This window comes from Chionomys nivalis, chromosome 3 (assembly GCF_950005125.1).
Source record: "Chionomys nivalis chromosome 3, mChiNiv1.1, whole genome shotgun sequence".
Taxonomy (NCBI): domain Eukaryota; kingdom Metazoa; phylum Chordata; class Mammalia; order Rodentia; family Cricetidae; genus Chionomys; species Chionomys nivalis.
Genome location: NC_080088.1, coordinates 99,912,996 through 99,964,038, shown reverse-complemented (window position 1 = coordinate 99,964,038; position 51,043 = coordinate 99,912,996). Strand labels below are relative to the sequence as shown.

Genomic DNA, 51,043 nt, shown 5'->3' with positions numbered 1-51,043 from the left:
CTCATAACCATCTATGAAATCTGGTGCCCTCTTCTGACCGGCAGGTGTACATGCAGACAGAACACTGTATACATAATAAATAAAATCTTAAAAAAAAAAAAAAAAAAAAAGAACATGGGTAAATACTAACTTTGGAGACTATACACACAGTTTTTCCGGATATCTACGAGGCGTTATTTCTCGATTTATTTTATTCTGAGACAGGGTCTCATTATGTAGGGGTGGCCGGCCTGAAACTCTCTATGTGGACTAGGCTGGCCTCAAACTCACTGAGATTTGCCTATTTCGGCCTTGTAAATGCTGGTATTAAAGGCATGTACCACTACACCCAGCATTAAACCTTCAAAAAAAACTTTTTAAAGATTCTATATTTTAAGCATGTGTGGTTGCCTGCAGAGCCCAGAGGCTTCTGATCCTTTGGAGCTGAAGTTACAGCCGTTTGTGACCTGCCTGACATGGATGTTAGGAATCCAACCCTGGTCTTTCTTATCAGCTGGGCCATCTCGCCAGCCCCTTTTCATATAAACTTTAAAGCGGAGAAACCGAAACCCTCATAAAATGGGACCAGAAAGGTGGCTCAGTGGTTAAAAACACTTGCTGCTTTTGCTGTGGACCCCAGATCAGTTTCCAGCACTGGCATGGAATAACACAACTTCACACCCATCTTTAACTCCGGGGCCAGGGGATCCCCGAGACTTCTCCTAGCCTTCCCGTGGTGCACACGCACATACTGGCAAAACACTTAAAGCAGACGGTGCCTTAAGAATAGCTCCCGAGGCACGCATCCGCGCACACATCAACATATTCCGGGCACTAGCCACAATTTTTTAAAGGCAACGTCTGGACTCCACAAGCACGCGAGAGCACTCAAAGCCAAATTTAAAGATATACGTGTATCAAGAAAGGCCATGCACATTAGGAGGCAGCGCGGGGACACATCCGCGCCACGCACTCCAGCTGGTGGCCTCGCGGAAGCCGCGCCGCAGCGCACCGGAAGTGGCCGTCCCCACTAGGGGTGCTTCGGACACTCGCGGAAAGCCGACCTTCTGGAAAGCAAACATAAGGGGAAAAAAAGAAAGAAAAAAAGACAAAAAAAAAACTAATAAAAGGAAAAAAGGAGAGTAAAGAGGCCAGTGGAGAGGAGGCACCGCCGGCCCAACCTCCCTCTCCGTGCGCGCTCCCGCCGCCTGACCAGGGCCACTGCGCACGCGCAGCCCAGGCTTCAGACCCCCGGCGCGGCCCGCACGGCAGGGCCCTCAGGTGCGTATTTCGCTGCCGCTTCCCTCACGACTTCCGCTTCCGGAAGCCCCTCCCGGGGAAGAGACGTGTCTCGGGGCGCGTGGCGGAACACTCAGGGGCCCGGAGGCCGGCTCCGAACCCCGTTTACCGAACCGCGAGCAGGCCCTGCGGAGTGGGGGTGGGGCGGGGGAGATGCGCCGCTGGGCTACTGGGCCGGCGCACGCCAGGCGCACACCAGAATCTCTGTTTTGATTGGCTGCGACGGGAGCGTGGAGGCGGGAAAGGAGGTCACGTGGTACCCGACGTCCTGCGCTGGCTGTGGAAGCACTTGATTGGTTAAGAGGAGAGGCGGGGCCATTGCGGTTGCCTAGTAACGGTGCTCTGGCTCCGCCCTTGATGTCGCGCCTTTCCAGTTAGCCCCAGGATTTGGGGGGCGGGTCTGGGCTCTTAGCGGCCCGGAACGTCTGTGCTCAAGAAAAGCAGAGGAAAGGACACAGGCTCCAGAATGTGGCTTGTATCCAGTCTGGTTGAGAGTACAAGGTGGCCTATGACCATAACACTTAGTACAATAACCAAAAAAAATTTTAAGTGAAATTTACATTCAATAATGTATTTAAATTATTGTTTCCAAAACATTATTCTCGCATGTACTCAGCGTAAAGAACCAGAAATGAACTAGCAGTGTGGTACCTGTCTTCAGGTAGTCTGAGTTCAAGGACAGCCTGGTCTATATAGCAAGTTCCAAGCCTGCTGGGGTTACACAGTGAGACCTTGTCTCTAAATAAATTATAACAGCTTTATTGAGATACGGGAAAATTCACCCCTTAAAATATTAATAACGCAAGTCAGAAAAAACTCCCGCCCAAAGTAAAATAAGAACATAGACTAAAATGAAAAACATAACTTAAGGCTAGTAGGGTAACTGATACGTGTCAGTCAGCCCAGCACTGGAGATGCTGAGGCAGGAGGATTTCAGAGAGTTACAGGATAAAAGTACATAGTCAGGTATTCCTTTAAAAATAAATAAATAGGGAGCTGGAGAGATGGCTCGGCAGTTAAGAGCATTGCCTGCTCTTTTTTTTTTTTTTTTGGTTTTTTTTTTTTGGTTTTTTTTTTTCGAGACAGGGTTTCTCTGTGGTTTTGGAGCCTGTCCTGGAACTAGCTCTTGTAGACCAGGCTGGTCTCGAACTCACAGAGATCCGCCTGCCTCTGCCTCCCGAGTGCTGGGATTAAAGGCGTGCGCCACCACCGCCCGGCCAAAATGTTTAGCCCAGGCTGGCCTCGAACTCGTGATCCTCCTGCCTCTGCCTCCTTCAGCAAATCCTACCGGCGTGCGCCACCACTACCGGCTGCCTGCTCTTCCTAAGGTCCTGAGTTCAATCAATTCCCAGCAACCACATGGTGGCTCACAACTATCTGTAATGAGGTCTGGTAATGAGGTCTTCTGGCCAGCAGGCATACACACAGACAGAATATTGTATACATAATAGATAAATAAATATTGAAAGAGAGGAGGCTGAAGAGATGGCTCAGGAGTTAAGAACTTGTACTGTTATTGCAAAAGACTAGGGTTCAATTCCCAGCCCCCATCTGACAATTCAAAACCACCACTACCAGTAACTCCAGTTCCAGGGCATCCAATATCCTCTCTGACCTCCTCCATCACCAGGCATGCACATGGTGTACATACATGCGGGAAAAACACTTTTACACTCACACTCACCCACACACACACTTTTAATGAAAGAGCTCTTCCAAGCATGCCCCTCCACAGGTGTCCCGGCTCCTCTAGGCAGTTGGGCTATTCAACAGGTGCTGCCAGTAAGGGCCATTTGTTCTGAAATTATCGTAAGGTGAGGAATTTTGAAAGATGGTTTCCTGAAAGACGCTTTAATACAAGTGAAATTTGAGAAGGTGTTGAAGACTCATAGACCTACTGGTTTTTTATTAAATAGGACAGCCCAAAAGGACATCTTTTGTTTTGTTTTGTTTTGTTTTGTTTTGTTTTTTTGAGACAGGGTTTCTCTGTATAGCTTTGGAACCTTTTCTGGAACTCACTCTGTAGACCAGGCTGGCCTCGAACTCACAGAGATTCACTTGCCTCGGCCTCTTGAGTGCTGGGATTGAAGGCATGCGCCATCCTTGCCTGGCTCGGAAAAGACATCTTGTGGATCCTTTGGAGTTGGCTTCATTTTGAGAGAAAAGCATAAGAGAGGCAGTGTTGCTGTCTGAATGTTTTAGTAAAGATGCCTATAACTGTCTGTCCCAAGAATCTGAAGTCCTCATTTATGTCCCCAAGATGCACAGTTCATTGGTTGCCAGCCTTTTGTGCACTATCAATATCACCTGCCACATAGGTAAGACGGAGACTCCCTGGTTGTGGTCAACAATCCAGATGTGCTGTGATCAAGACTTCTAATTTAGAAAGGTTGGTCTGAGTCCAGAATAGCAGCTCCTTGTCCTTTGAAGAGTGAGGATATCTGCCAGTGGGCAACATGGAGCATAAATCAGTAATTAAGAATTTGACCGCACAAGTTCCAGGCTCTGACTCTGCAGCCCTCTTTAACTATGCTCTAGGACTCTGCTTATTACAGTCCTGTGTTCTTTGATCTATGGAGCTGTTTTTCAAATGTAGTCATTTTTCGCTGTAAGTTTTATACAGTTAACATTTTCTGAGAACCTAGTAAATAAAACCTATTTGTTTATAACAATAAGTGGAGGTGCTGGAGAGATGGCTCAGCAGTTAGGAGTGCTTGCTGCCTTTGCAGAGGGCCAAAGTAGAATTCTGAGAACCCATAGCAGGGAGCTCACAACCCTCTGTAACTCAGATCCAAGGGATTTAAAGCTCTTTTCTGGCCTCTACAGGCACCTCAGTGCATGCACGTGAGTGTGCACACACACATGCACATATAACTAAATTATCTTTTAAAGGTAGGAGAATAAGTAAAGCACGTTTTGTCTGTGGTGGATGACACCACTGTGTTTATTTCTGTGTGCTGGGTGTGGGTATTTATTTTTGAATTCTTGTGGGTGTTTACTAAAGAATAGAATTGCTGGATCAAACTTTGTGGTGATATCTTGTTTGTACAAATAAAGCTTGCTTGAAGATAAGAGGGCGGAGCTAACCACTAGCTAATCATAGAGGTCTGTACAGACAGGAAGTGATATGGCTGGGCAGAGAGAGGAGGTGATGAGGCGAGAGGAAACAGGAACTCAGTCTCTTTTTGGTTGGAAAGTTGAGTAGGTAAGGTGACTGTGGGTTTTGCTTCTTTGTCTCTCTGATCTCTCAGCATTTCCCCCTATATCTGACTCTGAGCTTTTACTATTAAGACCTATTAGAGATTATATTCTGTGGGGCTTGTTGATGGCCTGAAGTGTTTAGTTCCACTGCGTTTGGTGGTCCACGTCTGCAACCCTAAGCCTCAGCAAGCTGAAGCAGGAGAATCGTGAGTTTGAGGTTAGCTTGGGCTCCTGCATAATGTACCCTTTTCTCAGAAGGGCTAATAATGGTGGCTATGGGGCCAGAGAGATGCTCAGTGATTACAGCACTTGCAGCTCTAAGTTTGTTCCCAGCACCCACGTCTGGTGGCTCATAGCCACCTCTAACTCCAGCTCCGGGGGATCTGAGACCCTCTTCTGGCCCCTGGAGGCACCCCCATGCACACATTTGCCTGTGTATAAGCAGAAACATTTTTTAAAGAAAACCAGGAGCCCAATGTGGTGACGCTTGCGCGTCATTTGAACACCTAAGAGGTGGAGACAGAAGGCTCAGGAACTCTAGGCCAATTCAGCCAAGTGGTAAGTTCAAGACCAGTCTGAGCTACGTGAAACCTGGAGGGAGAGAGAGAAATAAAACCAAAACCTCAGAAAAAGTTGTCCACTGACTTCCATGTGTGTGATTTGGTGTACATGCCTACACATACAATAAGTAAAGATAATAAAAGCAGTTTTAAGAAAGTTTCCTTGCCTCTTGTGTTGTTTATACGGGATACAAATAAAGCATAGTTAGTAGGACACTGTTGATTGTTCACTACTGTTAGTATAGAATTGGTGACAGCTGCTATCCCTTAGGATCAGCCCCCACCTCTCTTCCTGTCATTTCCTTCTTTGTTAAAGGCCAGTGTTTTAAGCCAAGCATAGTGGTATGTGTCTGTATTCTTAGCACTTGGAAAATAGAGGCAGGAGGATCAGTCAGGAAGTCATCGTTGGCCACATAGTTCAATGTCAGCAGGGTGGGCTGCATAAGACCCTTCTGCAAAATAAAATAAAGTAGAAACAGGCCGGGCAGTGGTGGCGCACGCCTTTAATCCCAGCACTCGGGAGGCAGAGGCAGGCGGATCTCTGTGAGTTCGAGACCAGCCTGGTCTACAAGAGCTAGTTCCAGGACAGGCTCCAAAACCACAGAGAAACCCTGTCTCGAAAAAAACGGAAGAAAAAAAAAAAAAGAAAAGAAAGTAGAAACAGGCGTGGTGGCACATTCCTTTAATCCCAACACTCAGGAGGCAGCAACAGGAAGATCTTTATGATTTTGAGGCCTGCTTGTGTGGTCTATAGATGAGTTCCAGGCCAGCCAGGGGCTATTTTATGAGACCCTTTAAAAAAAACAACTGGTGCACTCTTCTCTCAAGAACTTCCTCATAGGTCATGATGGGACCCACCTCAACCACACATTCCTCCATGCGTCTTGTATCTTTGCTGTGGGAGCTTCAGGTTAGGTAGAGTCTGGGTATCCTACAAGGGTACCCTCATGTCCTCAGGATGCCACACCTCCCAGAGTTACTGGCATCTCCATCCTGCACCAGCCTGGGGACCAAACCTTTAAACCATAATGGCCCTTCAGTTCATGAACTCACGGAGCTGTAGTCATGTGATCACAAGGACACCGACACCACTTGCATTCTTGTTTCTCTTTTGCAGGAGCGATGGCCCAGGTAGCAGTGCCCACTATGCCCACTGGAGATGAGTCTTCAGACAGCAGGATGGTGGTGACGTTCCTCATGTCTGCTCTGGAGTCCATGGTGAGATGCTCTGGTTCTGCCAGTTTCTCAGACCATTGCTGAAGGCTGGTGACACACTTTGGGGTCACTCCTTATGTACCCCGTCTTATCTGTATGAGGGTATCCTTCATTCTAGGAGTGGTGGTACACACCCGTAAACCTCAGCACTTTGGGAGGTAGAGAAAGAAGGGTCAGGAGTTCAAGGTCAGCAAGGGCATGAATCAGAGTTGTTTTGATCTTTTTACAAACATTTAGTGTATGTGATGTGCGCGCGCATGTACAGGCCATAGAATTCACCCCAAGGTCAGAGGATGGCTTTTGGGAAGCTGGTACTCTCCTTCCATCTTGTGGGTCCTGGGAATCAAACTCAGGTTGTAAGGCTGTCCACCGGGCCATCTTGCTAGCCTAACAGTGAGTTCAAGGCCAGTATGGGACACATGCGACCATCCTCTTTACCCCCTAAGAAAAGAAACCTAGAAATATCTGCCCCAAAAATAATGGAATGGAAACGGATCCATTACTGCATTTGAAAAACAAGCACTCATGATGGGCCCCCTACAATCCAGGCTTCTTCTAGACACGGGGGTGCAAAGCATGAGGGCAGAGCAGGCCCCCTCGCAGGTCTTCTATCCTGTGTGTATGTGTTTCTGTAGGTAAATATAATAACCGTAAAGTAGGGCCAGTAGGATAGCTCAGCAGTCAAAGGAGCCCGACACAACGCTATCTGAGCTCAGTTCTCGGGACCCCAGAGTAGAAGGAGAGAACTGACCCCTGCAAGCTGTTTTCTGACCTTCACACGAGTACTGCGATGTGGGCATGCTGATACACGCGCGCACGCGCACACACACACACAACTACCGCTACTCATAATAAAGTGAAAAGTAGAATATGGAAAGAGACAGAGTGAGCAGTTTGGGTGTCTGGGAGAAAGTCTCTTCATACTTGCCCCTTCTTTGCTTTGTTTTTGAGACAGATTCTCATCCAGCCCCAGGCTGACCTTGAACTTGCTATGCCAGGGAGACTTTGATCTTTCTGCCTCCACCTCCTTTGTGCTGGGATCATGGGTGTGTGCCGTCTCTCTTACACTTGATTTTTCCTTCTTCCCTTCAGTAAGACTCCTCAGCCCACCTGACCAACTCGAGTGCTGCTTGTGTGGAAGCCACCATTGTTCTGTGTTTCTGTTGCAGTGTAAAGAGCTGGCCAAGTCCAAGGCCGAGGTGGCCTGCATCGCCGTGTATGAGGCAGAGGTATATGTGGTGGGGACAGATCGAGGCTGTGCCTTTGTCAACGCCAGACAGGATTTCCAGAAAGACTTCGCACAGCATTGTAGGTGGCCAGCACTGTATCATGTCTTCCCTGGTACTGTTTGGTTGGTTGGTTGGTTGGTTGGTTTTTACATTGGGGATTGTATTTAGGTCCTCATACATGCTAGGCAAGTACTTCACCATTGAACTGTATATACTGTAGCCCCAATTTTAGCCTCATATTTAATTTTATTAAAAAAAAAATTGAGGCAGGGTCTCATTATGTAGCCCTAGCTGACTTAAGACTTGCTATCTAGACCAGGCTGGCCTTGAACTCACAGAGATCCTCCTGCCTCTGCCTCCCAAGATTAAAACATATACCACACTGGTGACAGGATTTTTGCTCAGCATTCTGTTAACATGATGTATTGCATTTATTGGTTTTTTTGTTTGTTTTTTGTTTGTTTGGTGTTGTAGAATATAAGTTAAAGATGTGCATTTGTTTATGCTGTGGAACATTTGTTTAATGATGCAAAGGTGTGTTGCATTCTTTTATGATGCATTTGTTTAAGTCTGTGAGCTGTTACTTTCCTGCCTAAAACACCTGATTGGCCTAATAACGAGCTGAATATCCAATAGCCAGGCAGGAGAAAGGATGGGTGGAGCTGGCAGGCAGAGAGAATGAATAGGAAAAATCTGGGATAAAAAGATCAAGGAATGAGAAAAGGAGAAAGGACTTCAGGGGCCAGCTACACAGCCAGCCCTGGAATAAAAAGTAAAGAAAGGTATACGGAAAGAGAAAGATAAAAGCCCAGAGGCAAAAGATAGGATGATTTAAATTAAGAAAAGCTGGCTAAAAATAAACTAAGCTAAGGCCAGGAATTTATAAGAATTAAGAATAATTGCCAGGTTGTGGTGGCGCATGCCTTTAATCCCAGCACTCAGCAGGCAGAGGCAGGCAGAGCTCTGTGAGTTCGAGGTCAGCCTGGTCTACAAAGCTACAGAGAAACCCTGTCTCAGAAAAAACAAAAAACCCCACTGTGGTCAGGTGGTGGTGGCGCCATTAATCCCAGTACTCAGGAGGCAGAGGCAGGTGAATATCTGTGAGTTTGAGGCCAGCCTGGTCCACAGAGGGAATTCCAAAAACAAACAAAACACAAACAAGAAAAAAAAAAATGAATAAGCCTCTGTGTGATTTATTTGGGAGCTGGGTGACAGGCCCCAAGGAGCCAAAAGAGCTAAAAATAAATAATTAAACAAACCAGCTACAGGTTGGTTTTGTTTTTTCAAGACAGGGTTTCTTTGGGTAGCCCTGGCTGTCCTTGAACTCATACCCATCTGCCTCTGCCTCCTGAGTGCTGGGATTGACAACACGTCCCAGCATGCCTAGCCTGATAACAGGAATTTTGCTCATGCTGACATGGTGTATTGCGTTTACTGCTGAGGAGTACCTCAGCTCAGGATCCTCCTCCCTGCACCTGCTGAGTGCTGCGATTGCAGGTCTGTTCCACCATGCCCAGCTAAGGATTCTTGAGGTGGTGTAGGGTTTAGTTGAGGATTTTTCTTGTTATTTGTGTCATTTTGAGATAGGGTCACCTGTGAGATTGTAGTCATTGCTGCCCTTGTGCTGGCCCTCCTTTCTCAGACTCCCAAGTGCTGGCTCACCCAGGCATACGGGGAGCAATAGCTTCATTTCAGGGGTGGCCACCAGGCTTGATCTATTCATCATATAAACCTGCCATTCTGTTGGGGCTAGAGAGATAGTCAGTGGTTAAGGCATTGCTGCGCCTACACAGGACCCAAGATTGACTCTCAGCATCCTCATCAGATCTGTAAGAACCTCTGGTAACTCCAGCTCCAAGGGATCAGATGTTCTCTTCTGGCCTCCTAGAGTATCCACACACATGTGTTGTACACACACACAGATGCACATAAGAACAACTCTTTAAAAAAAAATTACTCTATTTGAACTGGAGACATGGCTCAGAAGTTAAGAGCACTGGCTGCTTTTCCAGAGATCCTGAGTTCAATTCCCAGCACCCATATGGTGGGTCACAACCATCAATACTGATATCTAGTACCCTCTTCTGGCCTGCAGACATATGCAGACAGAAAACTGTATACTAAATAAATAAATAAATAAATAAATCTTTTTGGAAAAATTGCTCTAGGGACTAGGAGAAGGAGCTCAATTAGTAGAGTGGTTATCTAGAATGTGTGAAGCTCTGGCTTCGATCCTTCGAAAAACGAAAACCAAAACCAACCAAAAAAAAATCCTTCTTCATTTCATTAGATGAGAGGGTCATTTTATGATTTTTTTCCTTTTTTCCCTCCTTTTCCCTCAGTACCGAAAATACAGATAAAAGAGCCAGACAGAGTGCTTGCTCTGACCCATTCTCATCCTGTGTTTGCAGGCCAGGGGGAAGGGCTGACTGAAGAGAAACCACTGTGTCCCGAAAATGGAGAAGCCCAGGTGCTCAGGAAAGCAGTGGAGGACCACTTCTGCCTTTGTTACCGTAAGTCCTGATGGAGCATGGACCACCTCCGTACATCCCCAACACACACTTGTGTGTGTGTGTGAAAGAGAGAGAGTGAGTGAGGTGCACACGTGCCATACAGTACCCTTGGAGGCCATAGAGCAACTTGCAGGAAGCTGGTATTCTTCTATTGTGGGTTCAGGAGATTGACTGAACTCAGGTCACCATGTTTGCACAGTAAGCTCTTTTACCCCTGATCCCTCTCTCGGTCTTAGCCATGGAGAAGTTGTGTAATTGTATCAACTTGATGACTAAGGATTCTATGAACTCATTTACTCATTAATTTATATATTTACTTTGTAGTGTTGTGGGGGAAACCTAGAGTCTTATGCCTGCCAGGCAGGTGCTGTACCACTGAGCCACACCTCCAGCCCCTCACTGGGGCTCTAGTTCCGTCATCAGCATCACAAAGAATAAAAACAGAACATTCCTGTAAAACACCCAGTGTGCAGCAGAAAGGGGAGGGTAATGAGTACAGATGTGGAGAAAGTACAATGATAGACATTCATATAGGAAACGTCACAGGAAAGCTAGATGTGATTCCAGCACTCAGGACCCCGAGGCAAGAGGATCACTGCAAGGCGGATACCAACCCCGGTTCAGGCTACCTCAGGCTACCTTTCTCAAAAACTAAAGAAAAAGAACTTACCAGGAGCATGTCTTTAATCCCAGCACTGGGGAGGCAGAGGCAGGAAGATTTCTGAGTTCAAAGCCAGCCTGGTTCACAGAGTGAGTTCCAGGACAGTCAAGGCTGTTACACAGAGAAACCCTGTCTCAAAAAACCAAGGGGGGATCAAAAAGCAAGTTGGGGAGGAAATAGTCTATTTGACATACATTTGCGTGTATGTGTGTGTGTGCTGGATATTTACATATATATCTCTGTGTGTGGTTATATATATAAAATGTGTGTGTGTGTATATATATATATATACACAGATATAATTAATGTATACATAACACATCTATGTGGATATGTGCGTGTATATATATTTATACATATAGATAAGTATATGTGTATATATACATATATATAAGTATATATACATATATATACATATACACACACACACACACACATATATATATATAAAACGAATTATTTGCATGACTTACAGACTGTGGTCCAGTTAATCCAACAATGACTGTCTCCTGACAGAAAGATCAAGGACCTGACAGTTGTCTAGTCCACAGGGCTGGATGTCTTAGCTAGTCTTCAGGCTGTGTTGGAATCCCGAAGGATCAGGTTCTAATATTAGCAAAGGAATGCTGCAGCAGCAGGATAGATTACTTTGCCAGCGAGACTGAGGGCAAGCAGGCAAAATGCAAAAGCTTCCTCCTTCCATGTCCATTTATTTATTTATTTTTTTATTTTTATATTTTGGTTTTTCAAGACAGGGTTTCTCTGTGGTTTTGGAGCCTGTCCTGGAACTAGCTCTTGTAGACCAGGCTGGTCTCAAACTCACAGAGATCCGCCTGCTTCTGCCTCCCAAGTGCTGGGATTAAAGGCGTGCGCCACCACCGCCTGGCCTTCCATGTCCTTTTAATGTGGACTGCCACCTGAAGGTGTGGCTCAGATTTAGGGTAAGTCACCTCGCCTTAAATGATCCAACCAAGAAAATCCTTCATGGCTGTGCCCAGCTTCTTGGGTTTTAGTTGATTCCTAATGCATTCAAGTCGACAAGCAAGATTAGCCATCACAAGAGGGGTAGAGTCCATCATGGTAGGGAAGTCATGGCAACAGCCAGGGAAGGGACAGCAGAAGCAGGGAGCTTACTGATCACACTGCAACCACACTCAGGAAGCGGAAGGAGAGCACACTTTGTGCTTTTAATGCGTGTTCAAGCCATGAATCCCAGCGTCTAATTGCCTGGGTGAAGCTGGCTGGTTGAAATTCTGCAGCTATCATGCGCCATCTCTCGCTCCTGCTCTAGGTAAAGCTCTGGGGACGACAGCGACGGTCCCTGTTCCCTATGAGCAGATGCTTCAGGACAAGACAGCTGTGCTGGTGCGGGGCCTTCCGGAAGGCCTGGCCTTTCAGCACCCCGACAATTACAGTCCTGAAACCCTGAGGTGGATTCTGGAGAACAAAGCAGGGATTTCATTCGTCATAAACAGGTAATCTGCTCTGTGTCCTCTAACGGTTCACTCAAAGGTAAGCTGGCTCGCTTGAATCCAGTATGGAGGCACAGGCCTGCAATTCCAGTACCGGGAGACTGAGGCAGGAGAGTCACTTAGGCAAGCCTGGATTACAGTGAGTTCAAGGACAGCCTGGGATGCATACTAAAACCCCTCTCAAAAATAAATAAACAAGATTATCATGGTCTGAAGCTATAGCTGAGTCCTAGAGCTCTCATCTGGCATGTACCAGGTCCTGGGTTCTAGGCCCAGAATTGCAGCAGAGTGGGTTGTTCACTGTGTGTGACTGGTCTGCTTGTGTTCATGTTGGGTAATGGTGTTGGTTTTCTTGCAGACCTTTCCGAGGTGCAGAGAGCCAGCTGGGTGAGTAGCGGATTCTGATCCTCATGACTGTCCAGAACCACTGAACCCATCCGCTACTATGATGAGGATAATGCATGTTTTGATATTCTCCTTCATTTTACCACATCGAGGAGGCAACCTGTGCTTGGGGGTGGTGACCTCTTGATAGTAGATCTCTTACCTATGGGGTTGCCCAGAGAGGGTCTGAGTGTGTGGTTCAAGAGTAAAGCACCTGCCTAGAATTCCCCAATGCGCTGGTAGCCTGGCTAAGTGGTAGAGCACCTGCCTAGATCCATTAGTGAGGTTCTAGAGACATAGCTCAGTGGGAAAAATCTGATCCAGTATCCCCTAGTGAGGGGCTCAGGGTATGGGCTCATTGGTAGAGCCCCTGCCTAGAATCCCCAGTGAGGGGCTTGGGGCATGCCTCAGTAGGGGGTGCCTGTGTAACATGCATCAGACCCAGGATTCTCTCATCAACACTATAGAGAGAAACGATGACTCTCAAGAGCCAGGCCAGCACAGGAAGAAACAACAGCCGGGGTTCATCACAGCCTAGACTAGGGAGATTCTGTAGTGACACCCACCTGGTCTTCCAGAGGAGTGTGGGGACGTAGGGAGTCAGCTGCTGGTCTGAGTACCAGCTCTGCATGGATCAGGGGTTGATGGGTTTAAGGGTCAAGGATTCATTCCTTTGTCTCTGAAACTCAGGTCTAGGAGAAGTAATGATCTGTTAGCAAAGATCCAGGCAAGCAGTGGTGCTCTTAGAATATTAGCATCATCCATGGGGTTGGGATGGGGCTGGAACAGCTGATTGAAAACTTTCACAGTGATATGGCTCTCACAATAAGCAGGGGCTCATTGGGGTGGTGGACCACTGTTGTAGTCTCAGCACTGGGGAAGCTGAGGCAAGAGGTTCAGGAGGTAAGGCCAGCCTAAACTATGTAGCAAGTTCAAGTTCAGCTTAGACTGCATAGCGAGACCCTGCCTCAGTCGAGCGGTGGTAGTGCACCCCTTTGGTTCCATCACTCAGGAGGCAGAAGCAGGCAAATCTCTCTGAGTTTGAGGCCAAAAAGAACCTGCCTCAAAGAGACAAAAGTTTAAGAAATCAACAAGCAACGACTCATCAGGTTGGTTCCTATGAGATAACAAAGCTGTGTGGCGGAGTACCCTCAGACCTGTGGGAACCCAGATGTCCCCATCCCCTTGATTCACAGTAATGAATGTACCCACACACAAATACACACACGCCAAATACCTCTGCCAAAAGCATTGAGAAATCCACCCATCTATGGCTGGGCATAATATCAAGTGTCTTTATCCCAGCACTTGGAAGTCAGAGACAGGGCTATCTCTGAGTTCAAAGCCAGGCTGGTCCACCTAGTGAATCCTTAACCAGCCAAAGCTACATAGTAAGACCCTGTCTAAAAAAAAGAAAGAAAAGAAATGAAGAAATCCATCCACGTTATTTTCTTAAATTACCAGTTTTGAAATGTAACTGGAGCTGTGCCCCTAGTGGTTTACAAACTACGATGTCTAAAGGGGATGTCATGATTGACAGCACAGGCAGAGGAAGGAGTTACAGGGGTTGGGAACTGTGGTCCTCCTGTTCCTATGTACCTAACTGTGGTCCCCTTCTAGGCCACCTGTTTGTGGGATCTCTGTGAGGGCCTTGTGGTCCTCTGGCTCCTGTTAGAGAAGGGAGTTGGTGTCCAGTGTGGTAGTACACACTGTCATCCCAGCATTTGAGAGACTGAGTCAGGAGAGTGGGGAGTTCAAAACCAGCCTGGGCTACGTAGCAAAACCTTGTCTCAAAAAAATCTAAAGAAAGGACTGGAGAGCAGATCTCTGTGAGTTCGAGACCAGCCTGGTCTACAAGAGCTAGTTCCAGGACAGGCTCCAAAACCACAGAAAAGAAAGGACTGGAGAGACGCTCCAGTGGTTAATAACTCTTGCAGAAGGCAAGGGCACGGTTCTCAGCACCACACAGTGGCTTACCATGCCTATTACTCTAGCTCTATAGGATCCATGCCCGCTTCTAGCTTCCAAGGGCATCAGGCATGCATGTGATATACATGCATGCAGGCACCGGCAAATACACATAAAAAAGCAGAAATGAATAAATAAAACTGAAAATCCAAAGAAGAACCTTAGTGTGGTGGTTGAATGACAGGAGACCATGTGACTGTCACCCCAGAATAATTCATATTTTCTTATCGAACAACAGTCGCACATAGCAACTGACATGTAGTGCTTCCTCGGTGACACTGTTCTGTGCTTCCTCAGCCCGTGTGAGGACTCCAAAGTCCCTGGATGCCAGCCCCCTTCTGTACACTGCATTACTCCACTTAGAACACCCGACACCATGGACGAGTGGCAAGGGTTGGACTGGCCAGCATGATGACCAAGGACTGCCATCTTAGTGCTGGGGAGACTGGGGCAGGAGAAGAACAGGTTTGAGGCCTGTCTGGGCCTTAGAATGAGTTCCAGGCCAGCTCAAGCTACATGATGAGCCTTCATTACAAACCAAAAAAGAGCCAAGGTGATGGAACTCAGAAGTAGGGCACTTGCCTAGCGTGTACTCAGCCCTGCTCTGGGGTCAATCCTCAGCACCAAAAAAACAAAACAAACAAAAAAAAAACCTTAAAATCAATAAATTAGGAAAATAAAAAGTTCCAGTACAAATGAGGAAAGACATTTTAAAAGCAAGAAAGAGAGAAGAAAGCCTAGTGCTTTGGGGGTGGAAGAAGGAGGATGCGGAGCTCAGGGTTATCCTTAGTATCCAGGGTCTTTCAAGCCAGCCTGAGCTACCTATCTTCAAAAATAAATCCAACAATGAAACCCAAAAGGTATCAGTGTATTGCTAAGGGGATAATGGTGACACAGAAAGCCTCTTCATGTCCAGGACATTGGTTTTTCCCAGAATCCCCTTAGGCTGGGCTGGGAGCCTGGGGATTAGGAACCACTGGCTGTGGAGGGCCCAACTTCTCACTAAGCCTCACTGTGCCCATGAAGAAGCAGACAGCCGGTGTACTGACTCGCTCAGGAGACCTAGCTGGTGAGTGGCCAGGCTGAGGGTGACACCCACACTCCTCCTCACTCCAGCGAACCCCACCAGCTGCTCTAACAATCAGGGCTGTTTTGACCAGCTTTCTCCTCACGGGCATTCTGTGATGGCCTTGAGCTGAGAGGTCTCTGTTCCCTTTGCTTTCAAATGATGTATCCTTGAATGTGAGTCCTCCCACAGTGCTGAGAGCTAACGTGTACCTTATTGTTCCTGCACAGGTGGTCTTGGGATGCTGACAGATGCCGAGAGGCTGGCACTACCACCAAATGACAGGTAAAAAACAACAACAATAATAAATAAAACAGTAATTAATAAAGGCATAGAATGGGTTCAATTCTCAGCACCCACATGGGAGCTCACAGCTGTCTGTAACTTCATTCTAGGGGCTCTGACTCCCTCACATGGACATACCTGTAGGCAAAACACCAATGCACATAAAATAATAAATAAACTTTAAAAAGTAAAATAGAGACATAGGATGAACCAGGCGGTGGTGGCGCACGCCTTTAAACTCAGCACTTGGGAGGCAGAGGCAGATGGATCTGGAAGTTCAAGGCCAGCCTGGTCTATAGATCAAGTTCCAGGACAGCCTAGACTACATTGAGAAACCCTGTCTCGAAAAAACAAAATAAATAAATAATAAAAACATAGAACGAATAATGAACCAGAAATAGTGACAAAGCCTTGTGATCCCAGCATAGAGAAGGGAAGCAAGGCGATCAAGGGGTCAAGACCCTTGACTATGTAGTGAGTTTGAGGAGAGCCTGCATGAGACCATGTCTCAACCCCCCCCCCAAAAAAGTCAAGAATGGTTTTTTTTTTTTTAAATTGTTGGTGTTAATGTAGGTATGTATACCATTTGTGTGCCTGTGTGTGTGTGTGTGAGTGTGTGACACAAGAAACGGGGTTTCACTGTGTGACTCTGGCTCTCCTGGAGCTCACAGAGATCCCCCTGCTTCTGCCTCCCGAGTGCTGGAATTAAAGGTGTATGTCACCATGCCCAGCTCCACTCATTTTCTTGACCTGGATTCCCTTCTCCTTGCAGCTGTGGCCCCATCAGTGTGAAAACTGAACCCATGGAAGATTCTGGTAGGTATACTGGTATACTGATGCTTTGACCACCTAATGTTAGCAGGTTACCTTTTGATTGGCTACTTTTTATTTACTTTTATAAAAATGACTTATATCTTTTATAAGAATAGCTAAGGGGGCCGGGCGGTGGTGGCGCACACCTTTAATCCCAGCACTTGGGAGGCAGAGGCAGGCGGATCTCTGTGAGTTCAAGACCAGCCTGGTCTACAGAGCTAGTTCCAGGACAGGCTCCAAAACCACAGAGAAACCCTGTCTCGAAAAACAAAAACAAAAACAAAACAAAACAAAAAAAGAATAGCTAAGAGGGAGAGATGGCTCAGCTGTTAAGAGCACTCTTCCAGACCTCTTCCAGAGGTCAGGAGTTCAATTCCCAGCACCCACATGGTGGCTCACAACCACCTAGAATGAGATCTGGTGCCCTCTTCTGGCCTGCAGGGATATATGCAGGCAGAACACTGTATACATAATAAATAAGTAGATAGATAGATAGATAGATAGATAGATAGATAGATAGATAGATAGATAGATTTTTTTTTTTTTTGGATTTTCGAGACAGGGTTTCTCCATAGCTTTTGGTTCCTGTCCTGGAACTAGCTCTTGTAGACCAGGCTGGCCTCGAATTCACAGAGATCCACCTGCCTCTGCCTCCCGAGTGCTGGGATTAAAGGCGTGCGTCACCATTGCCCGACTAAGAGATAAGAATCTTAAAAAAAAAATAACTAAGGGGCTGGAGAGATAGCTCAGAGGTTAAGAGCACTGACTGCTCTTCCAGAGGTCCTGAGTTCAATTCCCAGCAACCACATGGTGGCTCACAGCATCTATAATGAGATCTGGTGCCCTCTTCTGGCATGCAAGCATACATGGAAGGAATGTTGTATACATAATAAATAAATAATTAAAAAAAAAACTAAACCCGGTGGTCATAGCGCACACCTTTAATCCCAGTCCTTGGAAGCAGAAGCAGGCAGATCTGTGTGAGTTCAAGGCCAGCCTGGTCTACAGAGTGAGTTCCAGAGCAGCCAGAGCTATTACACAGAGAAACCCTGTCTTGAACAAATAAAAAAAAGAATAAGTGATTAATCATAACTTGGACCATATTTGTAGAGTCCTAGGGAAGTACTACCTATCTGAAATGTTATCCCCAGCCATTGAGATGGCTCAGCAGGTAAAGACACTTGCCTGTTGACCTGAGTTCAAGCCCCAGGATGCACATCCTGTAAGAAGAGAGCCAGCGCCCACAAGCCATCCTCTGCCTGCCGCACACTGCACTCCATGGCACATGTATATACACGAATACATTACACTCATAGAAAAGTACACGAGTGAAGGTCAGGAGAGCTGGCTCAGCCATTAGGAGCACTTCCTGTTCTTCCAGGGAACCTGGGTTTGGTTCCCAACACCCAAATGGTGGCTCACACACATATATAACTCTGGTTCCAGAGGATCAGATGCCCTTTCAACCATCATGGGCACCAGGCATGCATGTGCACATGAAATAAAATAAATCCAGAAGAAAAAAATTACATAAACATAAAATAAAGTTTGTCTCCAAAAGAATCTTCAGTTTTGGATTTTGTCAGATTTGGAATTTTTTTTTTTCTGAGACAAAGTCTTGCAATATGGCACAGGCTTAAAATGTGGGATTATAGGGCTAGAGGGATGGCTCAGTTAAGAGCACCAGCTGCTCTTCCAGAGGTCCTGAGTTCAATTCCCAGCACCCACATGATGGCTAACAATGTTCTATAACAGTCGTTCCCTGGGATCCAGTGCCCTTTTCTGGTGTGCAGACATGCAGGGGAAAACGGCACATAACTAACTAAATAATACAGGATTGCAAGTGTGCACACCTTTGTGTTCTGGGGCCATAACAAAGCATTGGATGGCCTCTTCTGTCTCTCTCCAGCCGCTTCTTGATGCAGGGTCTCCCCCTAAACCCGAGGCTCACATTTTCTGGTCGAGGCTGGAAGCCTGCAAGACCCAGCAATCCTCCTGTCTCTGTTCCATTTGGAGCTGGGATAACAAGTGTGTGCGTGTAGGGGGGGTAACCTGGCCTGCTTTGTGGGTGCTGGGACTGAATTCAGTCCTCCTGAGTACACAACATATGCTCTTAGCTACCTGCCCGTACCTCCAGCCCCCACATAGCCTTGGGGAATTTGTTTTTGAAATTCTCTGACCATCCAAGACACAAGCCATCAACAGCTGAGACTAGAGAAGCGCCCATCACCAGTGTTGACCAGGAAAGAGTTGAGAGTTGAAAGCCACCGGGTTGGGACTGAGGTGCACACCCACAGCTCTGTTCTGCTCAGCTGTGACACTGGTTCATTTCCTCCTCTTGGCTTTCTCTTTTTTCCGGAGCTATTGCTAGAGTTGGTCCTGCATGTTCCCCACAGGGCCAGCGTTAAATACTTGTTCTCCACGGATGTACTGGGAGATGGTGGAACCTTTGCAGGTGGGAAGATTGGAAAGTCCTGAGGTCATTGGATGCATGCCTTCAATTTACTGACCTTCAATTTACTGTTAGCCAAAGAGGATTCTATTTTTAAGACTCAGTCCTTAAGACCAGACCCTTGCTGGCCTGGAACTTGTCATTCAGATGAGCCTCTGGAATGCTGGAATTAAAGGTGTGTGCCATGGTACCCTGCTTCCAAAGAGGATCTTAAACTTCTGATTCTGCTGGGGTGGCAGGCTTGTGCCAGCATTCCCACCAAGCCAGATGTTTCATTAGTTGGTGTGGTTACCTGAGCCCTCACTGTGGTCTCTTGTTCTCCCAGGAACTTCACCGAAGGCAGCAGCCGTTTTAGTGAAGACAGAGTCAGAGGATCCTAGCTACTGTCAGTGTGACGTGCAAGGTAATGCTGTCCCGGGCTCTTCACAACCGAAATGGTGGGCCCCACTCACCTCAGAGGTGATAAAGAGGAACAGAGGGGACAGGAAGATGGCTTAGTGGGCAAGACCACTTGCTATGCAACACGAGGACCTGAGCTCAGATCCCGGCACCCATGCAAAAAGCGTGGTGTGGCCACAGGCATCAGCCCTGGGGGGAGCAGAGACAGGAAGATCCCTAGGGCTTACTGACCTAGCCCCTTCTCAAGGGGATAAGGTAGAGACTGATAGAACAGGACACCGGATATCCTCCATCCTCTGTGTGTGCACATGCACACCTGTGCTCACACGCATGTGACTATACCACACACACACACACACATACCTACACATGTGTGAATATACCACACACATCCACACACGTGTGAATATACTACACACACCCATGTACAGATGTGAATATACCACACCCACCCACACATGTGTGTGAATATACCACACCCCTCACATACGCTTGTGAATATACCACACACGTGTGAATATACCACACACATCCACACATCTGTGAATATACCACACCCACCCAAATATACATGTAAATAGACCACACCCACACACATATGTAAATATACCACACACACCCACACACATGTGGGAATATACCACATACACCCAAATGCATGGGAATATACCACACCACAAAAAGAGGAACACAAATGTATATGTGTTGACCTACACTAACAAAAATTGTCTTTTTAATTATTGGATGGATTGAATTTATCTTCAATCCAGTGGAGCATTTGTGGGGCACACCTATAATTCCAGCTCTCAGAAGGCGAACGCAGGAGAATCACAAATTCAAGGTTATTCTTTTTTTTTTTTAATTATTTATATTTTATGTACGAGTACACTGCATGTACACCTGCAGGCCAAAAGAAGGCGCCAGATCTCATTACAGATGGTTGTGAGCCACCATGTGGGTGCTGGGAATTGAACTCAGATCCTCTGGAAGAGCAGCCAGTGCTCTCAACTGTTAAGTCATCTCTCCAGCCCCCCTCAAGGCTATCCTTGACTAGATAGCAAGTTCGAGTCCACACTACATGAGACCCTATCTCAAAAATGAAGAAAATCAGGCTCGAGAGATGACTCAGTGCCTAAGAATTCTCATTGGCTGCTCTTCCAGAGGAACTGAGTTTAATTCCCAGGCCCCACGTTGTTGGGGGGAGCTGTGGGCTGTGTTCCTGCCGCCCCAGCTCCTGGTCGCCTAGCTAGCTTATGCTCCAAAATAACAACACACAAACTGTATTCTTTTAAACACTGCTTGGCCCATTAGCTCTAGCCCTTACTGGCTAATTCTCATATCCCGATCAACCCATCTCTAATAATCTATGTAGCACCAGTCTTACCGGGAAAGATTCAGCATGTCTGACCTGGCAGCTTGCTTCATCACGTCTGTCTCTGAGAGGAGCTACCTTGCATCTGAGCTCACTTCCTCTTCCTCCCAGCATTCTGTTCTGTTTACTCCACCCACCTATGTTCTAACCTATGAGGGCCAAGCAGTTTCTTTATTACTTAACTAATGAAATCAACAGATTGATATGACACTCCCACATCAACATGTGACAGCTCACAACTGTCTGTAACTCCACTTCAGGAGAGCTGACACCCTCACATAGACATACATGCAGGCAAAACCCCAATACATAAATAATTTAAAAAAAAATAAGAAAAGGGACAGTGGTGGCTCACGCCTGTAATCCTAGTGCTTGGAAAGGAGAGGCAGGTGGATCTGAGTTCAAGACCAGCCTGGTTCCAGGACAGCCAGGGCTCCACAGAGAAATCCTGTCTTGAAAAACAAAGCAGCAACAACAAAAATTTAAGAAAAGCTTCTCAAAATCCTGAGTGCAATTGTGGATTGATCAGATAATGCAATTCATTGAGCGAGGTCAGCAGTTTGTAAAGGACCCAATTCAGCTGGTTAAAAGATACACCAACCCTCACAGAAAAGAATTCCAGGGCCTGGAGATGGCTCAGCAGTTAAAGGCACTGAGCACTGTACACTCTTCCAGAGGACCTGGGTTCACTTCCCCCCACCCACATGGTGGTTCACATTCATCTGTAACTGTGGTCCTATGGGATCTGATGCCCTTTTCTGCTCTACAGATGTACTTGCAGACAAAGCCCCATAGACATTAAATGGGGTTTAACATGGGATATAATAAATAATTCCAGAAGATTGCTGTGGGCACAGCAATAGGATTTTCTGTAATGAGATTCACTGGCTTCCTTGTGACACTGGGCCACACGCCTCTAACTAACCCTGTTGTGGGTGGCTGAGTGCATCCTCATATGGAAACTAGTGAACAGGTGAGGCGTGAGAAGCCCGTGACGTGCAGATTTGCCTGTAGGCCTTGCGTCCTCTCCTGCCCTCCTCCTAAGATAGTTTCAAAAATAAGCAGTTTTTCATAACAGCAACAACAAAAATAGAGGATCCGTGGGTAAAGTGCCTACTGCCCAGCCTGCATGCACCTACGTGTTCTAAGCAGAGAACCAAACCTACAAGTTGACCTCCGACCTTCATACATGTACTATGGCTCGCACTCCTACACGTTTGCATACACATAATAGATAAATTAATGTAAAATACGTTAGATGATGATGATGATGGGCTTTCTGAGACAGGATTTCTCTGTGTGTAACCCTGGCCAACCTGGAACTCTCTCTGTAGACCAGTCTGGCTCGAACTCACAGAGATCCACCTGCTTCTGCCTCCTGAGTGCTGGGATTAAAGGAGTCCACCACCATCCATCATAAAAATAAATTTTTAAAAGATGTGTTCATTTCTTTGTTCATGTGTACGGTGTTCTGCCTGCAAACCAGAAGAGGGCACTAGACTTCGTTATAGATGGTTATAAGCCACCATGTGGTTGCTGGGAATTGAACTCAGGTCCTCTGGAAGAGCAGGCAGTGCTCTTAACCTCTGAGCCATCTATCTTTCCAGCTCCCAAAATAATTGTTTTTTCAAAATAATTTTTTTAAAGATTTATTTATTTATTTTGGATACAGTGTTCTATATGCATGGATGCCACCAGACCAGAAGAGTGCACCAGATCTCATTATAGATGGTTGTGTGCCACCATGTGGTTGCTGGGAATTGAACTCAGGACCTCTGGAAGAGCAGGCAGTGCTCTTAACCTCTGAGCCATCTCTCCAGCCCCCCAAAATAATTTTTTAAGATAGGAAAAAATAGGATTTTGGTAGTGATGTAATTGTTTTGGGATCACCCATGCTTCTGTAACTCCTCCTTTTTATTGTATTTTATTTTGTTTGTTTGAGATAGGGTCTCACGTAGCCCAGGTTGGCCCCAAACTTACTTTGACCTAGAGGATGATAATGAACTCCTGATCCTTCTGACTCTACCTCCTGAGTGCTGGGATTATAAGTGGGCACCACTCCCAGTTTCCTGTGGTGCTGGGGTGGACACAGGACTTCTGCACACTAGGAAGTGTAGAAGGAGCTGCGGGCAGGCCTGCTTTTCATCCTGCCCAGCTCCCGCACGGCTAGCTTATGCTCTGAAATAACAACACAAAAACTGTATTCATTTAAACACTGCCTGGCCCATTAGCTCTAGTCTCTTACTGGCTAACTCTCATATCTTGCTTTAACCCATATCTAATAATCTGTGTAGCACCACGAGGTGGTGTCTTACCAGGAAGATTCTAGTGTAGGTCCATCTTGGGCTGGAGCTTCATGGCATCTGACTCAGAGAGGAGAGGCATGGTGATTGCCTCACTTCCTCCCAGCATTCTGTTCTGTCTCCTCCACCCACCTAAGGGCTGGCCTATCAAATGGGCCAAGGCAGTTTATTTATTAACCAATGAAATCAACAGATTGACATATGATCTTCCCACATCAAGGAAGCCCTCTGCCTGCCGAGCTCACCAGTTTCACGTGGTGCTGGGGTGGACACAAGGATTTCTGCACACTAGGAAGTCCTCTGCCTGCCGAGTGCACCCCAATCTTTGAAATGTTTCATTCAGCAACTTCTGTGTTTTGTTCTAAATGTTATATCACATTTTTATTTATTGGCGGGAAAAAAAGGGAAGTGCCATCGTGCTTGAGCGGAGATCAGAGGTCAGTTTTCAGGAGTTAGCTCCCCCTTTCATAATATGGGTCCCAGGAATCAAACTCAGGTCGTCAGGCTTGGCTGCAAAGCGCCTTTACCTGCTGAGCCGTCTCCGCGGTCTCCACGGCCCCGGCGATGTCTGAAGGAGCTGCATTTCTCACTGAACTGTAGGCTGCTTCTTCTCCTTTCAGGAAATGAGCATTCTTCCACCAGCAGTGAAGTCAGAGGAATGGAGTTGCCGTCTGCAGGTCAGCAAACAGAGCATCTCTCCCTTAACCATGTGGGAAATAAAGAAAGTGCCTTCCTGGCATGCCTGTCCTAGGAAGCAGCAGTAAGGGCTGTGTGCTCTCCCAGTGCCCGGTCCATAAGTGGGAACCAGTGCCGCCCGTGGCCTTACTACAGCCCTAGGCCTTTGTGTGTTGACTGAGGCTCTAGATAGCCCAGGTTAGAGCTCACCATGTAGCCACTGGCCTCAACCCTGCATCAGTCCTGTCCACCTCTGAGTCTGGGAGGAGGGTTCGAAAGCCTTTTTTTGTTCCCCGAGACAGGGTTCCTCTGCTTATCTCTGGCTCATCTCAGTAGGGGGTAGGAGGGTGCTACGCAACCATTAGGGAGGTGAATCTACATGAGTTCTAGGCAAGTGTGGTCTACAAAGTGAGTTCAGGACACCCAGGGCTCTACAGAAAAACCCTGCCCCTCAACAAATAAATAGATTAGATAGATAGATAGATAGATAGATAGATAGATAGATAGATAGATAGATAACACAAAAACAACCAAACAAAAACAAAAAAAACAACTGAGTCATATCTCCATCAGCCCCTCCCCACCCCAAAGTAATCCGTTACAAAATTAAGAAGCACTGTGACCGTGTGAAATCCTGCCGTACTAAGCCGAGGACTCAATGTCCGTGGATGTGAGCAGCTCTATATTGTTTGATAATACTCCGTGTCCATGGATGTGAGCAGCAGTATATTGTTTGATAATATTCCGTGTCCGTGGATGTGAGCAGCTCTATATTGTTTGATAATATTCCGTGTCCGTGGATGTGAGCAGCTGTATATTGTTTGATAATATTCCGTGTCCGTGGATGTGAGCAGCAGTATATTGTTTGATAATATTCCGTGTCCGTGGATGTGAGCAGCTGTATATTGTTTGATAATATTCCGTGTCCGTGGATGTGAGCAGCTGTATATTGTTTGATAATATTCCGTGTCCGTGGATGTGAACAGCAGTATATTGTTTGATAGTATTCCGTGTCCGTGGATGTGAGCAGCTGTATATTGTTTGATAATATTCCGTGTCCGTGGATGTGAGCAGCTGTATATTGTTTGATAATATTCCGTGTCCGTGGATGTGAGCAGCTGTATATTGTTTGATAATACTCTGTGTCTGTGGATGTGAGCAGCTGTATGCTGTGTAATAACACTGTATCCATGGATTTGAAGAGTTTGATATTGTTTAGTAATCTGTGGGAGTTTCTATCTCCCCTCATCCTTAATAGTGGAATCCCATATGAATTCATAATGTTTACGTTTGTGGAGACTAGGTCTGATGTAGTCTAGACTAGCCACAGACTTCCTTGTGTCACTAAGGATGACCTTCAACTTCTGATCCTTCTGCACTTCGAGGGATGGAACCCAGGGCTTGGTGCATGGTAGGCAAGCTCTCTACTAACTGAGCCAAGTCCCCTGTCCAGAGATTGCCCATCAGTGCCTGATGATTACCTCTGACAAAATCAAAATTCACTGTGTGTTTAGTATGTACAAAACATAATTAAAAAAATAAAATGTCAAGGCTAGAGGCTGGAGGGATGGCTCAGCAATTACAACCCTTGCTGATCTCCCAGAGGACCTGGTTCATTTCCCAACACACTCACAACTGCTTACAGCTGTGATTCCAGTTCTAGGAGACCTGACATCTTCTGACCTCTGCATGAATTGCACACACATATGTATATAGAAGCATGCAAGCGAACACTCATACACATAAAACAAATCTTTTTATAAATTCTAGAATGAGGCCAGCTGAGCTGCAGAGTGAGTCCTTGCTTCAAAACAAAACAAAACCCCAGGGTTGAGGACAGATTTGGGTGAGGGATGGGATGGGAACAGTAAACTGTTGGAACCTGAGATTACTTAATAATGAATGTCATTTTAGACTTTTTCTTTTCAAGAGTCCACTCCACTGGTCTCTTCAGAAACAGATGAGGATCCTAAGGCCGATGTGAAAATGGAAGGTGAGTTCCCTAAAAGCACTGTGATTGTCACATGGTCAGAGTGGCTTTCACTGTTTCTGAAATGATTTGTGTAGGATAGTAACTGAAGCCAGAGTGTGTGCTCACGTTCATGTGTGTGTGTTGGGTGCTGTGGTGAAGCCAGAGTGTGTGCTCACGTTCATGTGTGTGTTGGGTGCTGTGGTGGTTTAAATGAGAATGGCCCCACAGACTCATGTGTTTGAATACTTGGTCCCCAGTTGGTGGAATTGTTTAGGAAGGTTTAGGAGGTGTGGCCTTGGTGGTGGAGGTGTGGCCCTGGGGGTGAGCTTTGAAGTTTCAAAAGTCCACACCATTCCAATTCTGTCTGCCTCGTGCTTGTGGATCAAGATGTGAGCTCCAGCTCCAGCACCATGCCTGCCTGCGGCCACGCTCCCTGTCGTGGTCATGGACTCTAACCCTCTGAAACCATAAACTCAATAAACTCTTTCTTCTATAAGTTACCTTGGCAACAGCGTCTCATCACGACAACAGAAAATGAGCCGAGACAGATCCCATGCCATAGTGCATGTGGCTGTCGGGACAACTGCGGAGCTACTTCTCTTCTTCCGCTTTCATGTGGGTTCTGGGGACCGGACTCAGGTCACCTGCCTTGCAGAAAAAGTACCTTTATCCACTGCGCCATCTCTGGCCCCCAGATATGAATGATTAATAGTTAGAATTAACGCTTGTGGGCTTGGTTTGTGGGGGGGTCACTGTGTGGTGTCCTCACCCTCCATTTGTGAAAAACTAGCAAGAGCAGTTGGAGCCCTTGGCCCTGGTAGTTTGACCTTTACAACAAGAATAAAAAATGTAGTGAAGGGGCTGGAGAGATGGCTCAGAGGTTAGGAGCACTGCCAAAGGTCCTGAGTTCAATTCCCAGCAACCACATGGTGGCTCACAACCATCTGTAATGAGGTCTGGTGCCCTCTTCTGGCCTGCAGGCATACACACAGGCAGAATATTGTATACATAATAAATAAATAAACATTTTTAAAAATGTAGTGATGGCAGCTGTCTCCTTAAGGGGTGAGCCTCAAGAATCAGTCATTTCTGAAAATTTCACCATGTGTGTCATCAAGCAGAGGGGGGCTAGCCTGGCACTCGCTCAGAAGGTCCTGGACAGGGCTGTGGTGCTGGAGAAACTTGCACGTGTGGCTGTTCTGGGGCTTTTTCCACACCAGCTCTGATTGCGGAGCTGGAACACAGGAAAGGAACAGTGTTCTCTCAGTCAAAGGAAGCCTTAAGCAGTGGGGTCTCAGGTTTTGCAGGGTGCCTCTAAAAATGAAGAAAATATATTCTCCCAGCCTAAGAACAGCACATGCAAAGAAAGCGAGGGTCCCTCCAAGTCAGCTGTGCGAAGACAGGAAGAAAGGTTAATTCCCGTCCTTAAATGTCGGTTTGCCAAGGAAGGCGATTCAGGAGTCAAGTTAAATACTGTCGTGTCTTTTTCTGCGGCCATGTGTATTTCCACAGATGTAGTGTTTTCAGCTCTTTAAAGTTGTTCATTTTGATGCACAAAATAAGTAAACAAATGCAGGTGGAGTGGCGGGAGCGTCAGGTGAGAGGAAGGTAAAGCCCCTCGCTCCTGGCCATCCCGTTAAACTGCACAGTGCAGTGCCAGTCCCTGCCATCCACCTGGCATGCTAGTACTGTCACAGTGCTGCAACAGAATGTCTGCCTAAAGGGACTGCAGAGATGGCTCAGAGTTAGGAGTGTGCGTTGATCTTCCAGAGATCCATGTCCAGTGACTCACAACTGCCTGTAAGTCCAGCTTCAGGGCTCTGATGCCCTCTTTGACCTCCACTGTATTCAGCTGCGCAAATTCCAGCATAGACGCACGCTCATACACAGAAACAGATCCCAGCATAGACGCACGCTCATACACAGAAACAGATCCCAGCATAGACGCACGCTCATACACAGAAACAGATCCCAGCATAGACGCACGCTCATACACAGAAACAGATCCCAGCATAGACGCACGCTCATACACAGAAACAGATCCCAGCATAGACGCACGCTCATACACAGAAACAGATCCCAGCATAGACGCACGCTCATACACAGAAACAGATCCCAGCATAGACGCACGCTCATACACAGAAACAGATCCCAGCATAGACGCACGCTCATACACAGAAACAGATCCCAGCATAGACGCACGCTCATACACAGAAACAGATCCCAGCATAGACGCACGCTCATACACAGAAACAGATCCCAGCATAGACGCACGCTCATACACAGAAACAGATCCCAGCATAGACGCACGCTCATACACAGAAGCAGATCCCAGCATAGACGCACGCTCATACACAGAAGCAGATCCCAGCATAGACGCACGCTCATACACAGAAGCAGATCCCAGCATAGACGCACGCTCATACACAGAAGCAGATCCCAGCATAGACGCACGCTCATACACAGAAGCAGATCCCAGCATAGACGCACGCTCATACACAGAAGCAGATCCCAGCATAGACGCACGCTCATACACAGAAGCAGATCCCAGCATAGACGCACGCTCATACACAGAAGCAGATCCCAGCATAGACGCACGCTCATACACAGAAGCAGATCCCAGCATAGACGCACGCTCATACACAGAAACAGATCCCAGCATAGACGCACGCTCATACACATAAACAGATCCCAGCATAGACGCACGCTCATACACTTAAACAGATCCCAGCATAGACACATGCTCATACACATAAATAAACATATTCTTTTTAAGAAAACCAACAATTTAAAGGCAGAAGTGTATCTTGTAACTCACAGTTTGAGGGGATACAGTCTTTCATGGTACAGAAGGCACAACAGCCAGAGCCTCAGGCAGCTGCTCATGTGCCATCCACAGTCAGGAAGCAGAGAGAGATGGATGCTGGTGCTCAGTTCACTTTCTCCTTTTGATTTATTCTGAGCCCCTAGCCCATGCCATGGGGTGGAGCCCCAGCATCAGGGTGGACCTTCCCCCAGCTACAGCCCTGGAAGTACCCTCTGAGACCTTCAGGGTCAGCCATCCCTCCACCACCCCACCCTGCTGCTCACTGTTCTGGGGTATAAAACATCCAGTCTGTACTTCTCATCCAACAACAGGTAGTTTTTAGAGACTTGCTGGTCCTCTGCTCATCCTAACTCTTCTCTCTTAAGGAAATCTGTCCAACATTGTAAACTCTGCAGCGGGCGTTGAAGATCTTAGGATCGTACAGGTGACAGTTCCAGGTAGGACAGTCATTTACTCTCATCATTTGTATCATATTTCTTTTCTTTTCTGGTTTTGAGACCAGGATTCTCTGTGTAACAACTCTGGCTGTTCTGGAACTCGCTTTGTAAACCAGGCTGGCCTCAAACTCAAAGAGATTCACCTGCCTTTGCCTCCCAAATTTTGGGATTAAATATTTTTCTTTTTGTAAAGATTGTTTTTGTTTAATTGTGTGTGTGTGTGCGCGCGCGCGAGCCATGCCTGAGGATGCCAGTAGAGGGCCTTGGATCTTGTGAAGCTGGAATTGCAGGCAGTTGTGAGCTGCCTTGTATGGGTGCTGGGAACTGAACCCAGCAAATGCTCTTTAACCACCAAGCCACCTCTCCAGCCCTGTGTTACAGTCTTCAATTTTTTCTTTCTTTTTTTTTTTTTTAATTTTCGAGACAGGGTTTCTCTGTAGCTTTTGGTTCCTGTCCTGGAACTAGCTCTTGTAGACCAGGCTGGCCTCGAACTCACAGAGATCCGCCTGCCTCTGCCTCCCGAGTGCTGGGATTAAAGGCATGCACCACCACCGCCCGGTTTACAGTCTTCATTTTGTCTTGGCAGTTTTCTAACATGTATTAGTCTCATGGTGCTGTGTTTCCTCCTGGTTTACTATAACTAAAGAGTGAGAATTTGTGAGCGTCTAGGACTCTGCAGGTGCCACACACCAAATCTCAGACTCACATCAGCCAAGCCCAGGTTCTACCTAGAAAATCTGTTCCTACAGTCAGCTTCATGATCCCAGGCAGTCAGAACTGGTGTCTGGTCATTTAAATCATCATTTCTCCATGTGTATATAAGCTCTGTCTGGGACCTCGGTAAACAGTCTAGTTACATGGTTACTCCAAAGTGGGAAACTGAGCTGGGGGAGGGGGCAGTATCTAGTTACATTTAATTTACTGTGTGTGTGTGTTAGTACATATTTTTTATTTTATGTGTAGTGTCTGGGCCTGAGTATGTGTGTGTGTGTATCACATGTATGTAAGAGCCCATGAGATTGGATAAAGATGTCAGATCCCCCAGGAATTGGAGTCACAGGAGGCTACCAGCCACCATGTGGGTACTGGAAACTCAACCTGGATCCTCTGCAAGAGCAGTGAGCACTCTTAACCCCTGAGTCTTCTCCAGCCCCATTCCCAGAATTGGTTTAATACACAGTTTTATACTTCTTGACTTTTGAGCCACACAACTGTTTTAGTTACTCAGAAATAAAATTAGGGCTGATGAGATTGCTCAGCAGGTAAAAGTACTTGCCACCAAGCCTGACCAATAACCATCTAAGTTCCTCCCCAGGACCCACATGGTAGAAGGAGGGATCCTCTGCTCTCCACATGTTACCCCCTCCCAATAGTTAAAATGAGAAGTTTTGAGTATTTTGTTTATTTATGTATTTACTTATTTTTGGAGACAGGCTGTGTTGTGTGTCTCTGGCTGTTCTGGAGCTCACTATGTAGACTAGGGTGGCCTTGAACTCTTTTTTTTTTTTCTTTTTGAGACAGGGTCTCAAGACTCAGGCTGTTTTGAACTCACAGTGCTCCACCTGCCTCTGCCTCCTGATTTTTGGGAATAAAGGCACGTACCACCACACCTGACATAAAGATTCTATTTATTTTTGATATGTCTTTATTTATTTGTTTTCCATGTATGAGTTTCGCCTGTGTGCATGCATGTACACCACGTGCTTGCCTGTTGCCCGTGGAGTTCAGATGAGGGTAGGAATGGTTGTGACCACCATGTGGGTGCTGGGAAAGGAACCAGGTCCTCTGAAGAGCAACACTGTTCTAGTTGCTGCGTCTCCTCCCTTGCCACTCTCTGCCCACTCCCACCCACCACCTTTTAAAATTATTTTTTTATTTTTATTTGTGTTCTAGTTTTTCTCTTTTTTTCTTTTTTTGTTTGTTGTTGTTGTTTTGAGACAGGGTTTCTCTGTATAGTTTTGGAGCCTGTTCTGGCACTGGCTCTATAGATATGTAGATCACACTGGGCTTGAACTCACAGAGATCCACCTGCCTCTGCCTCCCAAATGCTGGGATTAAAGGTGTGCGCCACCACTGCCCAGCTATGTTCTGGTTTTTCAAGACAGGTTTTCTCTATGTGGGCCTGACTGTCCTGGAACTCACTCTGTAGACCAGGCTGACCTCAAGATCACAAAGATCTGCCTGCTTCTTCCTCCCACGTGCTAAGATTAAAGGGTGGCTACCACACCAATTTTTTTTTGTTTAAAATAAGACCCAGGCATGGCGGGGCATACCTTTAATCCCAGCACGCAGAAAGCAGAGGCACGCAGATCTCGAATGCAAGACCAACCTGGTCTACAGCTTGTAGCAAAGGCTACAAAGAAAGACTCTGTCTGGGGGAAAAAAATCCACAAAACTTTAATTAAAGTAATATATTTTGAAGTATTGAAAATATCCCCTTCTAGTCCCAGCATCATTTATTCTTCTTTTGTCATCTGGTTGCGTGGTCTGAGATCCATGCCACGGCATTGAGGGCAGTGGTCTCGTGCAGCTTGACGGCTCCTAAACGTAGCATGAGCAGGGACCGGAGATGGCCCAAGGCTGAGAGGGACGGATTCCTGCTCTTGCAGAGGACCTGGGTTTGTTTCCCATGCCACATCTGCTCCAGGGGATCCCCTATCCTCATCAAAGGGCTCTTGCATGCATGTGGCATACACAGAAATACAAATACATTTTTAACAGTAATATGGGGTATATTTCTATAGGGCTGTCATTCGGAAAATGATCATCTGTGATGGCTTCCATTTTGTGGATTTCCCAAACGCTTAGTTATTGTGCTCAGGTGATTTGGGTGTGATCAGGGTTTCTGTTGCTGTGAAGAGACACCATGACCACGGCAACTCTTACAGAGGAAGACTTTTAATTGGGGCTGGCTTACAGTTTTAGAGGTTTAGTCCATTATCATCATGGCGGGGTGCAGGCCCATGTGGTGCTGGAGAAGTTGCTGAGAGTTCTACATCTTGATCCACAGGCAGCAAAAGGAGACTGTGTACCATACTAGGCATAATTTGAGCACATGAGACCTCAAAGCCCGCCCCCACAGTGGCACACTTCCTCCAACAAGGCCACACCTCCTAATAGTGCCACTCCCTATGGGCCAAGCATTCAAACACATGAGCCTCTGGGGTCCATACCTATTCACACCACCACAGCAGGTAAAGCGCCAACAGGCATTTCTGCTAATACCTGTCTTAGAGGGAAAAAAAACGTATGAATGAGCCTGGTTTGCTTCTCCAAATTTTTTTTAGATAATGAGGAGAGGCTGTCCGGCATTGAGAAAATTAAGCAGCTTCGAGAACAGGTGAACTACCTCTTCAGCAGAAAATTTGGTAAGCTTCTGTCTTGTTATACATCCAAAATGTATGTATTTGTTAAATTATGTGTGTGGGGTATGTACATGCAAGTGCAGTGTCTCTAGAGGCCAGAAGAGGGCGCCAGATCCCTCGGAACTGGAGTTACAGGCAGTTGCTACCCATCCCGTAGTACTGGGGATCAAACTCAGCCCTGTGGAAGAGCCGCAAGTGCTCTTAACTGCTGAGTCATCTTTGCTGTTCTACAGCCCCCAGATTTGTAAACTCTGCCCCCCACCCATTTGAAGCACTGAACATGGAAGTACTCTAGGCCTGTTCTAGTCTCTGACCAGAATACCTTTTCTTTTCACTTGTTTTTGAGACAGGACGTGGCTAGATAGCCTAGCCTGGCCTTGAACTCACTCAGGACATGCTTGCATTGCCCTTGGAAAGTGCCAGAGGTACAGGCCTGTGCCGTTCGCAGGTATTCCCAAAGTCTCCGTAGAGTAAGCAGTCTGCGCTTTCGGCCTCCTGCGCTTTCGGCCTGTGTTACGAGGCTCAGCTCAGTCGTTGTTGAGTTTGGAGGCAGCTTGTCACTTACGTCACCCTAGCTGACTCCTGACAGACTCCATTGATCTTACTCCTCAACCACTCAAGCAGCAGGGATTGTGTGTGTGTGCCTCTAGGTCCAGCTCAGATGTTGACATTAAAGACCAAGCATGGACAGCCAGGCATGTAATCCAAGCACTTAAGAGGTCGAGGCAGGACGATTGCTATGAAGTCAAGTCTAGTCTGGGCTATCATAGACCCTGACTCAAAAGAAAAAAAAAAAAAAGACCAAGAACAAAAAGCAGAGTTTTGGAAAAGTAAACCCCAAAGTCACCCAGTTTATACCCCACCTCTCATTACAGGGGAGGCCATAGGAGTGGACTTCCCTGTGAAGGTTCCCTACAGGAAAATCACCTTTAATCCCGGCTGCGTGGTGATTGACGGCATGCCCCCAGGAGTGGTGTTCAAAGCCCCCGGGTACCTGGAGATTAGCTCCATGAGGAGGATCCTGGATGCGGCCGATTTCATCAAGTTCACTGTCGTCAGGTGAGCGCGTCCCAGCTCCACGTGAGAACGCAGCTGGACACGGGCAGCTGCCGAGTGCACGAACTCGGTCAGGAGACAAGCCGTGGGGAGCCGAGATGTCCCAAGGCTTTCCCTCTCTTCCGCTTTGGCAGAGCTGTGTATCTACTCCGGTTCCTTGTATTATTTTTTTATTGCAGTTATTTACGAGGGGCTTGTCATGGCACGTGTGTGAGGGCAGCTTGCGGAAATCAGTTCTTTCCTTCCCCCATGTGGGCCATGATTGAACTCAGTCAGGTCTCAGGCTTGGCAGCAAGCGTCTTGCTGACCATCGTGGGCAGCGCCCGTTGGCCTGACTTCCGACTTTGCCTAGCATTGTGCTGATCCCACCGAAAGTGTGGAGACGCAGCTCGCTGGGCAGAATGAAAACGAGCCACCCCCCCTCTCTCCTGTGTCTCCCCGCAGACCCCTTCCTGGACTCGAACTTAGTAATGGTGAGTACTCTACGAAGTAAGAACATTGTGGGACGTGGTGCTTTCGGGAGTGTCTTGGTGGGCACTTGGGACAGAGTCCCATGTCTGCAGCCTGGAGTCTTCCAGTGGTGCGCATGGACATTCAAGTGTGCTTGTTGTGTTTGTTTTGTTGTGGGGCTGGAGATGACACCCAGGGTCTCCCACATGCCAGGCAAGCACCCTGCCTTTGATCTCCATCCACAGCCCTGGTTTACATTTCTCTTTGGTTACATTTTGTTTGGTTGCTGTTCGTTATTGTTTGAGACAGTCTCAGTGTGTAGCTCTGCTGGCCTGGAAACTCCCGGAAGATCCACCTGCCTCTGCTTCCTGCTTCTGGGTACAGGGATTATAGGTGTGCACCACCACACCCAGCTGTTAGGTGTTGAGAGACAGCTCATTCCTGCAAGTCCCAGACTAGCCTAGAACTCATTGTGTAGTTCAGACTGGCTTCAGACTCACAGCAATCCTCCTGCTTCCACCTCCCAAGTGCTAGATTCATGCCTGGTTTTATGTGGTGTTGGATATCAGAGCCAGGGCTTCAAGCATAGCCAGCAAGTGCTCTGTCACACCCTGGCCCCAACTACGATTCTTTCTTTCTTTCTTTCTTTCTTTCTTTCTTTCTTTCTTTCTTTCTTTCTTTTTTCTTTTTTTTTTTTTTTTTTTTTTTTTGATTTTTCAAGACAGGTTTCTTTGTGTAGCCCTGACTGTCCTGGTACTCACGCTGAGAGATCATAGACCAGGCTGACCTCGAACTCACTGAGATCCACCTGCCTCTGCCTCCCAAGTGCTAAGATTAAAGGCGTGCGCCAGTATGGCCACTACACCTGGTTGTTCCACTTACCTTTGTTTATTTTTTATTTTTTAGTTTTTTTTTTCTTTTTCTTTTTTTAGACAAGGTTTCTCTGCGTAGCTTTGGAGCCTGTCCTGGAGCTCTCTATGTAGACCAGGCTGGCCTCAAACTCACAGAAATCGCCTGCCTCTGCCTCCCGAGTGCTAGGATTAGAGACATGCACCACCACCGCCCGGCCTTACCCTGGGTCTTTTGAGATGGACAGCAGGTTAAGTCATATATCGCCTCTGCTTGATCCCTATTTTAATATTTCAAATCTCTCTTGGGAAGTTAGGTAAGGTGGCACACAGCTGTCATCTCAGTACCCAGGAAACTGAGGTAAGAGTCCTGTTAGGAGTTCAAGGCCAGCCTGAGCTACAGATTAGGGGGCTGGAGAGATGGCTCAGTGGTTAAGATCATTGCCTGCTCTTCCAAAGGTCCTGAGTTCAATTCCCAGCAACCACATGGTGGCTCACAACCATCTGTAAAGAGGTCTGGCGCCCTCTTCTGGTCTTCAGGCATACACACAGACAGAATATTGTATACATAATAAATAAATAAATATTAAAAAAAAAAAAACAGAGAAAGAAAGCCAGGTATTGTGGCGCAGGCCTTTAGTCCTAGCACTCAGGAGGCAGAGGCAGGCGGATCTCTTCTCTCCGAGTTTGAGGCCATCCTGGTCTACAGAGTGACTTCCAGGACAGCCAGGGCTATGTGGAGAGATTCAGAGAGAGGCTGGGTATAGTAGCACGTGCCAATAATCTCACATTCAGGAAGTGGAAGCAAGAGGATCAGAATTCGAGGTCTCCTACCTAGTTCTTGGCTGCCTAGTGCGTTTGAGGCCAGCTGAGGAGGTATCAGGATACCCTCTCTCAAAAATACAAGAAAACGGGGTAAGGGATAGGGAGTTGTGAAATCACCTTTCCTTGTCTCTGTAAAGTGGGAAAACGGAAGATAGACCAGGAGGGCCGAGTGTTTCAAGAAAAGTGGGAGCGAGCATATTTCTTCGTGGAGGTGCAGAACATCCCCACGTGTCTGATCTGCAAGCAAAGCGTGTCAGTGTCCAAGGAATACAACCTGCGTCGCCACTACCAGACCAACCACAGCCGGCACTATGACCAGTACTCGGGGCAGGCGCGGGATGAGAAGCTGCAAGAACTGAAAGCGGGGCTGCAGAAGTACCTCGTGGGGGCCTCAGACATCGTGTGCCCCGAGCAAGCATTCTCCAACACAAGTCCACCTGTGAACCCCGTGGCACCGCCCGTGGAAGACCTGGCTGGGAACATATGGAAGACTGTCCGACAGAAGATCCGGTCATTTGTGGCGTACTCCATTGCCATCGATGAGATCACAGATATCAACGACACCACCCAGCTGGCCATCTTCATCCGCGGCGTAGATGACAACTTCGACGTGGCCGAGGAGCTTTTGGACACTGTGCCCATGACAGGCGCCAAATCTGGGAATGAGATACTTCTCTGCGTAGAGAATAGTCTCAAGAAGTTCAGTATCGACTGGTCCAAGCTGGTGAGCGTTGCCTCCACTGGCACCCCGGCCATGGTGGATGCCAACAGTGGGCTGGTGACGAAGCTCAGAGCCAGGGCGGCCTCATGTTGCAAGGGAGCCGACCTCAAATCCATGTGCTGTATCATCCACCCCGAGTGGCTGTGCTCCCAGAAGTTACGGATGGGCCACGTCATGGACGTGGTGGTGGACTCGGTGAACTGTATCTGCTCCCGTGGCATGAACCACGGTGACTTCACAACGCTGCTCTACGAGCTGGACAGCCAATACGGTAGCCTGCTGTATCACACATCCCTCAAGTGGCTGGGCCGGGGTCTGGTCCTCAGGAGGTTTTTCGAATCCCTGGAGGAAATAGACTTGTTCATGTCTTCCCGGGGCAAACCCGTGCCCCAGCTCAGCTCCCAGGACTGGATCCTGGACTTGGCCTTCCTAGTGGACATGACGACACACCTCAACACGCTGGACGCCTCCCTCCAAGGCCATTCACAGATGGTGACACAGATGTACGACTTCATCCGGGCCTTCCTAACAAAACTGTGCCTCTGGGAGACGCACCTGGCCAGCAACAACCTAGCCCACTTCCCCACACTGAAGTCAGTTTCCCAGAGCGAGAGCGACGGGCTTAACTACATACCCAAGATCGCGGAACTCAAAGCCGAGTTCCAGAAGCGGCTGGCGGATTTCAAGGCCTGGGAGAAGGAGCTCACGCTGCTGAGCTCCCCCTTCTCCATCCAGATTGACAGCGTGCCTGAGGAGCTCCAGATGGAGGTGATCGACCTGCAGTGCAACACGGCGCTCAGGACCAAGTATGACAAGCTGGGCGTCCCGGACTTCTACAAGCACCTCTGGAGCAGCTACCCCAGATACAGGCTCCACTGTGCCAAGATGCTGTCCATGTTCAGCAGCACCCACATCTGCGAACAGCTCTTCTCCATCATGAAGCTGAGCAAGAAGGAGGCACAGTGGGGCTCGGCACAGGTAGCAACCTGAGGGAGGAGAGGGCCGGGGCCTGACATCCCAGTACTGGGAAGGTCAAGGCAGGAGGATCTGAGTTTGACTTTGCTATCAGCCTGGGCTACGTATCAGTATCAAGACCCCAGAGAAAGTGCTGGAAGAGATACAGAAGGAGTGGAATCTGGCCATCCCCTGTCCCCCCATTATGTGGAGACCTAGACTGTCCCAGGCCTAAGAGGTTGTGAGATGAGAGCAACTGACTGTTAAAACCTCCCGGTTCAATGGGATGAAAGTCCCTCTTTGAATTGGAACCCTAGTTTGCATATCACACCTGTTCAGATGGCATTTGAGGGGGTTCAGCGTATCTGAGGTGTTTCCAGTGGTTGGTGCCTCTTGTTCCTGACTGCCCTGTGTTGTTCATTCATATAATACAGTTTGTAATAAACCCACTGAAAGGGGTGTGTGTGTGTGTGTGTAGGTGTGTGTGTGTGTGTAGGAGGGGTGTTCGCACATACGGGTGTCTCCCCATTTTACCAGCTTGTGGCCTGTGGTCTGGTAAGCTCCTGAGTTTAAGGACAATCGTCTGGAGACACTGTCCCATATTCTAGAATCCCCGTGCCTGGAGAAGATCGGAGTAACGAACACAGGATGGAACAGACAGGTAAGTTGAGGCTTCAAGGCCGTCATTGCCTTCCTCTTCCTTCCCCTCCTCTTCCTCTGTCTTCTCTCCTCCATCCTTCCTTTCTCTGTCCTTCTCCCTCCTCCTCTTTTAAGACAAACTTCATTATGCAGACCAGGCTGACCTAGAGACCAGACCCCCCTGCCTCAGCCTCCAAAGATCTGGGATTACAGGAACACTCCATGGCGTCTGCTCCAGAATCCTTCTCTACTGTGGACTGTGATGTGGGCCCCTGTGGGGGCTGACAGGCACTTCCACTGTGGGAGAAGATGGACTATGGGCGGGAACATAGTCAGTAACTTCAGTAACTATGGCAATGGCTTGACTACGGAGTTGTGTGGCAGGGTAAATGGGGAAGGAACTGGCTTGGGCACTCTTTTTTTTAAAAAAAATATTTATTTATTATGTAAACAATATTCTGTCTGTAGGCCAGAAGAGGGCACCAGACCTCATTACAGATGGTTGTGAGCCACCATGTGGTTGCCGGGAATTGAACTCAGGACCTTTGGAAGAGCAGGCAATGCTCTTAACCACTGAGCCATCTCTCCAGCCCTTGGGCACTCTTTTGTTTTATTTTTTAACATGTATTTATTTTGTGTGTGCTTATGTGGGTAGGTTGTGCGTTTGTGTCACAGCGCACATGTGGGGGTCAGAGGACAACTTGTGAAAGTCAGTTCTCTTACTACGTGAGTCCCAGGGGTTGAACTCAGACCACTGGGCTTGGCAGCAAGCGCCTTTACCCATTGAGCCATCCCTCCATTCCCACAGGGAGCTGGTTCTTGATTTGCTGCTGTTTCTGCAGATCAGGCATTGATGTCCATCAAAGGATAAGGAGAAGTGGCCCAGATAAATCCATCCCAGAAGGACACACCCACCTAACTAGAGTAAATCCAGTTCATACAGCACACATGCAATGTGGTCCAGCTAGCTAGGCATGGTGGCACACACCTGTAATTCTAGCACTGGGGAAGAAAGGGCAGGTGGGTTTCTGAGTTTTGGTCTACTGAGTGAGTTCCAGGGCTACACAGAGAAACCCTGTCTTGACAAAAGAGAAGCTGTTCAAAAAACTGTGTGTTCATAGGCCACGCTAATGAGGTCCCGAATAGCCTCTACCCCGTTCCTGATGGATTCACCCTAAGGAAACTGCCAACATCCCCTGGGCTGTGGATTTCAAGTCCAGAGACACTGGAGTAAGCCCCATACTGTATGCACACTCAGGAAGACAGCCAGCAGGCGGTGATGTCTGACTGGCTGGTAGCTCTCTCTAGAGCTTCCCTGCACCCACAGGCCTTTGGCTGGAGACACTAAGGCTGGTACAAGGCAGCATCAGCAAGATCAGAAATACAGAAAACCAAATGGAGGGGGATGTGCACAGCTGGAATTCCAGCACTCAGAGATGGAGACAGGGTGATCAGGGTCTCAAGGTCATCTTCTACCACCTAGGGGATTTGAGACCACTTGACCTGCATGAGATCCTGAATCAGCACACATGAATGCATGTGTGCACGTGTGTGTGTGCTGTGCATGCACACACACACAAGTGCATACCTGTCCAAAAGAGAGAGGAGTCATTTAATCAGGACTTTAGCTTAGAGGATAAAAACAACAAAATTGGAATCCAAGCAATCAGAAGCCTGAGGCAGGAGGACCAAAGACAGATTGGGATACATAGTAAGACCTATTTTTCAAGAAGAAAAGTGAAGAAAGTATTTCATATTGTATTTTCTTTTTTGCTTTGTGTTTTTAAGCCGTATTATGTGTGCCTGAGTGTGTGTATGTTCAGCACATGGGTGCAATAGCCCTTGGAAGTCAGAAGAGGGCATCAGATATCTCTGTCTCTCTCTTCCTCCCTCCCTCCCCACTGAGGCAAACTCCCTCGGCCCCTTTATCCCCTCCCTTCTTTCAAAGAGGCTGCTGTCTGCCTATCCTCCCCTTCTTCCCTCTCCTTCCCCCTCCTCCCTGCCCTGTATATCTCCCTTCCTCCCCTCTACCCCCCCCCATATCCTCTTCTTAAATAAAACTTCATACTCCCCAAGATCCCTCTGCATGATGCATGATGTATTCTGTTTCCCGCCCACGGTCCCCCACCAGCTCTGGGACCTGTCAAGAGTCTCAACTCAGGCCAAAATCTTACAGTTAGTGTTTCTATTGCTATGACAAAACACCATGACCAAAAGCAAGTTGGGAAGGAAAGGGTTGATTTGGCTCCAAATCATTATTCAATACCAAAAGAAATCCAGGCAGCAACCCAAAGGCAGGAACTGATGCAGAGGTCATGGAGAGATGCTGCTTACTGGCTTGCTCCTCTTGGCTTCCTTAGCCAGCTTTTTATAGAACCAGGACTATCACCAGCCCAGGGATGGCACCACCCACCATGGACTTGGCCCTCCCACATCAATCACTAATTAAGAAAATGCCTTACAGATTTTTTGTTTTTTTTTTTTATTTTTTTTTAATTTTTTAATTTTTTTGGGAGGGGGTTCTTTTTTCTTTTTGGTGTTTCAAGACAGGGTTTCTCTGTAGTTTTGGAGCCTGTCCTGGAACTAGCTCTTGTAGACCAAGCTGGCCTTGAACTTACAGAGATCTGTCTGCCTCTGCTTCCCGAGTTCTGGATTAAAGGTGTGCACCACCACCGCCTGGTGATTTTTGCTTTTTTCAAGTTAGGGTTTCTCTCTGTAGTCATGGCAGTCCTGGAACTCTATCTGTAGACCAGGCTGGCTTTGAACTCACAGAAATCCACCTGCCTCTGCCTCCTGGGATTAAAGGTGTGTGCTACCATGCCCAGCTTTACAGCTTGTTTTTATGGAGGCATTTTCTCTTTTATAAATTATTTTTCAATTTATGTGCATTGGTGTTTTGCCTGAATATATGTTTGTGTGAGGGTTATTGGATCCCCTGGAACTGAGTTACAGACAGGTGTGAACTGTCATGTGGATGCTGGGAATTGAACCCGGGTCCTGCGGAAAAGCAGTCAGTGCTCTTAACTGCTGAGCCTTCTCTCCAGCCCCATGGAGGCATTTTCTCCATGGAGGTCCCTTCTTTCAGCTTGGTTAAGTTGACGGAAGACTAACCAGCACAGTTTCTTTGCATTTGGGGAAGGAGCCACCTGTCGCAGGGTCTTAGGGGACATGAAAGCAATGACCGTGTTGGGCACTGTCTGTGAATGAATTGCTGCTTTCCATCATAACCCCCAGGACCCTCTATGCTAAGATTACATTTTGGGGTGCAGTGGTTTGAGACAGGGTCTCTCACTGTAGCACAACATGATCTCAAATTCACTATGTGGTCCAGACCGACTTTGAACCTGGCAGCATTTTCCTTGTCTCTTGGTTCTGAAATTACAGACATGAGCCTCTGCCTTGACCTCCCAGATGCTGGACCACAGACACAGCCAATTATAGGATGCAGGGGATGGGTCAGCTGGAAGTCCTCCACAGACCCTAGGGCAGTGCTTCTCAACCTTCCTAATGCTGCGACCCTTAATCGCTCCTCATATCGTGGGCACCCCCAACCGTAAAATTTTCATTGCTACTTCATAACTATAACTTTGCTGCTGTTGTGAATCGTAATGTACATATCTGTGTTTTCCCATTGCCCTAGGCGACTCCTGTGGGTTGAGAACTGCTGTCTCAGAGCCTCACTAAAGCACTTGGCCTGCTGCAAACTTGCTCTTGGCCAAGACTAAAGCAGCATGCAACCACACCTTTCTCTGTTCCTGCAAACTGCCCCAGCAGCGCTCACTGCCCCCTAGCAATACCCCTGGAGCGAAGCCCAGTCCCGTCCTTGACGACAGAGTCTCAGTTCACTCCAAACAACATTAAGGCAAGGAGGACCCTCTGACCACAAGTTATATACAAGTATATACAGGGATAGGAACGGGACGCCTTCTAGAGGCGGCAGCGCCCTCATAGGGCAGACGCCAGCTTCCGCTTGGTGCTCTCTGTGCAGCGGTGCAGGATGAGGTCCGCGCTGGGTCTTGGGGGCACTGCGGGCTGCGCCTTGCTGTGCTGAGTCGATGGATTGTCTACCGGAATGTCAGGACCATTAGAAGCTCTGCTTCCCAGCCCTAAGCAGGCAGTAACGCACCATCCACCCCACCCGACCCTGTTAGGTCTAGTCCGCCTAGGGTTAGGGAATGGGATGGGATTTATGAGTTGGTTCCGCCCTCCAGCCCTGGCCTCGCCCTCTTCCGACACTCACTCTTTGTGCCCTCCGCACTCTGCGGCCCAGGTCGTGCTGGGCGACGGTGCTGCTGCAGAAATCGGACACTGTTGCGGCGGTAGGCGTCCTGGCTGAGGCGCTTCTGAGAACGCTGGTGGATGCTCTGTGCATTTCGGATGGTCGACCTGGCAAGCAGGATGGAGGTGTCAGTGGCCCGGAATCCCTGTCCCCGCACGCGGGGTCCCTGGGAACCCAAGCCTGGCCCTAGAAAGTAGGGTGAGGAGAGACGTGGCACCTTGAAATCCTAAATCTGACCCCAGCAAGTGGGTGCAGAGGGACTGTGGCACCCCCTCAGGTCCTAAGCCTATATTTAGCAAATGGAGTGCAGGCAGGGAAACCTGCAAGAGCTGTGGGTATCCCAGATCTTTTCCTGTCCCAGAGCCCAGGCCTGTTGCCCACACCTGCCCTGGCCATCAACATGTCCTTACTTTGGGACTTCCCAGGCCTCACTGATCATCCCAAAGACCTCTAAGCATCAGCGAGCTCCTCACTACCTTGTTCCTACCTTCCTCTCCATCCGTGCCTGCCACATCCAGCACCGGTGAAGACACAGTACTAAACCTTCCAGGAACCTGTGGCCCTCCCTCAGGTCTCCCGCCGACCGGCCTGCCCAGTCGTGGCAGTGGGGGAGGGGCGGCTCTCACCTGCGCGGAGGTGCCCCACGGCCTCTGATCTGCCTCTGGGCCTGGGTTATCTCCTCCCCAGCTTTCTGCAGATACATGGATGGGAAGTAGCCGGTGACGTCTCCTTTCCTGCAAGATGGGCCACACTGGAGGCTCAGGCAGTCAAAGGGGTGTGCTCACAGAGCTGGAGGGCTTCAGAGTGCCTCAGCCATGGGGACCAATGCAGGCTAACATACTTCAAACATTCACACCCAAAAGGGCCAGCCTGTTTCCTTATCTGTAGCGACAGAAGTACCCCCCCTCCCCCGTCCGTTCCCCCCCCCCCAGCTCCAACCCGCTCTTCTGAGTCTGGGCAGGAAGTCAGGTGTGGATCCTGACATTGTGTGTTGTGACAGTTTTAAGAGACTGTCATTTTCCCTTCTTGATTTGGCTTTTGTTTGATTTCCTTTGTCAAGTTAGTTCAGAGCCCAAGTGAGGTCCCCCGGACCCAGTCAGGTAGATGTGTGCAGGGGGAGGGGGATCTCCTACCTGATCACCCACCAGCCATCCAGAAGCTTATGAATGACCTCAATGGCTTCACCCTCGGACAGAGACACCTCATCCTCTTCCACAGCGGTGTAGGCTTTGATGGTTACATATGGTTCACCTGGTCCACGGAGAGCGCACCCAGTGAGGTGGGAGAGTTTGCTCGGCTCCCGGCGCTCTGCTCCCTCCTCCCCAGGCGCTAGGCTTCTTCCAGCTGCTACCACAGCACACAAGTCCCTCCTTTGTCCCTCAGATCTTTTCCTAGGTCTCCCTCTCTAGGTTTTTGTTTGTGTCTGTTTCGAGACAAGGTTTCTCTGTAACAGTCTCAGCTATCCTGGAATTAGTTCTGTGGACCAGGCTGGCCTCAAACTCAGAGATCCACCTGCCTCTGCCTCCCGAGAGCTGGGATTAAAGGATTCACCACTTCCACCTGGCTCCTCCCTAGGTTTTTAAAGATTAAACACTGTAAGGATGGAACCAAAGGTTTGCAACAGGCAGCAAAAGAGCTCGACTGATGAGCCACACCCCAGCCCCTCACTGGGGGATTCTAGGCAGGGGCTCTACCACTGAGCCACACCCCAGCCCCTCACTGGGGGATTCTAGGCAGGGGCTCTACCACTGAGCCACACCTCAGCCCCTCACTGGGGGTTTCTAGGCAGGGGCTCTACCACTGAGCCACACCCCAGCCCCTCACTGGGGAATTCTAGGCAGGTGCTCTACCACTGAGCCACACCCCAGCCCCTCACTGGGGGATTCTAGGCAGGGGCTCTACCACTGAGCCACACCCCAGCCCCTCACTGGGGGATTCTACAATATTCTATGTTGCTGACTGGGCCATGCTCTGCAGCCTGCCTATGCAGCCTTAGACTTGAGTGTCTCCTGCATGAACCTCCTGAGTAGCTGAGGTGACAGGTGTGCCTCACCACACCCAGGTGGAATTTCACAATCTTTAAGCATGACCAAACAATTCTGCTTTCAAACTCAGTAGAGGCCATTCAAGCCCTGGAATTGCCAGCTTCTCCCTTGGGCGATGACGACATTCCCCCAGGAAGCGTGCCTCCCAGCCTGAGTTCAGCTTTCTGTTCCCCATCCCTTGTACCATGTACCAGCCTCCACCTTGCTCGCACGGTCCCAGATGTCTGCTCCTCCCTGGCCCTCTCTTCCTCCTATTTTTCTGACCAACAACATTACCAAGCTAAAAACAGAGAAATGCTGGCTTCTTCATTTTCCCGTACCCCTTCCTCTCCTTCATCCCACACCCCATATTGCCTCAGAGGGCAGGGAGCACCTGCGTAGTTGGGATCCGGGTCCTCTGCCTCATCAGGACTGTCAAGGGGCTCCAAGTAGGATGCGGGGACCCAGCCTCTCTTTGTCTTCATCTGGCAAAACCACCAGCCTACAAGACATAGAGAGACGAGTGAGGGATGGTGCCCGGCAGCCGTCTTCAGCCATGAGGGTGGTGGAAACACAGAAGGGAATACCCGATGCACATATTCAGCAACATTCCCAAACCCCACACCCAAATCCCAACCCGGGGACATGAGCTCAGAGCCCTTCGCCATGCGCAGGTGGGACGCCACCCCTAAATACAACCCAGGCATGAGATTGGTCTGAGCTGGAGGCCAAAGGCTGCTAGGGCCTCTGCATGGAACTCAAGCGTGCATCACCCCAGATGGAGGGTGGGGGTGCTGACCGCTCTCGCCTTTCTCCACAACATCCACCACATCTCCGGTGGTCACAGTCATCTCCGTGCGGGAACTCTTCTCATAATCAGCAATGGCTCGGTAGGTTTGAAGGATGATGGGGCCTGTGATGTCTGCACAGGGGAGAGGACTGGGTGAGCAGACACAGCAAGAGGGCCTGTGATGTCTGCACAGGGGAGAGGACTGGGTGAGCAGACACAGCAGGAGGGCAGTCCGGTTGTGGAGTATTTTAACTAGGCAAAGATGTGCTACATTTGCTTCTGCTGCAGAATAGTACTTAGCTGTGTAAAGGTGTGTTACATTGTTTATGCTGCATTTGTTTAAATATGGATGTTTTGTTCTGGCCTCGAACTCACAGAGATCCCCCTGCCTCTGCCTCCCAAGTGCTGGGACTAAAGGTGTACGCCACTATGCCCAGCCCTCTTTGTTTTCTGAGCCCCAGTCTCACGTCCCCAGGGTGGCTTCTAGTTCACCTTGTAGACAAGGGTGACCTTGAAATCCTGCATTGGGCTCTGGTGGGAAGACACACCCCAACCTGCAAGGTGACCACCAAAGCTCCTCCTATTCTGTGTTGTTCTGTCCCCACCCACCCCACACTCGAGGTCCTTGATCACTTCCGTAGCTCCTAGGTGCCCCCACCCCTCTCACCAGCTACGTTATTCTTGGCATCTTTGGCAATCAGGTATGTCTCTGGCTTCTTCACCCTGGAGAGAGAACAGGCAATACACAGCCGACACTCAGCTTCCCAGCAGAAGGGGAGGCTTCAGGTTAGACCGACAGGAGGACTTCCCCAAAGCAAAAGGAACCAGGAGAAAGATGGTTAGCACAGAGAGAAGCTATCCACTGGCCCAGGCCTGGGAGGTGGGGGTGGAGCACAGACTGTCTTAGGAATGAGGGGTTGTCTATACAGCCGGACTTAGAAACAGGGCAGAGGAAGCATACTGCTGACCCTAGGGAGATAGCAAAGGCCTTCTCCACCAGGTAGGTGGAGCTGTTTTGGCCTGGGAGGGGCTCCCATCATCTCTCTGGTGGGGTAGGGGGCTTCTCCTGCCTCCAGCATGCCCCATGGCGACGTGAGCTTGTGTAGATGCAGCGTTGGCCAAGTCCCAGGTGTTGAGCATTGTGTGCCTGTGGGGCAGTCCCTCATCCTCTCTGAACTTAGGTCTCCCCACCCTCTGTGGATCCTCTCCTCCTGTGCCCTCGCCAGGGAGGTGGCAACTCACTGGCTGTCCGAGGGCAGCTTCAGGTCATCAGGCCGAACTTTGAAGAAGTCCAACAGGTGTGGGCAGCGGGAGATCTTGACGGGCAGTCCCATGAGGGCATTGAAGTACTCGGTGAGGGTGCCCTGGCGGCTCTCAGTGGCACGCTGCCCATCAAACCATCTGGGTGCTGGGTGTGGCCACCAGAGACCCATGAGTGTGCACACAAGGTCAAGTCCAAATGAATGTGGGGAGGGGCCCTGGGGCAGGGGACCCTGCTGAGGCTCAGTCCTGCTCACCCGGAAGGTGTGGGATGACTCTGTTCTCCGAGTGGATCTCGCCCGCCTCAATGGGGAACATCTCCTTTAGCGTTTTCTAGATAGAGGAAGAAGGGCTGGGGCACCGCGGCAGAGTGTTTACCTAGCTTGCGTGAAGTCTTGGGTCCCACCCTGAGCATTGCATAAGCTCTGTGTGGGGGTGCAGTCCAGTTACCCCAGCACTCAGGAAGTGAGGCAGGAGGATAAGAAGTTCAAAGTCATCCTGGGTTGTATAGTGAGTTTAAGGTTAGGCTAAGAGATGTGAGAAAAAGCGGGGAGGGGAGGTGTTCCAAAAGATCTAAGTTGGAGCCATTCATAACACCCCTGGGAGGGCAAGCCATTGGCTCCACACAGGGCGGCCTCTGCCTAACACACACCTTCCCCCCATCTTTCTTTGTTTACATTGTCCACAGTGTCACCTGTGGACACTCCAGGCTAATCTTGTCCCAGTGCCTTTGCATGTGAAATATTGTCTGTCTGTCCCCTTCTCTCTGTCTCTGTGTGTATGTCTGTCTGTCCCTGTCTCATTCATCTATCTAATTTATCTATCTATCTATCTATCTATCTATCTATCTATCTATCTATCTATCTATCTATCTATCTATATCTTTGTTTTTTGTTCCAAGACAACAGCCCTGTCTGTCTGTCTGTCTATCTATCTATCTATCTATCTATCTATCTATCTATCTATCATCTATCTATCTATCTATCTTTGTTTTTTGTTCCAAGACAACAGCCCTGGCTGTCCTGAAACTCACACTATAGACTAGGCTGGACTCGAACTCACAGAGATCCTCCTGCCTCTGCCTCTGCCTCTTGAGTGCCGGGATTAGAAGCACGTGCCACTACTTCCCAGCCATTTATTTAATTTGAGACAGGGTCTCGCTATGTAGCCCTGGCTGGCTCTGGAAGTCACTCTGTAGACCATGGCCTCCTTAGACACACGATGAGCTGGAGGCCTACAAAGGCAGAGCGGCAGCCGAGACTAGCGCGTCCGCAGCACTCACATGGAACTCGTAGATCTCCGTGAACTTCCTGTAGACCACCTTCTCCGACAGGTCCTGCCACTTCACCAGGAACATGTACACCTAGGGGCCATCAGAGCACGAAGGGGCACTCAGCACCCGCGGGTACCATCTCTGCCCCGGGGCTGCCTTTTAGCCTTGGATGGGAGCCTAAGGAGTTGTGGTGAGGCAGTGTTTGAGGGGTAGCCTGGGTTCTAGAATGGGCATGAACTTGGGGGACCCTTGCAGTAGCTAAGTGCATCTTTGAGAAGCAGACCAACGTGGTCAGTCTCTGGTGTGTTTGAAAATTCACGTTATTTATTCAGTGTGTACACATGTGAGTAACATGTGCCATAAACTGCAAAGAACAACTCATGGGATTCAGTTTTCTTCTTCCACCCCCAGGTTATGAGGAGTGAGCTCAGATCATCGGACATGGTGGCTAGTCCCATTGTTTGCTGAGTCATCTCATTGACTTTCTGCTTCTCTTTTTAAAGATGTATATGGTGATCGACCTGCATGTACGTCCATGGACCAATGTATGAAGCCAGACAAGGACATTGAATCCCCTGGAACGGGAGTTACATCTGGCTGTGAGTCATCACGTAGGTGCAGAGAATTGAGCCCTGATCCTCCAGAAGAACAGCCAGTGTTTGCTCGCTTTCTCTCTCTTTTCTCCTGTCAGTTCAGGGGACTGAGCCAAGGGCCTTATGTACACTATTCAAGTGCCCTAGCCGTAGTCCCCAGCTGGCTTCCTATGTGGCTCCTCTCAAAGGACAGGTGCGAGAAAACTTGTCCCCACTGTACTAACAGAGGAGGGACCTTTAAGAACAAAGCGGGGCCTAGGGATAGAGAGATGGCTCATCACAAAGATGGACCATGGGAGACAGCATTGGCAACAACCCCAGGATACCCAGCACCCACACTGGGGCTCACAACCACCTGTAACTCCCGGTCCAGTGGGTCTGGCGCCCCCTTCTGGCCCCTGAGGGCACTGCACATACATGCAGATGAAATAGACAAAAATAAACGTGTTTACTTATTTATGGGGCTTAGTGGGAAGCGTTCAAGTATTTGGGGGGCTACATAAGGACAGAGACAGGCTGGGCCACGTAATATGCTGTCTCAAGCAAATAATTAATAATACTAGCCTTGAAAAGAAATGAATTGTAACAGGGAAGGGGTCTTAAAAACCGTATGATACTTGAAAAAAACCAAAGATAAGACACATGGGGTAATGTGACAGCTATCATGGGAGAGACAGAGACAGATGTCTGCAATCCCAGCATTTGGAAGGTAAAGTGGGAAGCTGGACCTGAGTTCTGGCTATCCTAAACTACGTTGTGAGACTCTAAAAATGTCTCTGGGGGTTAGGGAGGAATGGAAGACATGAAGGAAACACCTAGAATGACCCCAATGCTGTCTTTTGGTGTGGCTTTGGTTTACAAAGTCCCTCACTTATTCTGGAATGACTCAGAATATTTATATTTAGAGAGGGCGGGCAGAAGATAGAGTACTTAGCACCCTGTGCCCTACGTGTCCCCCACAAACTCCGCACAACTACCAGGTGTCCCTCCTCTCTTACCCAGTGATGGAGTCTAGATCCACAGGCAGAGATTTCTCCAACTCAGCTCCCCCAGGGCAAAGGGGACACTTTCCTCCCTTGTGGTGATGGCGCCTCCTGAGGAGCTAAACTCTAGTGTGACCCACACAGAAGGAGAGAGACAAACCGCTACAGCCTGCAGGCCTCTCCTCGCAGGGCCTCTCCCTGTGCTGACTAGGCAGGAGGTTTCCTGGGAGGAGTGAACCTTGGTGCTAAGCACTGCACACACACACACACACACACACACACGGTGGTGGCACGTGAGCAGGGATGGAGCTCAGGATGGGAACGAGAGGGAAGCAGTTGAAAAGGGTGCACAGGGGTGTCTGCCAGGGATAGCGGAGCCCTCTGCGATCACCCAAGAGAAGTCTGAGGTCCAGAGTCAAGAATCCCATGCCCATTTTTTAAAAAAATCTAATAATAATAATAATAATAATAAAATCCCATGCCCAAGAGGTCTCCTTCCCCTTATATCCTTCCCTGGACTTCCTCTGTCTCATATTCTTCTCTGGTCCCTCCCCCCATATCCTTTCCTGGTTCCCCCACCCCATATCCTTCCCCGGTCCCCCCCATATCCTTCCCCGGTCCAGGTGGCCTTTGGGTAGCACCAGGAAGACAGCCTTGTCTCCACTGTGTGCTTCTGCAAGGCACTCAGGCTACTCACATAGTGTTGGCTGGGAGCGAAGCGCTTCTCAAAGCCCAGGAGGGCGATGTGACGAATGAAAGTGTCCCCCATGGCTGGGCAGTGAGTGGCAGGGCCACTTCTCCTATAGCCAGGGCTGAGCCTTAAATACTCTAAAAAGAGGAAGTGGTGTCCCTTGCTTGTGGGGTGGGGGCGGGGAGTGCCCAGGACACTCTTGCTCAGTTCTTTCACTTTCTGGGGATCGTTTTGAACACCAACAGAGTAGCTAGGGCAGCCGTGGGTGCTGAAGTGCAGAAAACCTGTTGTCAGGCCTGTCCCGCAGCTCCAGGAGCGTGGGCGCCTCTGCAGTTGTGAGCCACCCTAGCTGCCCCTACCCCGGGTCCTTCTCACCTGCTCTGCTCCCTTTTCCTGTCTTCTGAGTGGGTATCTCTCCACCTCAAACCTACTGAGTCTCTCCTGGGATGTTTCTCCTTCCAAGAAGACTTTGAATGACCTCACACAAAACAGCAATCTGGCCAGGCACCTTGAGACATTGTGACCACAGAACATGGGAAATGGAGGCAGGACAATAGGGAGTTATAGGCCGGTTTCAGCTGGGCTACATGAAATTATCCTTAAAAGTACAGCAGCCGGCTGGAGAGATGGCTCAGTGGTTAAGAGCACTGACTGCTCTTCCAGAGGTCCTGAGTTCAATTCCCAGCACCCACATGGTGGCTCACAACCATCTGTAACGAGGTCTGGTGCCCTCTTCTGGCCTGCAGGCATACAGACAGAACACTGTATATATAATAAATAAATCTTTAAAAAAAAAAATAAAACTACAGCAGCACTTGGGGGCATGGTTCAGCTGGCAAAGTCCTTGGCATGCAAGCCTGAGGACCTAAGTCCTCTCCCCTCCCCCTCCCGCAATGTGTTTTGTTTTGTTTTTTTCCAGACAAAGTTTCTCTGTATAGTCTTGGAATTTGCTCTAAAAACCAGGGATCCTCCTGCCTCTGACTGGTACATCACCAACCATCACCACTATCCAGAGGGGATCTGAGCTCTATCCCCAGGGCTTACAAATTATAGAGAAGCCAGGTATGGTAGTATATGTCTTCAAAGTTTTGTTTTTATTAGTTTTAACTGTGTATATGTGTGTGTATGCACATGTGCGTCCATTACGTGAGGACAGGTTTCTGTGGCGGTCAGAGGCATTGGATCCTCTGGAGATGGAGTTACAGCTGCT

General features: G+C 48.5%; 2 protein-coding genes and 1 pseudogene across 4 annotated transcripts; 2 read left to right on the top strand and 1 right to left on the bottom strand.

Annotated features, from left to right (window-relative positions):
- Positions 1–1,036: 1,036 nt before the first annotated feature.
- LOC130872152 (general transcription factor II-I repeat domain-containing protein 2) lies at positions 1,037–37,750 on the top strand. 3 transcript variants are annotated; one of them, XM_057765972.1, is made up of 16 exons: positions 1,037–1,260; positions 6,157–6,257; positions 7,424–7,562; positions 9,895–9,996; positions 11,949–12,132; positions 12,488–12,516; positions 15,778–15,832; positions 16,605–16,648; positions 19,423–19,500; positions 23,792–23,848; positions 25,777–25,839; positions 29,011–29,082; positions 32,370–32,450; positions 33,323–33,506; positions 33,948–33,976; positions 35,764–37,750. In XM_057765972.1, exons 2-16 carry the CDS (start codon positions 6,162–6,164, stop codon positions 37,335–37,337), a joined length of 2,787 nt encoding a protein of 928 aa, XP_057621955.1. In that variant the 5' UTR covers positions 1,037–1,260; positions 6,157–6,161; the 3' UTR covers positions 37,338–37,750. The 3 variants fall into 3 exon arrangements, with proteins under 3 accessions (XP_057621955.1, XP_057621956.1, XP_057621957.1); XM_057765973.1 differs by lacking the exon at positions 29,011–29,082; XM_057765974.1 differs by lacking the exon at positions 33,948–33,976 and having other exon boundaries at positions 35,764–36,087.
- On the top strand, positions 3,371–3,874 carry LOC130871404 (phosphatidylinositol-glycan biosynthesis class X protein-like; annotated as a pseudogene).
- Positions 37,751–40,457: 2,707 nt separating the features above from the next.
- Positions 40,458–49,925, bottom strand: Ncf1 (neutrophil cytosolic factor 1). Its single transcript, XM_057764876.1, has 11 exons — positions 49,840–49,925; positions 47,576–47,656; positions 46,551–46,626; positions 46,276–46,441; positions 45,701–45,756; positions 45,043–45,165; positions 44,638–44,745; positions 43,353–43,470; positions 42,846–42,953; positions 42,181–42,326; positions 40,458–42,004 (listed from the first exon to the last, which is right to left on the bottom strand). Exons 1-11 carry the CDS (start codon positions 49,909–49,911, stop codon positions 41,886–41,888), a joined length of 1,173 nt encoding a protein of 390 aa, XP_057620859.1. The 5' UTR covers positions 49,912–49,925; the 3' UTR covers positions 40,458–41,885.
- Between the last annotated feature and the right edge of the window lie 1,118 nt (positions 49,926–51,043).

Coding starts and splice junctions, on each gene's coding strand:
- LOC130872152 (XM_057765972.1), top strand. CDS start 6,162: ATGGCCCAGGTAGCAGTGCCCACTATGCCCACTGGAGATGAGTCTTCA. Junction 19,501..23,791: donor CTGTCAGTGTGACGTGCAAG/GTAATGCTGTCC, acceptor TTCTCCTTTCAG/GAAATGAGCATTCTTCCACC. Junction 33,507..33,947: donor ATCAAGTTCACTGTCGTCAG/GTGAGCGCGTCC, acceptor GTCTCCCCGCAG/ACCCCTTCCTGGACTCGAAC.
- Ncf1 (XM_057764876.1), bottom strand. CDS start 49,911: ATGGGGGACACTTTCATTCGTCACATCGCCCTCCTGGGCTTTGAGAAG. Junction 43,471..44,637: donor CCCGGATCCCAACTACGCAG/GTGCTCCCTGCC, acceptor TCCGTGGACCAG/GTGAACCATATGTAACCATC. Junction 42,954..43,352: donor GATGGCTGGTGGGTGATCAG/GTAGGAGATCCC, acceptor CCCATCTTGCAG/GAAAGGAGACGTCACCGGCT.